The sequence below is a fragment of the Tenrec ecaudatus genome, chromosome 4, assembly GCF_050624435.1.
Source record: "Tenrec ecaudatus isolate mTenEca1 chromosome 4, mTenEca1.hap1, whole genome shotgun sequence".
NCBI classification, from domain to species: Eukaryota; Metazoa; Chordata; class Mammalia; order Afrosoricida; family Tenrecidae; genus Tenrec; species Tenrec ecaudatus.
The window spans coordinates 179,078,421-179,150,509 of NC_134533.1; positions in this window are offsets into that span (position 1 = coordinate 179,078,421).

The window sequence follows — 72,089 nt, forward strand, 5'->3', positions numbered from 1 at the left end:
TCATCTTTTGATCTCTTGACTATTGCTTCCATGAGCACTGATGATAGATCCAAGGAGGACAAAATCCTTGACAACTTCAACTTTTTCTCATTTATCGCAATGTCACTTATTGGTTAAGTTGTGAGGATGTTGGTCTTTACACTGAGTCATAATCCATACTGATGATTTCAATCCTTGAATAGCAAGTGATTCACTTTCAGCAAGCAAGGTTGGATCATCTGCACAATTTAGGTTGTTAATAAGCCTTCCTCCAATCCTGATGTCACGTTCTCCTTCATGTAAGTCAGCTTCTCTGATTATTTGCTTGGAAGACAGATCGAATAAGTATAGTGAAACGCTGACACACACCTTTCCTGATTTTAACCATGTAGTATTCCCTTGTTCTGTTTGCCCAATTGCCTCTTGATCAAAGTCTAAGTTCCAAAGGAGCATAATGGTGTTCTGGTATTCCCCTTTGTGGCAGTTACATAATCTCCTGTCAACTTGAGTGAAGGGGTGGCGTCTAGCCTGTCAATCAGGTTTTAGCCAATGAAGCATTGCCTTCTCCTGAGGATTCGAGGAACTCCTGTCTTCCTTCCTGGAGGCGGACACACTCTCTCTCTGCTTCATGTTCTGTTGACTAGCCACATGGAGCCACACTGATGGAGCCACCTGGAGAGCTACACCAGCACTGCGATGCCTCCATAAGAGTTTTCACCCACTGGCCCGTGATCTTCCTGCTTTCAGCATCATTGCATGTGCTGTGGGAGTCTGTAGAAGAATTTAGGGACTAGTATCGGACATATGGGTGAATATTGGATTTATGAGCTAATATCAAACTTATGGATCTGATTTTGACTGGGAGGGAATGTTTTCTTAATATACAATTACTCTTAGAAATAAAACTCTCACTTAAACCCATATGAATGTCAATGAAATTGTTTCTCTTGTAAACCAAGACTAACACACCCTTCTTCTCAAGGTGATCCACAAGGCTGAATGCTTTTGCATAGTCAATAAAACACAAATAAACATCTTTCTGGTATTCTCTGCTTTAAGTCAAGATCCATCTGACATCAGCAATGATATCCCTTGTTCTACATCCTCTTCTGAATCTAGGTTGAACCTCTGGCATTTCTCTGTCAATGTATTGCTACAACCATTGTTGGGTGATTTTCAGCAATATTTTACTTGTATGTGTTATCAATGATATTATTCTATAGTGTGGGCATTCCGTTGAGGCACTTTTCTTTGCAATGGGCACAAATATGATCTCTTCCAGTTAGTCGGCCTGTCAGTAGATAAAGTTAGGTTAAAATGTATTATTTTATTTGATAGATAGAGAGAGAGAGAGAAAGAGAAAGATATGTATCAAGAAATGACTCACTAACCCCCTGAGGAAGTGGGCAAAATACCTGAACAGAAGTTTCAGAAGGAAGGAGACGTGAATTGTCAATTACCATATGAGAAACTGCTCCTGATCATTAGCCATCAGGGAAATACAAATTAAAACAACTGTGAGATACCACCTAACACCTGTGAGGAGAGCCCAAATCAGAGAGCAGCAAATGTTGGATGGGACTCTCCTCCACGGCTGGTGGCCATGTCGACATGAACAGCTCCTGTAGAAAGCCATCTGGCAATAGTTAAATCAAATGGAAATTGAGTAACCTTACAACCCAGCAATCCCTCTAAGGGGCATATACCCAGAAGAGGTAAGAAAAAGATCAAGACTAAGTCTGTACTCCAGTGTTTATTGTGGCGCAATTCACAGTTGTAAAGAATTGGAAACATCCTGAATGTCCATCAATAGACAAGTGGATTAGAAAACTCTGGCACAAACGCACAGAGGAGTATTATGCATCACTAAAAAGCACCGATGATTGCATGAGGCACATCGTCTCATGGGAAGAGTTGGAGGAAACGATGCTAAGCAAAGTTAGCCCATCACAAAAGGACAAGTACAGCATGAGTGCACTGAGGTAAGTGTAATCAGCACAGTAGGTGCAGAAGAAAAGCCACTTATCTCACCCTTTATAGGCTGAGACACAGGCAATTGGGCGGGGCACAGACCAAATCCAAGGATGTGCATGCCATTCCAACACAAAGAAGGGGAAAAGAGGGAAGGGAGGAGAGAGAAAATGGTGAGGAAAAGTGGGAGAAGATGGTACTTTCCACCCAGGGTAAAGGTATTGTTTATGTTGCCACTGAAAGGGGGTTGTGAGTGCAGACCCCACCACAGCCCACCAAACCTTGAGGACAACATAACCACATGGAGCAACTCATGAACAGAGAGGTCTCCAGGGCTGACCCCAATCAGAGCCACACTGACCCCCACCCCACCCCACCCCTAGAAGTCTGTGCTACAGAGGACAACACGAAACCTACAGGTTGGGAAAAGGGGCCAGCCTGCCGCCCCCCTACAGAAGCAAACTAAGAAGGAAAAAGAGAGAGGGAAGGACTAGACTCCATCGCGGCACACCAAGCCCTAAGTCACAGAGAGGACTGTAGAGTCAACAGCAGCTCAAGACACCATGTCCCCTTGCTGGAGCATATTGCGACAGAGGACAATTCTGGGGACATACAGCAGGGAGTGAGTCCAGTCTGATCAACCTTACAATGAAGTGAATGAAGAAGGAAACATAACAGATCAGCAACAGGAGCAAAGCAAAGTCACAAAATTCCCGAGGAGCCCCTAAAATAGACTTTAGGTTAGGAGGTCCAGTTCCTGGAACCCCTCAGGATCAGTGGGGAGATCGTCATAAAGGTCAGTGGACAGACCTGGAATTTTCTAAGCCTTTTCCTTTGCTAGTTTACTTTTTCCTTCCTCAAAAATTATTTATGTTAATTTTATATACTTTGCATGCCACTTTTGCAATATTTGGTAGTTTAAAGACTGACTTTTTTCTTTTCATAGAAGTAAGGCAAGTTCATTATGAAAAAGAACAGAAAATACATAGAAATAGCAAGAATAAAATTAAGCACATTTGCAATCTCATCATCCTAAAGATTAATCTCTGATATTTTGGTGTATATCTTTTGTCTTTAATGTGTTTATTCTCTGCTTGTTTTTTTTTAAATACTTTTATTGGGGGCGCTTACATCTCTTTTCACAATCCATACGTTCATCCAGTGTGTCAAGCACACATATGCTGCCATCATCATTTTCAAAGCATTCTCTTCCCACTTGATCCTCTGATATCAGCTCCCCATTTCTTCCCCCTTCCTCCCCGTCTACCCTCTCTCACAAACCCCTGATAAGTTATAGATTATTATTTCTTTACCTTACATCATCCTTAATTGCCCCTCGCCCACTTTTCTGTTATTCGTCCCCCTGGGAGGGGGTTCTTTCTTTGTTTTTTTCTCTTTTTATTCGGTCTTTTGTTTTCTTTCTCTTTGATCTCTCTTATTGCAGTTTTGTCTTCCAATATAAGATAGGGATGGGAAGCAAGCCTGAGGAAAAAGCAATGGGACTGACAGTTCCGGAGGGACCAAGGGTGAGGAAGCGGTGGGGGAAGGGAGCGATGAGCAAACAATGTTATAGACAGGGGGACAATCAGGGAATTAAAAGCAACAATGAGGAGGATGTAGAGATCCGGTGGTGTAGGAGAAACAGCAATCTAGCTGAGAGGTATTAATTACTAAGAGGCAGAAGAAGGGCTAGCATGATGGTGGGGCAGGAGGAAGGTAAAAGGAAACAGAGGGAAAATCTAGGAAGCAACGCTATGGATAGAGGTATAAACATAGGTATGCACTTATGCAAATGTGTTAATTCATATAAATAGAGGTATTGGCCTTTGTACCTATACGGCAATACATTGAGGAAGTGGACATACTTTCAGCCTCTGTTCAAGCCCTCCCTCAATGCAAGAACACTTTGTTCAAACAACCTGGCATTTTGTGATGCTCACCCTCCTGACACGATCACTGAAGACAAAATGGGTACATCAGCCAATGTGGTGAAGAAAACTGATGGTGCTATCTAAAGATATAGTGTCTGGGATCTTAAAGTCTTGAAATTAAACAAGTGGCCATCTAACAGAGAAGCAACAACATGGAAGAAAGCACACCACCCTGTGCGATCATGAGGTGTTGAGAGGATCAGGTAACAGGCACCAGAGGATCCCAAACAACACAAAAACCATAATGCTGAAACAAGGAGGATCGGAGAAAAACCCATCTGTAGACAATGGGACATGCCCTCACAGGAAGCTCACAAGGAAGGGATGAGTCAACCAGGGAACAGTGTAACATCAATGAAACACAATATTCCTCTGGTTCCTTGAGGCTTCTTCACCCCCCCCCCCCAACCATCATGACCCCAGTCCTGCCTTTCAGTTCTGTCTAGACTAGAGCATGTACACTGGTACAGATAAGAGCTCACAATACATGGAACCCAGGTCAGATAAACCTCTCAGGGACAGAAATGGGAGTAGTGATATCAGGAGACCAGCGGGGAGGTTGGAGGAGGAAGACAGGAAAGAGGAACCTATCCCAATGATCAACGCATAATCCCACCCCTCACCCACTGGGGGATGAAAAACAGAAAGATGGGTGAAGGTAAACAGCGGTTGTTGTAATATATGAAAACAATAATAATTTGTAATTTATCAAGGGGTCATGAGGATGGGGGTGGGGAGGGAGGGAAAAAAAAGAGGAGCTGATACCAAGGGCTGAAATATAAAGTAAATGTTTAGAAAATTATGATGGTAACATATGTACAAATGTGAGTGATACAATTGATGTATGGATGGATTAGAGTAAGAGCTGTGAGAACCCCAAATAAAATGCTTTAAAATAAAGAAAGAAATGACTCACAGTTGTAGAAGTAGGTAAATTCCATCTAGTTCGAGCCCATGGGTCAGATGTAAGCCGAAGACTTCTCTTGTCTCCTGCAGCTTCAGGGACTGATGAAAAGGGCAGATGGAAGTAGGAAGATGAAGCAGGAGACCACTGGATGTTGAGCTGAATGAACCTGAGGTCACCTGCGTGAATCCAAGCTCGGCAGTCTGCTGATGGCTCCTGGAGTTGGCAAGGAATATACTAGGAGGCTCAGGACCCAGATGCAGGATTCTGTCCCAGCAGTGGAAGCGCACTAGCCTCTGTAAACCATCAGCTTACAGTAAGAGTAGCCCGCATCACAAATGAAACTTCTGCATTGCATCACGACGGTGATCAGATTAAGTGCTTGGCTGCTTCACAGAAGACCCCCTCTTGGAGTTGACCAACCACACCATGTTAGATGATATCATGGGAGAATCCTGGCCCACTTTGGTTTACATAAAAGTTAACTATCACAGTAACTTTGCGAAATGTTTAGTCTGTAGATTTTTAGTGAGCACTTGGATTAGAGTGAAGTTAATGATACTCCACATATTCCTTGCTTTTAGAAAATTTTGTCTCCTGCCCTCATCTTCGTATGGACTCTAGAAGAAGATGCAGTACAATTAACCATTCCTTTTATCATAAATGATGCAGTGGAAGCAAGAGTTAAGACAGCTCTTCCACAGGGAGACAGTGGTTCCATCAGAAGGACATGGCTTTAGAATGAGGCGCATTAGGGATAGAGTGCTAGCTTTATCACAGACGCTACTGGGATCATTTCTTCATCTTTTTGAACCAAAAATGGTATTTACATTGCAGGACTATGTTGTCACAGTGTCTGGCACACAGTAGGTGCACAGTCAATATTAATTCTCTCACTCTCTTCTTTTCCATAATCAGGTTGACGCTGCTACATTACCTAGTATAGTAAGTAATGTAGTATTTGTCTATTGCTCCATAACCCATTTCCCAATTGTGTGGAATTTTCCACTCAGAAATTCTGCTTATGATTTTGTATAAGTATCCCAGAAAACAAGTTCCTATTGTCCGTTAGAATGATCAAATTTCTTAGTGGGGCATGCTGTTTCCCCATGCCTATTCATGCAGTGTCTCAAGATTTTTATTTCTTTACATTTTAAGAGTTATTCAACATCATTTCTTGGATACCTTGGGGCAATCTATTAACTAAAATCAAATGCATAGACGATGCCCCCAAACCATTAATGTTAAGAGATTTAAATCTCTCACACTAATACCAACTGAGCTTCAAATTTATTTTCCATGACTTCTTCATATCTACCCAAAGATTTATAGCAAGCTGTTAAAATGAAATTAGGTAGAAGGAATGGGTTCCCAATTTTAATTTGAGGGGACAAAGAAACATTAAATGAGATCTAATTATTAGGTCAATTGTCCTGAGTTTGGGTGCTTTTATTTTAATTAAGGTTAAGGAAATTGGGTTATGGAGAAGGAAGAAAATGAGAGCCTCATGTTAATGGCTCTTTAGGACTTCCCAGCTCTGCTTCAGCACAAAGGTGAAAGCGTGAAGTTAGACATAAGAACTTATGAAGGTTGTTGAACAATGCAATATTCTTCTCCACTCTGTCAACTTGCCTTCACTATATTCTTCACTCTGCCGACTTTTCCCTCTTACCCAACAGGTGCACAGACAGTATTTCCTATAAGACTCTATGAAGTTAGCCTCCCGAGGACACGAAATTTCAAGTATCACCACATACTTTGTCAAATTCTTAGAGATTTACAAATTCCAGAGCATAATAAAGAAACACACTTTCACGTTAAACTAGTGTTTCTCCAATTATTTTAATCCGTGAGTCCTGTTTGCTTGTAAGATCAATGGTCTATTGAATACAATATGGAAAATGTTGGCAGAGACGCATGTCATGAGGGATCAAAACCTAAAATTAAAAGTGTCCTTTTCCTACAACTATCACTGTTTACTTGGTTTTCCAGAGATTTTGAGGTACCTACCCAATTAAAATTATTCCAATTTATATCCAATTTTCTATAAAACCTGAGGTCTATCATCAATTCCATATGAAAGATTATTTTATTCTCTCTATTCATTTTGATGAAGCTTGATATCCGAATTCAATTATGTAAATAAAGACAAGTCAATCTTGCCAAGCTCCTTTCCATTCGGAAGAATTCTCTTATTAGCATAAGCCCTCATCCGATTTCACATATTTAAATTCATAGCAAGGTACACACATTTCTCAGAATACACACATCGCCTCATCTTGGTTTCTCATATTGAGAGTTCTATTATGCAATCCCTGACAAAGGAGGAGGGTCATGGTTTTAGCGTCAGACCAGTGTAGGTTTGAATCAATCTCTGATTCAAGTCACTCCAAATCTGTCAGCCTCTGGTATCTCACTTTTACATTTGATCATAAAACTTACATTGCATAATGGTTTTTGTTTTATTAAACATTTTATTAGGGGCTCATACAACTCCTATCACAATCCATACATATATATACATCAATTGTATAATGTATAATGGTTTTAAGAATCCAATGAGTTGTTTAATATATCTAGAGAGCTATTTTTATCTTTGTATCTTTTTCCATATCCTTCCTTCCATCCATCTATTTATCAATCACCATCATCTACCTAACATCATCTACCTAATGATATAAATTAATATCATTCTTCACTGCAGTTAATTACTTAACAAATGTAGATTTCACTCTCCTATCTATTTGGAGTTGATGACATGGTAAACCTGTGTATGTTCTTTCTAAAGATCTAGTTTTTAACACACACTCATCTTAGGTCTGTTCTCTGTATAAACAAGTAATATTGCTAAATATATATCAGTTAATATAAAACTGATAAAGAATAGATTTGTTCCATCCTTTAATAATTCTATAATCCTGTGGTTATAACCTGTCAAAGTCATCTTAGTCCTGTAGTTTTAGGTGAATATTGAGTGTCATGCTTATCTATTGTAGGTTGCCTGCCGATTTTCATTGACAGCTATTGTTTCTTCATCTTATATCCTAAAAATGCAGCTGATGAAGGTTTATTTCAGTTTTCTGATTAAAAATAAAGAAAGAAAACCTGAGGGGAATGAATGCACATAGACTTTACACTTCAATGTATAACCCCTCTACCAAATGAACAATGCCAGTCCCCCTCTGGAGCTCATCTCTCCCACTCATCTTTTCTGTGGAGAGTTCATGGTTATAACAATCGATTGCTACTAGGAAAATTGGCTTGAAATTGGTTTTCAATAGTGAATCCTAAGCCAACTGGATTTTTTGATTCCATGCTAAGTTGAGGAAGACTAAATACATGTATGCTCTATATTGAGTGGGTCAAACATCTTAGACTGACAAAATAAGTAGAATGTGTGTGTGTGTGTGTGTGTGTGTGTGTGTGTGTGTTGGTGGGGAGGTGATTGCATGGGGAAGAATGGGCACACACATGTGAATTACATATGTTTATGCACATTGAGAAAGGCATACATACTAATTTAGGGTGGAAAGTGAGTTTAAAGCTGATAGAGCTACACATAGTGATTTTCAAGCTCCTTGGTAGCATAGTGGATGCTAGCCACAGGGTCAGCAGTTTGAAACCACCAAGCCACTATGGCAGAAAGATGAGGCTTTCTACTCCTGGAAAGAGTTACAGTCTCAGAAACCCACAGGTACAGTTTTACCCTCTCCTATAGGATCACGATGAGTGGGAATCCACTTGACAGCAGTGAGTTTTTCTTTCCTACAGTTAGATTCAGTCTATCAGAAGGCAAAGCTTTGTGTTATATCTTTTGGGGGACTGTATTCATATACAATGTTTTCTCAGGGAAATATCCAAAGTTACCATTGCAGCCTGGTTTGAGTGCTTTGCACTATTATATGACAACACATTCCAGTACTTAGTCTAAAGATCAAAGATACTAATTTTTTTCAACTGACACTTGAGCTACGGTGTTGACGAAAAATACGGAAAGTCCCATGGACTGTCAAAAGAACACACAGATCTGTCTGGGAAGAAGTGCAGCCAGCGTGCTCCTTAGCGGTAAGGATGGTGAAATTTCATCTCATGTACTTTGGACATGTTCTCAGAAGACACCATTCCCTAGAGAAGGACATCATGCTTGGTAACTGGAGGGGCATTGGAAAGGAGGGGAGTCTTGCTGAGATGTAGTGACACAGTGGCTGCAACAATGGGTATCCGCATGAGAACAACTATGCAGATGGTGCAGAAGCAGGCAGTGCTCTGTTCTGTTGTGCACAGGGTTGCTGTGAGTTAGAATTGACTTGATGGCACCTCACAACAACAACTTTTATAACCAAGAAGCCGTCCGCCAACCGAGAGGATCTGGGTATCTGCGGGACTTACTGTTGAAAGTTGATTGAAAGAAAGAGTTACCTTAACATCCTTTTTTCTAATTTTCCTTCCTTGAAGAACGAAGAAGGGAGAGCAAGTATTGTTAGTGTGTGAGTGGTAAGAGCGGTTATCCGAAAGCCCCTGGTCACTCTTGATTGGAGCATAAGAATGTTTTCCACAATGCAGGAGAAAGCCGGAGTGGTCGAGAAAATTGCTTATTATACCAAAAGCAGTGTGTAAAGTATGATGAGCTAGATGGTAGATTTTCCTTAGAACTCAGACTTTAACAAGACGCACTTAGCAGCCTATAACAATGACAACGGCACTCTTTTCCTGCAGCAACTTGATTGCGTAGTCACAACACTCAGATTTCCGTCTCCCACACTTTACAAAAAAAGAACACCCCCCCCATCAGACTCTTTGGAGGCTATCTGATTCAGTGTCTTAATCAGTGTGTCTCACTGTTAGCACTAATCACATGTGAGCTCTTTATTCTTTTGTTACTGGGACTCTCTTGTGCAATATACGATGCTTAGCAGCAATCCTGGCCTGTACTCCCTAGGAGTCACTAGTGCAGCGGTTTTCAACCTGGGGGTCATGTGATGACCCTTTTGGGGGTCGAACGACCCTTTCACAGGGGTTGCCTGATTCATAATAGTAGCAAAATTACAGTTATGAAGTATCAATGAAAATAATTTTATGGTTGGAAGTCACCACACATGAGGAAGGTTGAGAACTACTGCTCTCATATATTCTTCCAATTGTGGCAACCAAACAAGACTCTCTGTTAGTCCAGGCAAACCAATCCAGGGAGACTCATAGTGTAGAAGAAAGAGCTTTATATACAAGAGCAATTGAATATTGAGGAAACATCCCAGCCCAGTCCAGATCAAATCCATAAATCTGATATTTGCCCATATGTCCAATACCAATCTGTAAAGTCCTCTTCAGACTCAAGAAACACATGCAATGACGCCAAATGCAGGAAGATCACAGCCCAATGGGTGGAAAGTCTTGTGGATCCAGTAGTGCTGCTGTGGGTCTCCACGTGGCCCCTCCAACTCTAGGGGCTCTGGCTGCCATCTGCATAGCTGTATGTGTCTTATCAGCTGCAAATTCTCTCTGGGAGGGAGCTTGTGCCCTGCCTCCAACAAGCTATTTATTTCCTTAGCGCCTCCAATGAGGCCACCAAGCTTCATTCACCCCTTCACTTGTAAGTCTCAAATTGAAAACAGATTATGTAACTAACAGACTGTTATTGTTAGCCATTCTCAAGTCAGTTCCCAACTCATGGTGATCCCATGCACAAGAGCTTATTTTTGTGAGCCAAATGAATTTCACTGGTTCCCTGACTGATTTTTTTCAGAAGCAGATCACAAGGTATGTAAGCCTTGGTTCTCTAGAGAAGCAAAACTAGTGACACACACACACACACACACACCTATATACACATATGTGTGTATATATATCATTCATTGAGTGGGAAAGAGATTTATATAAAGAAAGTATCTCTATGACACTTGCTATATTGCTATAAGTCGAAATCAACTCAATGGGAGTGAGTCAGGTTTTAGTTTATCATAAGGAGGCCTTAATTGCCAAATTAATGGGAATCCTGGCCTAGCCAAGTTGACACACAATCTAACTATTATACCAGATGTTTCTTCGTAGCCTGCCTTAGTCTGAAACATAGTCAGCATCATAGAAACATGTATTTTCTCATAGACAGACAGGCCGTGGCTGTTGAGGTATATTGAACCTAGGTCTCCACATAAAAGGTAAGAATTCTTTTGTTGAATCACCACTATCCCCAAACCTGTCTACGGTGCTATTGTTAGATGCTGTTGAGTTGGTTCTGACTCATCATGATGCTATGTACAACAGAATGAAACACTGCCCTGTCCTGTGCTGTCCTCACAATTGGTGTTTGATGGGTAAGGAATCCTCTCTTAATTTAATGGAAGAATGGGTTGATTTTAGCCCAGGCTTCAAGTGTTAGAAGAACATCCATTTTAAGTTTCTCTTATGATATAGCCATTTGGGTGCTCCGGAGGGCGGGGGGAAATCACTATCCTTTAAGCATTTCATGAATCCAAAGTAGCCAGAAATTATAAAAGGTGAGAACAAACTAGTGTACAAAAACAATAAATACCATAAAGACAGACTACAGGGGATCCAAGCATTGACTTTATCAGACATGGATGTGAAAACAATTGTGATTAATGTGTTTCAAAGACATATCATGGGAATTTCAGTAGAAAACTGGGAACTATACAGAAAAATGGAATGGCAGTACTAGAACTGATCATCTAAATAAGCATTTTCTAAATGGGTTTAATGTCATTAGTATTATTAGTATTTTATTAAAAATAGAATATTAGATTCAGCTCAAAGATTTTTTTATCTAATATATTAGTGAGTTTGTGGTTAGCACTTTTCAGGCTGTTTGGCCAATTTATAGTTTTGTGATATACCATTGGACACTTTTAAAAAAGAGTTAATGTTTATGACTACTTCCATTATTCAATAACTAGTTCTACTTGGCTAAGAGATGAAACCACCAGTATTGATCAAGTTTGCCTCTTTGGAATATCACTGTCATTTTATTCATTCCTTCTTAAAATCATTAAAAATTAACCATCAATTTATATTTACCCTTCTTTTGTATTATGCTTTCCTTTTCTACACTTGAAACTCACTTTGCTTTTGGATCACTAAAAATCATGACTTCCTACCTAACAAATTAGTTTCCATTAGCTAATATTATTATTATCCTCGGTGTCAATGGGATCAGGGCTCAGGCATCAGAAGACCCAGAACAATCATATCAATGCAAACGATGGGCGGGGGGTGGGCACAGAGTGGAGACGGAAAGCCCATCTGTAGACAATTGGACATTCCCTCACAGAAGGGTCTAAAAGACCTAAAGACTATACCAGGACTTCCACTTTATTGATTACTTCCCTTTTGGCAGACTGGGCATTTCTCGGGGCTTGTTCATTCTCACACGATATGTCTTCCCCTGTATGCACACGCTTTGATTTTTAATGTGATCTATGTGGAGTGCCGAGTGGAGTACTTTGATGTTTAATATGATCTATGTGGTTATGCATCAGGCTGCTAACCACAGGTCAGCAGTTTGAACCCACCAGCCACTTCTTGGGAGGATGATGAGGCTTTCTACTGTAAAGACTGAGAAGCTTAGAACCCCCCAGGGCAGTTCTACTTTGTTCTATAGGGTTGCTGTGCTGGTAATTGACTCAGTGGGAGTGGGTGTGATTTTAGTTTTAATTTATAACTCAGAAGTGATTAGGTTTAGGAGACACCCTACTTTGATATGGCCTCGTTAGCACAACAATAGTCCCATTTCCAAATAGAATTGCGTCCATAGATATGAGTCAGGATTCCAACACATAATTTTTTGGAGCCATAATTCATTTCATTGTACAGGAGTGGATTTGTATATATTGAGTTAAATTTTACATAGGGTGAAATGAACAGATCTTAAGTTTATGATTTTATGAGTTTTGATGAACTTAACCCATGAAGCCAATATACCAATATAGGACATTCATGTCACCTCAGAAGTTACTCTCATATCTCTACAACCTACCTGCATCCCACATAGGAAATCACTGTTCTGATTTCTGTCACCATAGATTAATTTTACCTACTCCTGAATTTTATGTAAACAAAGTCATACCAAATATGTCTCTCTCATGCAACATAATATTCGAGATTAATCCACATCAGTGCATATATAGCAATTTATTTTTTCCCCATAGCTGAATAACATTTTTTCGTACAAATATATTACAATTTGTTATTTGATTCTCTTGTTGATAGTCATTGAGTTTGTTTCCAGTTGTTGGCTTTTATGAACAAATAATGCTATGAACATTATTGTAGAAGTACTTTTTGAGAAGATATATTTTCATTTATCTAAAATAAATATTTAAGAATGGAATTGCAAAAAAAATAAAAAGAATGGAATTGCTTGGTCACAGGATAGGCGTGTGTTTAACTTTATAAGAAATGGCACCCAGTCTTCCATATTAGTTACAAAACATATCTTTTTAATATTGCTCACAAACCAGGCCAATATTTCATAGTGACAGAAATGGTATAGTTGGTAAATTAAAACTTAAAGAAACTTTGATATTAGGAAAAGATACTTTGCCTCAAAAAGGAAAGGCATACATGTCCAATGATTCAATAAGGGGAACTTTATGATAAAAATGTGCTCAACATATTGATCAAAACAAAGTTCTTAGTTCTTGCCCAAAGCAACAGGAAATCAATCTAGCACCCACCTCCTATGCTTTACTGAAATGCCCTTTATTTCCTTCTGGATCCAGTACAATTACAAAAACTCTAGGATATTATAAAAATATTATCTGGTAGAATTACTGAAACATTGGGAAGCTGTGAAATTTACAACCCCTGAAAAGAATTGGCATTTCAAAACAAAAAAGGAAAAAGTAGTCAAATTCATGATATTAGAATTTTTTTAGATTTTTTGAATGAAAATTTAAGTAGTTCTGAATCCATTGTACTTGTGTTTGTTTGGTCTGTTCTTAAAGGCATTTAAAGCATTCAAAAGAATCAGTCATACTAAACTGAAAATTGCAGTATAAATTGTATAGGGGTAGTAAATTAATCAAACTTATAATCAATGACTAAATACTTGAGAAAAATAAGCTTTCAAAATTCTTTAGTCAATATGAGTCTAATGAACTGAGCATTAAACAAAATACAAATACTAATGAATGTTCCTCTTTACATAAAAAAGCCCTGAAGACATTAAAGAGAGAGCCTATTATGGTTTTAATTCCTGGAGTTATTAAACTTTGTCTCACTAAGTAAGACAAAAGAGTTGAGCCAATAATAATTAGGCATCTACTCATAATGAGTGGATCTTACAATTAATTAGTCAATGAGAAATAAGCCTCTCATTCTGCCATAACAGCCTTGCGGTAGACGGACAAGTGCAGAGCTTTAGTGATCTATGAATTGCTCGACCAATTTCTTCAACAGGCCTATAGGAGTCAAGATGTGGTCAAAGAAACTTCATGAAGTTTGTCTCCAAACCCCACCATCTCTACTCCAAATGATGGGCCTTTGTTGCCCTAGGTCAAAGGTAGAATTGAAAGGTGGCTAGGGGAGAGCAATTTCAGTTCTTTCTTCCTTGTTCCTTACATCTAATGAACAGATGCATTTCCTTTTCTAAAAGGGTTGGAGTCCAGAAGGCCCCTATTATGGATTACGGACAGTTGGGTAAATTGTTTCTCTTGCCCTTAGTTTTTTTGACTCACTGCTAGACCATTTTCACAGAAACTGAGTCAACTCTACTATAATTGTTGTTGTTGTTGTTAGATGCCACCAAGTTGTTTTTCATTCCCGGGGACCCTGTGCTCTGAGTCACTGCTCAATTCTCACAATTATTACTGTGTTGGAGGCCATGGTTGCAATCACTGCCTCTGTCTCATTGAGGATCTCCCCTTTTTTTTTTCACTTCCCCTCTAACTTTACAAACATGACTTTCTTCTCTAGAGAATTGTCCCTTAAAATAGCATGTCCAGAGTATGTGGATGAAGATTCACTACTCTTGCTGCTAAAATACATTCTGGTTATATCTTTTCTATTGTTCTTGCAGTTCATGGCCTATTCAATACTCTTTGTAAACTCTATAATTCAAAGGCATCATTATTCTTTGATTATCCTTGTTTACTCTCTGGTTTTTAGATGTATGTAATGCAACTGAAGATACCTGTGGCAATTACATAATCTCCTGTCAACTTGAGTGAAGGGGTGGAGTCCAGCCTGTCAATCAGGTTGCAGCTTGAGGACCTCATTTGGAGGTACTATGGAGATAAATAGCTGACTGAAGCCCAGACCCACTCTCTCTGCTTTCCCTTTCCTGCTGTTGAGACACTCAGAGAGCTTCAGGGGACATGTGGAGAGCCGCACTAGTGTTGAGATGCTTCCACTGTCACTGAATCCATAAGACCACCCACTGGTCTGTGATTTTTCTGTATTCCGCATCATTGCATGTGCTGGATGAGTCTGAAGAGGAATTCATGGTACATGTTGGGCTGCTAATCAAAGGTCAGAAGTTTGAACTTGCCAATGGCTATGAGGAAGACAAATGAACTTTCTGCTCCCATAAAGATTTTTAGGCTAGAAACCCACACGGGCAGTTCTATTCTGTCCATGGAGTCTCTGAGTCGGAATTGACTAGATGGTAGTGAGTTTGTGTTTTTTGGCTTTGAGTAAATTATACTGTGGTTGTTACATAATTTCATGTCAACTTGATAAACAAATGTAGGTGCAGAGTCTAGCCTGTCAATCAGATCATAGCCTGATGATGCCTCCTTGTGAGTATGGCCTTCTCATGAGGATTCTGGGAATTTCCCCTCTCTCTGCCTTCACCTTTCTGTTGATAAGCCACCGGAGACTTTGTGAGACCTATGCGAACTCCTCTCTCTGCTTCACCTTCCTATTGAAGATCCACACTTGGAAAGAAAGAGGAGCCACGAGGAGCTCCACACCAGCACCGAGATGCTTCCACTGCCATTGGATCCACAAGACTTTGCACCCACTGGCCTGTGTGATCTTCCTGCTTTGTGCATCATTGCACATAACTGTGTAAGTCTGAAGAGGGATTTATGGACAAGTGTCTGACTTATGGGCTAATACCAGACTTATGGACTTGATCTGAACTGGGCCAGAATGTTTTCTCAATATGCAATTGCTCTTTGACATAAGGCTCTTTCTTACATATATATGAAGGTCTCTGGAATTGTTTCTCTTGTCAACCCAGCCTAACACATATATCTAGTCCTGAAAGTGATACCTGTTTTTGTTGGTGGTGGTAGGTGCCCGCACATCAGTTTTAACTTTTAGTGAATCTGTGCACAACAGAAATAAACACGCTGCTCCTGCACCATCTTCCCAATTATTGCTACATTTGAGGCCTTGTTGTAGCTATTGCGCCAGTCCATCTTGTTAAGGGGCTTCCTCTTTCTGGTTGCCAATCCACTTTATCAAGTATGATGTCATTCTCTAGGGACTAGTCCCTTCTGATCACATATCCGAAGAAGGTGAGGAGGAGTCTCAGCATCCTAGTTTCCAAGGAGCATTCTGAATGCACTTCTTCCAAGATAGATTTGGTTTTTTTCTTCTGGAAAATCCTGGCACTTTCAATATTCTTTGCCAAAACCATAATTCAAGTGCGTCTATTCTTATGTCTTCCTTATTCAATGTCCAATGTTTGGATACATATGAGGCCATGAAAAAATAGCATGACTTGGGTCAGGTAAACCTAAGTCATTAAAATGACATATCCTTATCTTCAACATTTTAAAGAAGTCCTGTACAATAGATTTCTTGACTGTTACTTCCATGAGCATTGATTGTGGATCCAAGCAAAATGGACTTCTGGACAACTTCAGTTTTTCTTGCTATCATGTTTCTATTGATCCAGTTGTGAGGATTTGGGTTTTTATTACATTGAGTTGTAATCCATACTGAAGGCTGTAGTCATTAATCTTTATCAGCAAGTGCTTCAAGCTTTCCTCAATTTCAGCAAGCAAGTCTATATTCTCTGCATGTAATAGGTTGTTATTAAGCCTTCCTCCAATCCTCAGGTTGCTTTCCTCTTCATACAGCCAGCTTCTTATATTATTTTCTCCGCATACAGATTGATTAAGTATGGTGGAAGGATGCAACCCCGGACACACAATTTTCCTGATTTTAAATCGAGTTGTCTTCCCTTGTTCTGTTTGAACAACTGCCTCTTCACCCGTGTGTAAGTTCCACATGAGCACAATGAAGTGTTCTGGGATTCCCGTTTTTCTCAGTGCTACCCATAGTTTGAAATGGTTTACACAGTCTAGTGCCTTTGCATAGTCAAGAAATACAAGTAACATCTTTCTGGTATTCTCTACTTTCACTCAGGATCCATCTGGCATCCAAAATAATACTCCTCTCATTCCTCAGCCTACTGTGAAACCAGCTTAGGCATCTGCCGGCTCCCTGCTGATGTACTACTGCAACTATCGTTGAGTGATCTTCAGCAGAACATTATTTGCATGTGATATTTATGATATTGATTGGTAATTTCCACATTCTGTTAGGTCGCCTTTCTTTGGAATGAGTACATACATATATGGATCTCATCAAGTCCACGGACCAGATAGTTGTCTTCTAGGTTCTTGACATAGATAAATGAGTGGTTCTAGTGCCTCTTCATCAGTTTGTCAGAAATTTCAGTTGGTGCTCCATCAATTCCTGGAGATTTATTTTTCACAGTGCAGCTTGGACTTCTTCCTTCCATATCATTGGTTATTTGTGTTATCTGGGTACACTAGAGAAACAAATCTAGGGAGACTCATGTATGTAAGAGAGAACTTTATATCAAAGAGCAAGTGTAGATTAAGAAAACATCCCAGCCCAGTCCAGGTCATGTTCATAAGTCATATATTATCCTATTTGTTGATTCTAGTCCAAAAATTGAGTATTATAATGAAATGTGCAAAGACCCCCAAAATAAAAAAGGTAGAACTCACTCAGCATAACTTAAGCTATAAGAACAGAAGACAAAATTCAAGCCTCAAATTGCAATATTAAATGATTCTATGGGTAAACTATTGAATGATGTGGCAGTTACATAGTTTCCTGTCAACTTACAAAGGGGTAGGAGTCTAGCCTGTTAATCAGGTTGCAGCTTGTTGACCACATTTGGAGGCACTAAGGAGATAAAAAACTCACTGGAGGCCAGACACACACACACTCCCTGTGAGACATTCCTGATGACAAGACACATGGAGCTTCGCTGATAGAGCCAGAGTGCTGGAGCTGGAAGGCCTATGAGGACACCCACACCAGTGCTGAGATGCTTCAAAGATCCACAAGACTTTCCACCCACTACCCTTTGGAATGTTCTATTCAGCTCTTTTCGTCATTTCTTCCATTTGCTTTAGCAGTTCTACATTTAAGGGCAAGTTTCAGAGTGTCTTCTGACATCCACTGTGATCTTTCCTTTCTTCCCTTTCTTTTTAATGACCTTTGCTTTCTTCATATAATAAGCTCTTATTGCCACTCCACAGCCCAGTGTTTTCTGTCATCCTTGTTCAGTAATTCAAAACTACTCTCAGGATGTTCTTGAGATATAGGTGAGATGTACTCAAAATATGTTGACTTTAGTGGACTTGTTTAAATTTTCTTCAGCTTCAACCTGAACTAACATATGAGCAGTTGACAGTCATCACCTGGCCTTATTTTGGTTGAAGATGTTGAGCTGCCCCATTGTCAGTTTGGTTCTCGCGTGTCCCATCTTTTGAAGTCCTTGTGTATTGTTAGTTGTCATCGAGTTGTTTCTGACCCATAGCGACCCTCTGCACAAAAGAACAAAACACCACCCTGTCCTGCGCCGTGTTCACAATTGTTCCTATGCTCGATGTATTGTTGCAGTCACTGTGTCAATCCATCTTCTTGAGAGCCCTCCTCTCTTGTGATGGCCCTCCACTTTACCAAGGACGATGTCCTTCTCTAGGGACTGGTCCCTCCTGACATGTCCAAAGTATGTGAGACAAGTCTCACTATATTTGTTTTTAAAGAACACTCTGGGTGTACTTTTTCCAGACAGATTTTTTGTCCTATTGACAGTCCATGATACTTTCAATATTCTTCTCCAGCACCACAATTCAAATGCATTGCTTCTTCTCCAGTTTTCCTTATTCAGTACCCAACTTTCATCTTCATATGAGGCAATTGAAAATACTATGGCTTGGGTCAGGAGCACCTTAGTCTCAAAGTAAACTCCTTGCTCTTCAATCCTCTAAAGTTTTGTGCATCAGATTTACCCAATAAAATGTTTTCTCTGATCTCTTGGCTGCTACTTCTATGAGCATTGATTGTGGATTCAAGCAAGAAGAAATCTGATAATTTCAACTCTCTATTTATCGTCATGTTACCTATTGGTCCACTTGTGAGGATGTTCATCATTTTTACATTGAGTTACAATCCATACTATGTAATCCCTGTCTCTTTGATTGAAAAAAGGAATTTTCCATGAAAAAAATCTTAGATCTTTCAAATTCTATTATGTGATACCCAGCTCCATTACTTTAAAAAAATCCATATTTTCCAAATACCATTCTCTTCTTTGTTTCCAATGTTTGTATTTCAATCACTAATAATTTTCACTGAATTTTGTGCACTAGTAGTTTTAATGGTTGGTATGTAAGTATGAGTCATAGTTATATTAATTTACTCATAGGTGTATTGATGTTATCTTATCATAGACAGCATTGTACTTCAAAACAGATCTTGAAATACCCCTTTTTTAAAAAGATGAATGCTATGCCATTTTTCGTGAATTTATCATTATTCCAGGTATAGTGACTCATATGATTATCTGATCCAAATGGCCAACACCAACCCATTTCACTTCACAAATCACAGGATATTGATCTTTATGCATGCCATTTCATTTTAAATGATTCCAAATTTTCCTAGAATCATGCTTTGTACACTGAAAGTTCCAATTATTATTAGGAGTTTGCAGTTGTTTATTCACATTTTGAGTTGTAATTCTTCAGTATATCTATCCACATCATTATGCTCAACTCTATTTTGAGAATGTAGTTTTTCTCCATTTGTGTGTGTGTGTGTGTGTGTGTGTGCCTTCCAATATGAGGGGCTCATCTTTCAGCACTATGCCTGACTGTACTTCACAAGGTTTCAGTTTACCCGACATTATTTCAGTGCTATTCATAAGCTCTTCTGTGGATAATCACTCAGGTGCGGACAGCTGATTCCTTCTTTGTAATCAGTTCTTAGTCTGGAAGCTCCTTCGAAACCTGTTCATCTTGGATGACCCTCTTGGTATTGGAAATCCTGGTGACATAGCTTTCGGCATCACAGTTATTAAAAGCTACCAGAGTACAGCAAATGGACGGACAAGTGGTGGTATTTAGTGCTTGATCTACCTATTTTGTAGATGAGGAAACAGGCACAGAAATGAAAGCCAGGAGGATGGGGACCATACGTTTGCTTTGCAGAACCCCAGGTTCTTCTTCCAACATGCCTCTAGGTGGACTTGAGTCATCAATATTTCAACAAGCAGATCAATACCTAAATTGCTTGGACCACCCAGGGACTTCAAGAATGGTGGGAGGCCTGCAAGTTTCAGGTTAAATTAAGACAAATGGTAGAAAAGAGTGTCCCTGGTAGCCTGTGGTATGGGGACTGGGAAGTGGAACCCAGGTAGGTGGACACAACCTCTTATGAAAGAGGCCACCCGAGAACCAAGGAAGTTTGGGGTCACAGAAGACCCACATTTCTGCCAGTTTATTTGCTTTCTCCAATAGATAACATTTTCACCAAAAGGATATAATTGGAATCTTTCTGCCCAAGGGCAGAGTCCATGAGGAAATAGCTACAGAAGGTATGAACGTTCACCTTGACTCAAGGGAGGGAGTTGTTGAAAATACAATTATGATGGATTTCACTGGGCCACAGGAAGCTGTAACTAAATAATAAATCACTGAAGTGCATCTTTTCTGAGCTCACACCAGCACAGTTAAGTTCTGAATTTCTCGCACTGATGCCCTGTGTCAGGACAAAAGGGGTGGAAGTGTGAGACAAAAGGTAATAAGTGTCATTTTCTCTTGGCCTAGAGGGAAGTGTCTTAGGAATGTTAGGACTGACTGTTTTCATTGACTTTAATCTACTTTGTGGCCTTTATCAAGTTTTTCCCCCCTCACATATCTGGAGCCCAGCGTCTCCCTTTGTACAAGGAGGGGGCTTGATGGATGGTACAGTGTCACCCCTTCCAGCCAAATCTTAAGATTCTGTGACTCTCGATATGGTTTCTATTGTTGGCGGAGAAGTAACAGCGGAGAGAGGAGGGGATACATCTTTTTCCTCCTGAAACGACAGCCTGAAGAATACTGGAGAAGATCCTGGTAGTCAACTGTTCTATGGGTCTGTAAATGGAAATGGGGGCAGGAGCAAGCATCATCGTTTAATACGTAAACTATGAGGCGCATTTTAGCGGCTTCAGCAATTCTCCAGGGGAGGATTTGCTGTCACTTCTGGCTGCTGTTGCTGCATGGGAAATTATGAACAGTAAACCTATTTCCTGATCAGTGCCTGATAGCAAGAGGGAGAAATGACCTTCAAAATCTAAGCCCTGTGGTAATCTAGACCCAGCAGCTCTCTAAAGACAGGATTTTCTCAGGTAGAGATGAAGCATTATACTAAAAGTGAAGATTACCGCCATTGTGAGAGCGTTTTCTCTCAAGAAGCACCAGTATCTCACTAAGTCCTAGCTTGTGCTGACTTCTGTCTCTTCTGGGAGGGAGTGGAATGCATTTCCCCCTTTTATGGATGGTAGAACTAAAAAACAAAACAAAAACCCCAGGGGTATAACTTTCTTCAGGAACACCTAGCAAGTCAATGGCAGTTGTGAAATCTCAGAGTCTACTCCTCTGTTGAAATCATCTAGAATATTATTTTCAAGACCCCTTTGTTTGGGTCCCCATTATTTTAATAGCTCTTCCAGAAATCCCTGCTTTGTCAAAGTATTCAACTCCCAGCTGAAAGATTGTTTATTCAAACACATCCAGAAATGTCTCGGAAGACAAGCCTGGTGACTTGCTTCCAAAAGTTTACAGTCTTGAAAATCTTATGGAGCAGTTTACTCTGTGCACACGGGGTGGCTGTGAGCTCTGATGGACTTAAAAATCAACAACAATGGCATTTGCTAGGAAGTGAACATTCTATTGATATATGCTATACAATTCTTGCCAAAGTCAAGGTCAACCCATGAAACTGTAAAAGATGAATCTTCTGAAAGAATGTCACCTCCAGAATAGGCCATAATTCAACAGCAGCAATAATAAGTAGCCAAGGTTTATCAAGCATTTAGTAAATGCCAAGTACCAGTAACTTTACTGTTATTCTCTCCACTAATGCTCACAAAACCATATGAGGTAGGCACTAATATTACCTCATTTTTATCGATAGGAAAACCAAGACTCAGAAAGGTCAAGTAACTTGCTAAAGTTCATACGTGTTGTGGTTTTGTATCCTGTCGAATTGACTAGACTAGCAGCATGCTTCCAGAGTCCCATTCATTTTATGAATTAGAATTCACCCAAAGAGAAAGTTGTCTGCAATTTGGATGGTGAAAGTAAGGAAAAATACTGAAATTTCCAATGATTTCATTTTACTGGGATCCACAATCAAGACCTATAGAAGCAGCAACTTAGCGAAAGTGTTACAGTGTTAAAGAACAAAGATAGCACCTGGAGGACTAAGGTAACCTTGACCCAAGCCAGGGCATTTTTAATTGCTTGTTATGTATGTAAAGCCTGGACAATGAATAAGGAAGAATGAATAAAGAAGGAATGATGCCTTTGAAATATGGTGTTGGTAAACAATATTGAATAAATGATGGATTACTAGAAGAATGAGCACATCAATCATGGAAGAAGTATAATCAGAATGCACCTCAGATGCAAGGACCTTGGAGGCACCTGTCAATGGACATTGTGATTGGTAGAATAGAAGGTCATGGGAAAATAACAAGTGTCTCAATAAGATGGACTGACAAACTGGCTACCACAATAAGCTTAAGGCTGGCCATCACTGCGACGTTGGTGCAGAATCAGGCCATGTTTTGTTCTGTTGTAAAAAGGGTCACCAGAAGTCGGAATTTAGAAGCTCGGAGGGAAACAGCAGCGTTTACCCTCTGAAGGTGGTTGTGGTTCTAAGTGGTGAGAGATGGAGGCAGAGATGTAGGCAGATGCGCGCCTTCCTTCAGGATATCATGCTCCATGTCCAGCTCTTCTTCCAAGATGGTATCCTATTGACCAGCCGCCGCCTCATGTCCACCATCAGACTCAGCAAAGCCTCCACTGACTTTTCCCCCAGGGCTTCGTTGTGGTTCCATACCATACCAGCAGCTGGGCAGGTGCGGCTTCCCAGTTCCCCTGCAGGTCTGACTTTTCCTTTTACACTCTGAGAGCTGATGGTCTTCCAACTTTCCCTTTAGGGCTCTCACTTCTTCAGCTCCTCCCTTAGGGAAGCTATTAGTTTTATCTCAGATGATTATTTCATAACACTCAGTGGGTCTACTTCCTTGGTTTAACTCAGACTGATACGAGCTTAGAGTTGAACCAAATATAGCTGACTCGAAAGCCCATGTCCTTACTCCCTTATACAGTAAGTAGTTGGGAATAAAGATATATATAGTGATCACTGTATAGTAAAGATCATGATAAAGGTCAATTGTACAATAATATGGAGTAAAAGGTCAGTAGACAGCCATTCTAAATATGGATAGTGACTTACAGCTTCCATCTCTGGATGAAACTCCCTTCCCTCACAATTACTAGCTCAACACATTGGTAAAATGATTCTCAAGAGCCATCAAAAACTAAAAAGTTGACAGCTCTAATACTTCTAATGCTCCTTGCTGTTGGCATTAGAACAAGTCAGGGGGTCTCAGTAGCAGCATTCTGAACAGCTGGGACCAAATAAGTCTTTGTGCTGGTGGGCTGTCCTGTGCGCTTTGAGATGGCTAACAGCATTTCTGTCATTTGTCCAATAGCGGTCAATAGAACCCCTTTCCCAATAGTGTTGACAATTAAAAAGTCTACAGATATTGCCTAACCACAGCCCTCAACACATGCTCCCCCTCTGCCACCACTGCGCTCACGTCAGTCAAACACCTGTGCCTGTCTTCCAGTCAGTCTGCCCTTTCCTTCTTGCCATCTCCCCATGCACTCACTCCCTAGGGTCGTGAAAAGAATGCACATACTCCTATTATAAAAACAGGCATGCGAGTGCTTTTTATCAACTTCATCCTTAGGGGTGAGAGACAAAGGAAAAATAGGAATTGGTCTTACACTATATTTGTAATATCTGCCTATGAAAAAGAGAGTGATGAAGTAAAGTATAATAAATTTCAGTGGTGGATGATTTTTTCCCCTGAGCTGCTATGAGATATAATATATATATATATATATATATATATATATATATATATATATATATATATATATATATAGAACAGAGTATATTGACAAATTCCTGGGAGTGCAAATAGTGAAATGGTGGCTAAATGAGACATTAGCTCAAATCCACCCAGAAATGTTTCAGAAGACAGACCTTTTGATTTCTTTCCAAATGATCACAAATCCTGAGAACTCTATGAAGTTTCTGCACATGTGGATTGCCAAGAGTTGGTAGCAACTGAAGGGCAAATAACAATCATAGCAAAGAATATGTATGAACAACTGTGATGAGTAATGTTTCAAAGTAGCAACTTTATCCTTGAGAAAATAATCATACAGCAATTTAAAGTCCTATCATAAGTTGGATTCAGAGAACACATGCCTCTTTTAATGTAAGATAGAAGTTCTGATTTGACTTGGCAGTAAAGCTTTGCCCTGTCTCCAGTTGGGGCTGTTTCAGGGGAGAAGCAGGCAGGTGGAGAAAGGCTACTTCTCCCTGCTTGCTTACTACCCCCGACCCCATCCCCAGTCCCAGCAGAGTTTCAGTTCCCATCCGGAGGAAAGACAAAAGGCTGTGTCCGTAATCAATTGGCTGGGCGACTTTATGCTATTCAAGTAAGAGAGGTGATGTTAGAGGTTGAAAGCTTGCTTAGTCTCATGGTGGCCTCTTTTTGTGGGTTGTGGAAAGGTTTCCTGCTGGAATCTTTTCCCTGGGAGTGAGTCTCTTGAATCTTGTTGCACATCTATACTGGGTAATCTCTTGAGATTCCCACCACATCTCTGCAGCATCAGAGTTTCAGCTTCTTTCTGCAGAGCGATTCAACACATTGGACTTTCTTGCCTTACCAGGTCCGGTCATCATGTTGGGCATATGTTCATGATTCTTGCTCTTCTCCACTGGTAACATCTGACTTTGGTTCCCCCTGCCTATCTTCAAGAGTGCACATCCGATTTTCCTCAGTGAAGCCAAAGTTGTATAAAGGTCAATGGATTTTCTATTTCTCCTCCTGCAACAACTCTCTGTCGTTTGCTTTTTGCTTTTAAATTTTTAAAAACTTGAAATGATTGGTTTTAGAGGCCTTTCTTTGCTCTTCTACACTTGGCCGTAACTCTATTTTCCCTAATATTTTATCCACCTTTCCAATGGCTTCCTTTTTTTTTTCTTCTTACTACCCAGATTATTTGGAAGTTTCTGGGTGGTGCAAATGGTTGGCACTGAACTACGAACCAAAATGTCGGTGGTCGAACCTGTCTCCGCAGACAGGTGCTCAGAAATCAGGTGCACCTCAGAGTTGGAATCAACGTGTCTGTAATAACAACTCTGATTTAATTATTGACCCTCAAACTTCAAAGAAAGAATGAGGTGGGGATTGGAGGGAGGGAGTCAGAGCTGCCCAGTATTTCTTTGTATGTGTTGTGTTAGTCTGGGTGGACTAGAGAAACAAATTCATGGACACTCATATCTGTATAAGAAAGAGTTTTATATACAAGAGCAATTGAATATTGAGAAAACATCCCAGCCCAGTCCAGATCAAATCCATAGTCTGACATTAGCCCATATGTCCCAAACCAATCTATAAAGTCCTCTTCAGACTCATGCAACACATGCAATGATGCCAATTGCAGGAAGGTCACAGGCCAGTGGGTGGGAAGTCTTGTGGATCCAGTGGTGGTGTAGCATCTCAATGCTGGCAGCAGTCTCCACGTGGCTTCTCTAGCTCAAGGCACTAGTGTAGTGTGTCTTGTCAGCTGCAAAGTCTCCCGGGGAGTGAGCATTTATCCCACCTCAAGCGAGCTATTTATCTCTTTAATGCCTCCAAATGAGGTCATCAAGCTGCTACCTGATTGACAGGCTAAACTCCACCCCTTCACTCTTTTCCTCTCAAATTGACAACTGATTATGTAACTATCTTATTTGCATATGCTGCTTATTGTTTCAATATCTTTCTTTCAGTGTCTAAATTATCCACCTATTTTAACACTGGTGGAGTACTGTAGGCCTGGCCTTGTACTACATAGCCAAGTTTCCAGACACATTAGCTGAAGCTCAGAGGGTTAAGCAACTTGACCAAGGGTCTGCAGCTCAAGGTGTGACAAATTCTGTCCCCTTTATAGTTCATGCTCTTAATTCCTAAATATTATACTGTGCGAAACTAAAATTCGGGAAGAGAGTATATATGGACAAATTCTCTACGCTCATATGTTAAGACCGAGACTCTCGTGGAAGGAGGCTTTCATTGTTGTTAGTTGGAGATGCATCCCCATCACATTCTTCTAAGTGAAAGTTATTCCACACAATATCCCCCATAAAAATGACATGGTTGCTACTAGATACTCCTGAAGGTATCTATCTGCCAGAAGGGTGTCTGCCATGAAGAGCAATCAAACCCTATGGTCTGTCCCACTCTAAGTAGGGCCCATTCCCTTAGGATAGGATTGCTTTCCTAGAGAAGAGCTCAGGACACTTAAGGTCAAGTCAGCTCAGAGACAGCCAAAGTTGGGCCACCATCTTAACGCTAGCACCCACCCATCTTGTTATGTATGTCCCTCCTGTCATGTGTCTACCCTTAGCTCATCCCATCCTGCTCCTTGTATACCTCTGGTACAACTCCTTCCTGTTATGTATGTGTATGACGTGGCTTGAATGCCTGAGATTATATAAGCCTGTTAAGAGAATATATTCCCTCGCATTCTGGTTCTGGTTGCCATGGAAGAGGTGAGCTCTTGCATGTTTTGCCTGTCATTTCTTTAATTTACCCGTCAATTACACAATCTCCCCCAGGACCCATTCGGTTGTGGAGGCTGGTCCCTACATTAAACCTTCCAAGATCAGTAATATGATTAGATATTAGATGGTGTCTGGGGTGAGTGAGACTTAAGGTGGGCTGGAAAATAAAGAAAGATTCCTGCCTCCTTTTATTTTAAAACTCAAGCTTTACTTTAAAAAGGTAAATATCTTGAGGTTCATATTTTACAGCCTTATCTTATTTATACTGCCAGTTTGAATATGTACCAGTAAAGAAAAGTCATGACTGAAAGAGAAACCTAAGCATAACATACCTGTGAACATACATGTAGCCCGTGCACTCCTGCGACCTATTCAAATCCATTTGGTGCACACTAAAATCTTGCTTTCATGAATTCACTAGTTTCCTACAATTGCTGCAGCAACCTCCAACAAACCCGGTGCTTAAAACAACAAAAACAAATCTCCTCAGGGTTCTGTTGGACTCAAGCTTAACATTGAAACATTCCTCCAGGAGCTAAAGGGGAGAAACCATCCTGGCTTGCCTTTTCTCAGTTTCTGGTGCCTTCTCTTCTGTGGCAGCGCTACTGTAATCTCAGCCTCCTGATCCACACACTTTCCTTCCTTGTATGACTGTGTAAATTTACTCTCCTCTTTCCCCTTGAGGACTTGGAATTGGACTTTGAAACAAACCTCATATCCAAATTGACATCCTGTTGAGGTCATTAGTACCATCTGCAGATAATTTTTTTTTTAACATTTTATTAGGGGCTCATACAACTCTTATCACAATCCACACATATACATACATCAATTGTATAAAGCACATCCCTACATTCTTTGCCCTTATCACTCTCAAAGCATTTGCTCTCCACTTAAGCCCTCTGTATCAGGTCCTCTTTTTATCCCCCTCCCTTGCTGCTCCCCCCTCCCTCATGAGCCCTTGATAATCCATAGATTGTTATTTTGTCATATCTTGCCCTATCCGGAGTCTCCCTTCCCCCACTTCTCTGCCGTCCATCTCCCAGGGAGGAGGTCACATGTGGATCCTTTTAATCAGTTCCCCCTTTCCAACCCACTCACCCTCCTCTCTCCCAGCCTTGCCCCTCAAACCCCTGGTCCTGAAGGTATCGCCCACCCTGGATTCCCTGTGCCTCCAGCTCCCATATGCACCAGTGTACAATCTCTCTGCAGATAATCTTAAACTATTCTCAATAAAGATATATTATAAGGTTCTGGGTGCACATCTGGTTAGTGCTGTCATTGTTACATGCAATTTAGTCAATTCCTGCCCAAAGCAAGCGTATGTGGCCAAGTAACACTGCTCCCAAGTGTATGTTTGTATGTACGTATGTATTCCTATAATAATCTTGCCTGAAAGCAAGGAATCCCAGAAGATACTTACTTGTGTTTTATTGACAATGCAAAGACACATGACTGTGTAGATCATAACAAAGAATGGACCACCTTGAGAAGAATAGGACTTTGGGAACACTTCATTGTGCTCATGAGGAACTTGTACATGGATCAAGAGGCAGTTATGGAAACAGAACAAAGGAATGCTGGTTTAAAATCAGGAGAGGTGTGTGTCAGCATTTTACGTTCTCACCATACTTATTCAGTCTGTGTACTGATCAAATAATCAAAGAAGTTGGATTGTATAAAGAAGAATGCGACCCCAGGAAGGCATAATAGCAACCTGCAATATGCAGGTGACACACCTTGCTTGCTGAGAATGTGGAGAACTTGAGACAATTACTGGTAAAGATCAAGTTTTATAGCCTTCAGTGTGGATTGCAACTCAATGGGAAGAAGACCAAACTCCTTACAATGTACCCACAGGTAACATCATGATAAATGGAAAAAAGACTGAAGTCGTCAAGTTGTCTTGCTTGGATCTACAATCAATGGTTATGAAGCCAGCACTAAAGAGATCAAATGACTCATCACATTAGGTAAATCTGCTGCACAAGATCTCTTTCTTTCTCTTTTTGTCCTCACTGATATTGAGGCAATATGATTCATGGTGACCCTATAGAACAGGGTAGAACTGCTCCTGTGAGTTTCTGAGACTGGAACTCTTTATGGGAGTAGAAAGGCCCGTCTTTCTCCGATGGAGTGGCTGGTGGTTTTGAACTGCTTGCCTTGAGGGTTGCAACCTAACTCATAACCCCTACATCATCAGGGCTCCTGAGACTTTTTTAGAGTCTTGAAAAGCAAGGATGTTATTTGAGGACTAAGGTGCTCCTGACGCAAGTAATGGCATTTCAATTTCCTGATGTGCATGTGAAAGTTGGCCATTGAAATGAAGACTGAAGGAGAAGTGATGTATTCAAATCGCATTACTGAAGAAGAATATTTAAAGTACTACGGACTGCCCAAAGGAAAAGTATGACCAGAATGTTTCTTAGAAGCAAGGATGGTGAGACTACATTTTACCTCTTCTGGACACATTGGCAGGAGAGGCCCATCCCTGGAGAAGGACATCATGCCTGACAAAGTGGAGGGGCAGTGAAAGGAGGAAGGCCAGTAACTACATGGATCGACCCAGTGGTTGCAACAATTGGCTTATGCATAGGAACAGTTGTAAAGATGGCCCAGGACTGGGCAGTGCTTCTTTCTGTTGTGTATAGGGTCGCTATGAGTTGGAACGGACTCAATGGCACTTAACAATAACAACACAATAATTATGGAAACTGATTGCAGGTTAACAGGTGTGTTATACTTGGCTGACTAAAGAAACAAACCCAGTGACACGCATGCGTTATAAAGAGCCTTATACCAAGAAGTAATTATATATCAAGCAACCAGCCCAGCCCAGTCCAGACACAAGTCTGAGGCTACTCCATAAATCTGATCCTAGTCTATAAATCCCTCTTAAGACTCATGCAGCCACAAACAATGATGCAGAATGTAGAATGATCATAGGCTGGTGGAGGGCAAGTCTTGCAGATCCAATGGTGGTGGATGCATCTCCAGGGCTCTGGCTGCCATCAGCATGGCTTGAAGTGGCTCATCAACTAAAGGTGAAGCAGGGAGAGAGAGGAAGTTCCCAGGATCGCCTTATGTGAAGGACACACCCACAGGCTGTGACCTTATTGACCTTCACTCTTGCATGGTTGGTGTAGTGGTGAGCACAGCTGCCTTCCACTCTTAATACCTTCAAGTTGACATGATTATGTAATGACCACCACAGTCAAGTGTTTAACTATTGGCGCTTCCTATATTTTCTTTTCTTTTTTTAATTTAATAAATCTTTTTATTGGGGCTCATGCAACTCTTATCACAATCCATACATACATCAGTTGAGCAAAGCACCCTTATATATTCGTTGCACTCGTCATTCTCAAAATTCGCCTTCCACTTGGGTTCCTGGAATCCTCTCGTTTTCCTTTTTCCCCTCCCCCTCCCTCCCCGCTCCTCCTTCCACCCCCCCCCATCCCTTAATAGTTTATAAATAAGGTTTACATTTTAACTCACTGTAACGAATAATTTAATAAGGCTGGTAGGTTGAGTTAGCATGTAGCACCTCTGTTTCTACAACTATGGGATATTATACTGCTCAGTACTTCTTTCACGCAGGATTTATTAGGATGAGTGAGAAATCTGGAAGAGAGTCAGCTTCTGGATGCCAGAACAGTCAGGTGGTATTAAGTTGCCTCGATTCCTTGAGCACAGCTGTCTGTCAGTAAATAAAAGCCTAGCTCCTTTACAGCAGCGGTTCTCAACCTTCCTTATGCCGCGATCCTTTAATACAGTTCTTCATGCTGTGGTGGCCCCCAACCATAAATTTATTTTCATTTCTACTTTATCACTGTGGTGAGTCGGGGAACCCCTGTGAAAGGGTCATTCCATCCAGAAAGGGGTCGCGACCCACAGGTTGAGGACCACTGCTCTAGACCTATCTCCTGATGACTTGGTGACATTGGGCATATGGTTCAGCTGTGTGAGCTGCGGCTTGTCCACCTATAAAATGAAAGCATCACCCTTCCCCACCAGTCTACAGACTCCTGAGTCAAGGTGCTTGCCTTTTCTTCTGTGGTCCTCACACCAGATATTACCTAGAGAAGGTCCTCCATAGACTGGACCATCACAGTGTTTCACAGAATTACTGAGAGATAGGGGAAAAATCAAATGAATCACAAATGCCCTTCAGATGTGGTTCCTGCTACAGAGCAGAGGAACCAAAGGGTCAGGGTGTGGACTCAGAAAGGCCTCTTTCAAAGTCCTTCCCCTCTTGGAGAGAAACGTAAGAAATGGGCAAGTCGGGCTCTATCTGGGTGAAAGAACTGTGTCCTGCTCAGGGAGTCACAACTCTCTGTCATAACTCAGATCGCATTGTCACTATACAAGGACATGGGCACAGTAAAGAAATGGAAAATCAGAGCTGGTGATGTGCCCATCTCAAGGACGTGCTCCATTTCTCAGTCTGGGTCATGAAAAACTTACTGTCTGCATTACCTGCAAATGATCAATACGGGCGGGATACATCCTCACTGCCTACGCTTCCCCGCGCAGAGCTGGGGCGAACTGCTTCGTGAAGCATCCATCCAGGCTAGTGGGAATTGCTAGCAGGCTTGTTCACCTTTCCCTTGGACGACCTTCAACTCACACTTCATCTAGACAAGTGAGTCCTGAAGAATTCATTTCTTATTCGGAGCTACAACATATCATTTATTTAATTATCTGTTTCTTAGGAAATGGTGTAGATGCATATTTGCTTAGTGTTTTTCTTTTGGACCATTTAGCACACACATTATTCTTGTGAGCATGTTGTCAGTGGCTTCTCAGTGCAACATGCTGGGCTGAAACACAAGAACATAGGTGACCCTGCCTCCAGGGACCACACACCAGTGGGAGCTAGAAAAGCAAACAATCAAAGGGACAAAGGTAAATTCTCTAATAGAACACTCTGCAGAGCTCCATGGAAACCCACATGGGCAAGAGTTAATTATTCAGTTAACATCTTTTTTTGTTATTGCAGAAAATAATTAATGCTTCTGGTAGAAAATATAGAGCTGGGGGAAAAAGAAGAGACAAATTAAAAACTATTGCGCATAATACTACAACTCAGGAAAAATGTTGATTAACATTTGGTCTATTTACATCTCTGTGTTTCTGTGTCTGTGTTAATCCTGCCTTGACCTCTGCCTAAGTCTACTGTGGTCTATCATTGGATCCATATTCTGTTTCTGTCTATCCCTATGTCTTAGAAGTGAGGATGGCATGACTTCATCTCAAATATTTTGGACATGTTACCCAGAGAGACCAGTTTCTGGAAAAGGACATCAGGCTTGGTAAAGCAGCTCAGCGAACCGATGAAGACCTTTGACGAGGTGGATTGACAGAGTAGCTGCAACAATGGGGTCAAGAATACCAGAATTTGTGAGGATGACACAGGGCCGGGCAGGGCTTCATTCTGCTGTTCATGACTATCTGGAACTGACTCAACAGCACTGAACAACTATAATGTTTTAAAAACGAGATCATCTCTCAAAATAGGAGATCCTGGATAGAGAGGGAGAAAAATGGGAAACAAAGCTAAAAAAGAAAAACTAAAAAACCAGATTTACTAGTCAGAGAGAGACTCATAATACCCCAGAGACTATGACCTTTAGACATTTTTCAAATCTGGAATAAAACTCAACCCTTTGGCTCAACTGTCAGCCAACCAATAGGTCTTATCATGAGTAACAGCAGGAGGTATATACTCCTTAGAACAAGCAACCATAAGAGATCGAAAGGCCAGCATTTGCCTAGAGATTTTCTCAGAAGGCAAGGCGTAACAGTGGTTCTCAACCTTTGGGGGTCGAACGGTATGAAAGGGTCACAGCATTAGGAAGGGTGAGAACCACTGGCAAAAAGGGAGAAAAAAAGTAGAAACAGTAGGCAAGCGGAGGAGGTGAGTGAGTGCCATTCCATTGCGGGAATTTTAATCCATGTCACGAAGCAAAGTATGTATCAACTGTTGAATGGAAAACCAATTTATTCCGTACACTTTCACCCAAATCACAACTTAAAAAAATCATCTCATATACATCCTCACGCGTTGTTTTGTAGCTTACTTATTTACTTAACAGCACATTGCAAATCTAATCAGGAATCATTTAGTATTCTTTTAATTTTAAAACTCCCACTTTCTGCTTCCTCTCGTGGCCTGTTCTTATCTCCTGAGAACTGAATGTGGGAACAACAATCAATGATATGAAGTGTTGTTGGTGCGTGCCCTCAGCCTGTGGCAGAAGAGAATTGTCCCGGAGCATTTCCTAAAATGAAGGGCCCCGGGGGTGTAATGGTTAGTGTTAGGCTGCTAACCAGCAGGGTCAGCAGTTTGAAATCGCTACACACTACGCTGGAGAAAGACTGAGATGTCTACTCGCATAAAGTGTCCCAGTTTCAGAAACGCACAGGGACAGTGTTGCTTTGTCCTGCACACTCACCATGAGTCAGCATCGACATGATGGCAGCGAGTACGGATTTTGTCTTTTTTTTTTAATTACAGGAGCACATTACCACATGTTTCTCCTGTGGAGCCACTGAGTGTATTTGAACCACCAATCTTTGAATTAGCAGCTGAGTACTAAACTACTTCACCATCCGGGTACCTTTTATTACAGGAATACCAAGAACCAATTGGACTGATAATAGCCCTATTTAGATGTAGTTACTTACCGGTAACTATTTTCTCATTAGTCAACATAGCCTACATTTATCAAGAAAGGATAACTTTATTGGTATATCTGTATAATCATCCATATTTTTTCCTTCAGAATGGCTATCTCAAAGTCATCGGTGAAGGTACATGTTAACAGTTTTTGCCTCAAAGAGGCACAGAAACCCACCGGAGGGAGGACGGTTGAGCTAGGAAGGTGTGACTTGAGTTTGGGCTTTTGGGAGGAGCAGGCTCTGGGGCTCAGTGGGTTGGAGGGGAGAGGCAGGGAGCCTTGGAAGACACAACAGAGGTGCAGGTGGGAGGGTGTAAGGTATGTGCAGGGAATAGTAAAAATCAGTCGTGTGGTGGGTCCACACTGGAGGCCAGGAGGTCTGATTCCACGAAGGACTGTACTTTTGGCTAACGTGCACTGAAGACCGAGCTAAGGGACCCTGACATTGTCTTAGTAACGAAGGAGAGAGTAAAGGGCCACCGTGCCTTCCATTCTGGGTGTATCGAATCTTTTTTGGTTCAAAGTGCGCATTTTTGCCCCCTGCTTCTCAGGTCCCCCTATCCCACCCTTACTCTAGCACCTTGGGATGTGTGATCTTTCCCTCTAGCATCAGAGGTAAGAAAACGTTTCAAGGATTCTCTTTAGCAGCATGCAGGAGTCGCTGTGGCGTGTTCGGAAGCAGGGAAAGGACAGTGTGTGAGGCCAAGGTCACAAATCCAGTGACACTCATCTACGTACAAGTAAGAGCTTTATATCAAGAAGTAAATATACATAAAGAAGGCATCTCAGCCCAATCCAACTCAAGTCCAGAGTCCAATAATAGCTCATCAGCCCCTCTTCGGACTCATGTAGCCACATGTAACGAGGCAGGATACAGGGCGGTCACAGGCCAGTGGGCACAGTCATGTGGATCCTAAGTCGGCGGAAACATGACAGGTCACTGGCAGCTCTCAGGGTCAAGGGCTGAGTCCCAATAAGTAGAAAGAAGGCAGAGTGGGGGGGGAGGTTCCCAGTTCTCCCCAGTTATAAGAAGGCCACATGCCCACTGAGGCAGGATCAGGCTGAGACCTGACTGACAGTTTCATGTATCTTCAAGGTGGCCTGGAGTCACTTAACCACCACAGACTACAAGCTACAAGCCAGAGTCCGTCCATGGTGGGTAAATGACTAGGGCAAACCAAGCCTTGCAAAGCATCTGTGACGAAGAGCCAGCTTTTTATTATGACCTTTTCTAATATATTCTGGGGTGCTGCTTGTAGAAAGTAGAATAAAAATGAATTCCTAGAGAAGTGAACATTTAGAACACAATATGAAATACAATCCTTGATTTTGAATAAGACAGGCATAAGAGAGCTCTGCCTAGTTGTAAACACTACAAAAGCTTACTCTCACTTCTGTTCTTACTTAAGTAGAGGTATCAAGAGTCAACAGTTTGCCCATGAGCCCCACTGCACAAGCGACCCTTTGCACAGGTGTAGCATCTACCCTGTGGAAACCAGCTGTGAGTTTCAGAAACCAACGAGGAGGCTGCTTTTCATATTTCAGACGGGAGAGTGTGTGAGGGCCTTGTCTAAGCTTCGAAGAAGGATGTGAGAGGGAAAGGAGGACTGTTCACATGCTTAGCCCTACATGCCCAGCACTCACCACTGAATCAATGTTCACTCACAGTGACCCGCTAGACAGAGTACACCTGCCTGTTGGAGTTTCCCAGGTGTAAGTCTAATGGGGGCACACAGCCTCAGCTTTTCTCTGCAGAGAAACTCATAGGTCTATACTGCTGACGTTGCAGTTCGCAGCCCAACACACCGTGTTAATTATACCTAAAAGAAGGCTTTCATGATTTTTCTTTCCTATCTTATACTACAGAACTTACACATGTTCCTATCACTTCACAGCCGTATATTCTGTTTGGGTGAGATTATTTGTTTTATGCTACAATTAGTTTCTCTAAACATCAAAGGAAAATATGGACCAGTGTATTTTGGCTTCCTTTTTCCCCAAATGATGAATATTATGCATTTTAACTTTCTCTCTCTATTTTTTACTTGTTCACCTAAACTCCTACACTTTAGGATTTTATACCTAAGTTCTTGATAAATAATGTGTTCTCATCTTATAATTATTTTTATTATTTTATAAACATACTTATAACATTTTTTAGATATGCTAATGGGGTTCGTGGTTTTTACTGTTAATTCTTTAATGGCAATGCTTTTTAAAAATCAGTTTATTAATTCGAATCACCTCTTGGGATAGCTAATAAGCCTTTAAGTGAAAAATTTAGGACAACTACTAGTGTGTGTGATATGAGAAGGCAGAAGGCAGCTCCTGTGACTTCCAGAAGTTGACCTGGCATCACAGATGGCCTCCAGTCTGTCAACAATTTCACAGCACATCAATAGCAGGCAAAATAACTCTGTGATCATGATGGATCAAGACCAAGGCTACTTTCCTATGATAGCTGAACGCAGACTAAACGTAATGCCGTCCACACCGCAGGGTTGATCCAATACTGTTGCTTCTTGAGCAACTGCACATTTAGTCTGGGTCTCGTCTTCTCTCCTATGAATTAGGATTCATATGGTACTAAGCATAGCATGGCTTCTACTTCCAGACAGCATTATATCCACAGCACAGTGTCCTGGAGTTCAAAGTCACCTGAGACAGTCCGTACCACATCTTCCTTCACTTGCTTATTTAACCTATGCACAAGACAGCTATGTGAGAAGCTGGCTCTAAAGAGGACATCAGGATTGGAGGAAGATTCATGAGCAACCTGTGACATGGAGATGACAGGAAAGTTGCACCAAGGAATTTCCCTTCAGAGCCTCAGTGCAGCTGTGAATTCTCCTAAGTTACCATGGGCTTTCTTATGAGAATTTGGCTTGAAAACCTTCTCATCTGCCCTCCCTAAAGTATTGATCTTTCCCCTTCAGGCTTCTTTTTAATCCCTACAACTCAAAAATATTTAAAAGGGAATAGAATTTGTGCGTCTGGAGGAGGCCAAAAGTGCCACTTTGACTTGGTATAAATTGAAGCGCTGAGATTTCTTCTGGGCAAGCTTCAAGAGATGGGAAGGCTGTCTTTAGATGTGTATAGAATGAGGAGATGCTGATAAACAATAGCGTCACAGTTTGATATTTGTGTTTAATAAAGGTTTATATTATTTTGTTGCAATACTTTTTGACATCCTTGTGCGCATGTGTGTGCAGGTGTATGCATATGTGTATTTATAGGTACAGAGGTAATAATTTGAATTGTAGCAGTTCAGAACTATCCACTGCCACAGAGGGAGATAGTCCCAATCCTTTTTATTTATGTAGAAAGATTACAGCCAAAAAGAAAGCAAAAACACTCTTAGAGAGCAGTTCTAGGTCTATAAATACATGGGGCTACTATAAATTGGAACCGACTTGATGACAACATATTCAAATGTTGTAAATTATTTGTTGTATGTATTGTATTTGTGTTGCACGGTGCTGATGTAGAGAGATACTAATAAAGTATGAAGCTTTGGTGGCTTATCGGCTTCCTTGTTGGACTGCTAACTGCAAGGTCAGCAGTTTGAAGCCACCAGAAGCACCAAGGGAGAAAGATGAGGCTTCCTACCCCATAAAAAGGTTTACAGTCTCAGAAACCCACTGGGGAAATTCTCCTCTATTCTATTGGGTCGTTATGAGTCGGCATCAGCTCAGGGAGTCGAAACATATCTATCATCACAGAAAGCAATTTTGGGTCCTGTGTCTTTGGCATGAGAACTTGTGGAAACCGCGGATCTTTTGGTATTTTATCTCAATGATCCAAGCAAGAAAAGGCCACCCCTGATCTTTTACCCACATCTGTTGCATCACATAATTTTGCCGCGTAGCAAATCAGCCAGAAAGCTAGTGGCATCTGACAATAAGTATTTCTCAGATGTTAGAGAGCCAGCCTGCTGCATGGCTAGGATCTACGTTTTAGTGGGAGAGAGTCATTTACCTGGGGCATCTGTGTTACATGCCTGTCATCCTCCAGCAGCATGTCCTCCTGGCAATGGCAGAGGAGCAGAAGCTGCAAGGTCAATGTCACAAGCACTTCTCAAACATCTGCTGGCATCACATTCATTAACATCACACTGGAAAGCTTGGAATCAGAGTGGAGGAACATGACAAACGTTACATGGCCAAGATAGTCTGCAGAAAGAAGGGAGAAATGGGTGCCCATCAGCCATTGTGCGTAGGGAGAAGTTTGGAGAAGTATTGTTGTATCTCATGGTATTTCATTTTGCTGTCAACGGGAATGGAAACACTACCATGAATTGAAAGCCTCTCACTGTGCTTACCCAGAAGTACATTTTAAAGTTCCCCTTAAACTCCTTTCGGAACAAGCTATATCACTGCACAAGTAACAGAAAATATTCCAACCTCATTTTTAGATAAGTACCGCAAGAGATTTGCTGGTGAAGGTTAAGCTGGTAAAGATAAATGTGCTTCATTGGTATGATTATCATCAAGGACCACGTGGGAAGAAAGCCCCACCATTGCATATGTTACTGAAGACCAGGCGCTGTCTATTTGCCTCCGCCGGGATGAGCTGGTGGATTCGGAAGAAGGGTAATCGCCTCTTCTTGGAGCAGCCAGCTGGATAGAAGGAAATGTTCAGGCCAAATGTTTGCTTTCAGCCAGTCTGTTTGGCCATATTGAGAAGGGGTTACCAGCTAAAACATTTTCTATGGATCATGGAGGACAGTATGAATCGTGGAATCGTTCTGCTTGGAGTTACGTGGAACAGATTTGCATCCCAACTTTGCAACTCACTAGCTGTGTGATCTTGCGCAAGTTTCTTCATGTCTGTGAGCCTCTCTCCCTTATTTGCAAACTAGGGCCGTGACTTTTCACGTGGGAGGGCAGCTGAAAGGCTGACCTGTGATAAGTCAGCATTCAATGGAAGATTCGCTCAGAAAGCAGTAGCCGTCCTCTGTCTTCTCTGTGGAGTTGTTTTGGTGGCTCTCCACCTGTGCTCATTCAGTCTGTGGTGGTCAGTGGGAGTCAGGTTGGCATAGCAGACAGGGTGTCTGCTCACACTGCTTCTACTCATTTGTTTCCTTGTGCAGTCTGTCATTTACTCAACCAGCCAGTCAACAGATTTTACTGTGGTTCACAGACAGAGCTTTCTGGAGTTGACACAGAGGAGTTTGGGAAGCAGAATGTTTGCTAGGGAGGAGGCAAAACTGTGTATGCAGAGTTTGGGGGAGCTGGTGGAGAAGTCTGAGTCGATATTGCTGATGTGGTTGAGTGTCTGGGCTGATGTGCCTGGGCCTTGGTGCCTCTGCTCTGCTCAAGCATCAGATTTGGGTGGCTCTGGAAAGACATGATGTTAGAAAAGGCAAGCAGCAGCCAGTGCCGTAGGAGTTGATAGCTGAAAGCTACTGGCCGACTCCCCTTCTGTGTCAAAGAATAAGCATTCCTTTCTGGAAAGGGGTATTTGTGTCGTCGTATAACTGAATGACTACCACTGGTGGCTATTATGGGGCAGACGCTGTACTAAATCCTATGGAGGTAGTACTAAGCAGAGGAGACTAATGCCCGCACCTTGTGGAGCAAATACGAAGACTACATGGAGAAAGTCTAAATTGGTTATGAGAATTTTCTGTTGTCTTTGTCTTTATTGGGAGCAATCTTGAGATCAATTAGCCCAGCACAAAGTTGGGAGAACCATTATTATTCAGGTAAAGAGGAAATCAACACAGTTCCCTGTTGATGATGACAGGTGCCAGGGCATCTTGAATCTTCTGCGATGCATTTTTTGCTGCTTCCGACAGACCATCAAGGACGGATTCTCTACCTTGTGCCAAGTTCAGTGATAGATCCCGGAAGTCCTAGGGTGAATAGGGGACAGTCATGTAAGGGACATAAACACATCAGATCTCTTCAACAGAGGGCGAGAAGTTGAGCAGTAGTGACATCAGATTATTAAAGGGACTCAGAGATAGCACAACTTCCCATGGCCTAGGTGTGAGAAGAAGCTTTTGAGGAAGATAACTGAGCTGAGACTAGAACAAGAGATATGTGTCTTCCAGATACAGAGATGACCTCCCTGAGCAGTTTTCCTCTTAAATAAAACACATCCCCTCACAAAAGGGTCGCAAGGAAGGGATGAGTCAACCAGGTCACACTGTAGCCCCTATGAAAGAGACAATATTCCTCTGTTTTTTTGAGGCTTCCTCACCCCCCACTATCATGACCCCAGTCCTGCCATTCAATTCTGGCTAGACCGGAGCATGTACACGGGGACAGACAAGAGCTCACGACACACAGAATCCAGGTCACACAAACCCCTCAGGAACAGAAATGGGAGTAGCAATACCAGGAGGATAGGGGGAAGGTGGGGAGAGAAAGGGGAAGAAACTGTGGGGGAGGGAAAAAATTTAAATAAATAAATAAAATGAGAGGAAGAAAAGAAGGATGAATAAGAAGTCTTTTAAATCTCAAGTCTTTTCTATGATTGTGTAGAGTCAACATGCCAAGAGGACCAGAATAATTAATAAAACAAATGGACTTTCATGACTGTTAAATGAAGGTTCTCATGAGGACGTTTTCCTTTCTTTAAAACCATGAAATCTTCAAATGTATTTCTACAAGACACGAAAGCCTCCTATGGGATGCTGGAAAGGTTGGGTCTTTGTACATTATTTCCTTTTGTGTGTTAAGCTGCAGTCATGCCTAGTAGAAGACACTTGTGTGATACACAGGCACACGATTACATCTGAGGTCTCCTGAGCTATTTTTCCTTCCTTCCACCCTTTTGGAGACCCTGAAGAGGCTGCAGGAAACACCCGGGTGTAACCGGGCAAGCCCATTGCTCCCTTCACACGGGTTCTTCTCGCTCCATCCACAATGCTTTCAATAACCTTGACGCTTGGGTCACAAAAAATTGGTTCCAAATATTGGGGATCTAATTTAACCTACTTTAGATAGAGGCCGTGATTCCTCTTTGTGATTTTGAGAAATGGCCATTCAGCGCCATTCTGCAAATGCGAAAGCTAGACAGTGAAGTCCCACGGTCTATCCACACCCCTGATGAAAGTGAGAGTGAACCAAACACTTCTCGAACACCCGCACTAGTTGTGGTGATGGTGTCTGGAACCATGGCTTGCACACACAGGGATAGCCAGTGCAGACTGAGTTGAGTTTGGGGCACACCAAGTCTAGTCCTCACCACCACGTGCCCTGAGGATCTGCTGACTGTGCTGTGGCCCCGTGTGAGCCAGAGGTTAGAGAGGTCACCCTTCCCCTTCAGCTCTAGAAAAGATAGGCTTCCATCCATCCCTCATTGTGGAGAAAATTCCAATGATCTCTCCAAGATATCGTTATCTTCCGGTGGCTGGTCACCTCTGACTCCCATTCCCGGCATTCCCTGAGTCCTCCTCTTCCGGTGGTCTTCTCGTTGTGTAGCTGTCCTGTGTCAACCCAAATGAGGCTCAGTGGCCACTTCTCCTCCAGGTTCTTCCTTGCAATCCCTCCCAAATACCCCAGACGGTGACTGGCTACGATTATGCTCACTGTAGATTTGACACAGTCTAGCTGAAATACTTACAATATTTCTGGCCAGGATTCTTGAACTAGACCCTGAGCCATATCTGCGGCAGGCGTTCCAGACACACCATCGTCTCAGAGGCTCTTCTTTCTTTCCATCTTCGTCCAGTCCGCTTTCCTTTCTCCTCTGTTTTTCCCACCCTGCACTTGCATATGTTTCCATTTTGGTTTGCACATTAGAAAACACTGAGACCTAATACAACCCTAACATTTCTTGTTTGATTAATTTAAGGTGGGACGCAGGCATAAGCCTTCAAACAAAACAAACCCTCCAAGAGTTTAAAACTATACAGCCCGGTTTGACTCAGAGATTCAACCAACCTCACAGACAGCCTATCAAAGCTCCAAAACCAAAAGCCAAATTCACAGCCACGGAGTCGATGTAGATCTGCCCCTGTGGGTTTCTAAGACTAGAACTGTTTATAGGAGTAGAAAGTTTCGTTTTTCTCCCTCAGAGTGGTTTTGAACTGCTGATCTTTTGGTTGGCAGCCAAATGTGTAACCCTCTACACTACCAAGGCTCCTCTTAGGAGCAGACAATTCTTGGCTCTCCAGCCGCAGTACATCTTTGTATACTAACATTATGTTGTTTTTCTCCCAAGTATCTTCTTGCATGAATACCTACGACCACCTAGTTTATTCCCAGAAACGTGTCTGTCACTCTAATGGTTCATGTTCATTGAGTGCTTATTCTGTAACCTGTCATGCTGAGACATGCAGAGGATTCGCAACTTGGCCAAAGCAACACAATTAGCAAGAGCAAAACCAGGTTCGAACCCACACTCACTTCTCAAACTCCCAAAATCACCTAGGAATCTCGTAAAAAGAGTTTCTGAGTCTGCAGGTCTTGGATGAATCCTGATAGCTTGCATTTCTGCAAGCTATTTCTGATAGCTGGCACTCTCCTGGGTGGTGCCAAGTAAGGTCCACAGATGGCGAAAGTGTGTCTCACCTTTCTGCTTTTCCTCTTTCAAACAGCTGGGGGCTTGCCAAGGGGGCTCCACTTCTCATGCTAGCTGGGAGTTTGTCTTCGACACAAATTGGGCTAGGGGGCCCTTGGGTCCGAAGATCTAGGACTACGAAAGGGTCGGAGAGTCCATTTTGTATCAATTAATGAATTAAACTGCAACCATTTGCTGAACTTTAAAGTAAAACAAAGAGATTCTCTCTAGGAAAAGGCAGAAAAGATTTACAGAGGCAAGGTGATTTAGTGTTGAGAGAGTTAGGATGTTTGGACGTGGATGATAACAGCTGAGGTTTTCAGTGCTCCCCCTTTTCCCCTCCTTTAGTTAATTTGGGGAGAAATCTTCTTGAGCCAGCCTAAGCTTCTGTGGAGGGCAAAATGAGACAGAAACGTCCAAGACAGCTCCCAACCAGTGCATATCATTTCCAGGGCAGCTTCCCGCTGTTCCCCCTTGCAAACCCCCACCCCTGCCCCCCGCCAACTGAATGGATTCTTTTCTGGTTATTGTTGGAGTTCTTCATGTTGATGTCCAAAATTGCTGAAGCCCTATCACTGGAGCCAGGGCGATTAGTGCTTTGGGAAAAAGCCACTTATAACTGGGGGAGAGGGCAGGCATGTCCACCCAAGGCAGCGCATGGACTGCCAGCTGTCAGATGGAAAGACTTTCATTACAGGCATGGGCAGACCTCTGCTAGCCCCGTGAAAGCAGCCAGCGTCCAGTGTTCTGGACCCTACGCGGAATACTTAATTACAGAGGAAAGTTATGGGTTCCAGTTGACAAAATAATCTAATCAATATTGCTTACTCCAAACTCTAATTTACTTGTCTTACAACTCATTAAATTTGAAATATTATTGATTTTCAAGTAGATGGCTTAGAGGATAAAGAAGTACATTTTATCTTGGGGACCTTGGTTTGAGTTTGATTGGTGGACTTGTAGGAAAGGAAGCTAAAAAATCTCTTCATTAGGCAGTGTTTGTGAAATAATCATACCAGACAGACTCCGCTGGTGCAAACAATGTGCCAGGACCTGTCATTGCCTAGTAGCTCACACCGAAGAGTTTGTTTCCTGTCTCCGAGGAGGGGGTCTTGATGGCGGGGGATAGTGCCTTGTGTGACTTGCAGAGACCCTCTTGAAGAGCGTGGGCTTCTCTGAAATGGAATACCTTTGTGGTTCACAAATCAAAAGACACCTTTATTCTCCTAAACTAGAAACCATCGGCTCAGGTTTCAGAAGCCCATTCTGTTTTCCCCCTCAGTAGTCTGGATCAGATTCTATTCTTTCAGGATGAAAGCAACCCTCCGAAGAAAAGTTTTTGACACCGTCTTCTGCATAGACCAGAATCTTAGAAGCCCATGGAAGCAGTAAGCCCTGTGCCCCTCTGCCGGGTGAGGGTGATGGGTGCATTGGCACGAAGGCAGGAACAACCACATGAATTACATTTGGGCTGCTTTTCACTTGCTGATGTGACATGGTTTTAAATTTAATTTTTTCGAATAGGTGTCTTTTGACATGGCTCAAAACCCTAAAATGATTTTTAAAAGGGTACCCAGTGAAAAGGCTTCCCCTCTTCCATCCCAGGAAAAAAAATTGCTGTTTTAAATTTCTTTGGGGTTCTGCTATAGGTACCTTTTATATATTTAAACACAAATAAATGTATGCTCTTATTTTCCCTTATTTTTATAAAAGGTTGCAAAGTACACATACAGTTGCATGCATAAATGTTAAAAAAATTTTTACTACTGTATTGGGGGGGTTTCCATCTGAGTACATAGAGTATCTTTATTTACTCATTCATTTGAAGATCCAGATCGCTTTCTATTATGTGGAATTGGGGGGGAGGGGCATTCCGATCCTTTAAATATGTTGCTATTACAGACAGCGCATTATGGTGAATAACAGCACGTGGGCTCACCAATGACTATGTGTGTTTTGGACTTGTGCAAGGGTATATGCAGGACAAATGCCCAGAGTGGAATCTGGGCCAAAGAGTGTGTGATAGCTGTCATCATTTTGCCCTCCATAGGCGGGTGGTCTGTTTACCCTCCTGCCAGCAACACATGGAAACCTGAAGCTGGCAGCTTTAATCCTCCTTGGCAAGTAGTTACAGTTCTAGGTCAGAGATTATGCTACTCAGGATGGCAGACAACAAAATGAGAGTCCAATTAACTTAAGCCAGAAAGACTTTATTGGAATCAGCTGGAAAACTGGAGCATACCCAGGCTTTGAGGAGACAAGAGAGGCAGAGAGCAGCCGAAGACTTGCCTTGGGAATGGTCTCTTGAGGCCTGTGCCTCATTACTTACAGCCATGGGCAGGTCCCTGGTCCCAGGGGATCTGGTCCCCAACTAGGCTCATGTTGCATGTATGCATGTAGTCTCTAAGCGACCTTGGGTCCATGGACCCCATGGGCAGCCACTGTGTGTGCAGCTATTAACTGAAAGGTAGAAAGTTTGAATTGACCTAGAGCCACCTCCGAAAAAAGGCTGGTAATCTACTTTTGAAAACTAGCCAAGTAATCCCTATGGAACGAAACGATTGAATCTGGAAGGAATCATGTAGATTGTGTGGGATTGGGCAGCGCTTCCTTCCATTCATTGTGCATGAGGTCCAATTCGATTGCTGTTAACCACATCGGGCATCTCTGTCAAGCCAGAGGATGCCTAGCCCCCACCTTTGTCCCTGCATAGCATACAATCCCTAAGCTGGTGAAACTGGACTTAATTTGATTTTCATGAGATGGTAATCAGGAAGGAAAGGCGAAGAAGGCGCTGCAATCCTCTCTGGGGGTCCCTGGCAAACAGGAAGGTCTTTTCAGATGCCAGGCAGCCAAAAGAAAGTCCACTGCGAAAACCGACCCACCTCTTCATCTTCCTGACATTCGGGTGTTTCCAAAGATATTTTCTTGGATTATCCCACTTTCTTTGTGCTTAAAAGCTCTTCTGGCTTCAGGAGTGGCATTGGACCCACTCTCTACCTCTGTGTCCAGATGGGGTTGAATGCAGCTCGTAGGATTCCGTCAGTGAATCCCTGTCACTTATTGATCACCTTCTGCATGCTAAGTAAGCGATTGCTTGGCCACGGATCTGGAGTCAGGAATCCTTCCATCTACTTCTGCATCTGTTCTTCTGATCGGTTGCTTTGCCTTGGGCGAGCCATTCTTCTGAAGCTTGCTTTCCCATCCACGAGGCAGGCATAATAATATTGACCTACTTTCCCAGATTGTTGCAGGGATTCATTAATGGATAGCTGTAAAGAACTCTGGAAATACTTTAGAACCCCCGCCCCCGTCTCAGAGCCTACTTTCCCTACAGCACTCCCGCCGTTTGTCTTGCAATTTGGGCTGGCACGCAGAAAGGAACAGATGAGGGACTGGGGCACACGCAGGACTGGCTTGGCATATAAAGAGACAGCAAGGCTGGGCCCACAGTGAAGGCAGGTAGTTAGCAGTTAGCAACGGTTGTTGGGGGTTCCGTGGCGCCCCTCTGCTACAAGTCCAGTGAGCTGGGATCACAAAAGCGCAGCTGCCCAAGTCCCAATTGCTTTCCCTTGTTGTCATGCTCATCCCTAAATAAATGAACACCCAGGCCTTGACATTGATGGGATGACTAGCTCACCCTGACCAGCTGGCACCCAGTGTCTCTGGTATTAGTCACACACTCCTTTCAGCGGGGTTCACCTTAGGGCGAGAATGCAACTGAAGGGTAGTGAGTGACATTGTGTGTGTGTGTGTGTGCTGGGGAGAGAGGTACTCTGGTTTTTCTCATTATTATAATGATATTTTAAGATCACATTAGTGCTTACAAAATATGCTTGCATTTGTGACATCCATTGAGCCCCAGCAATTCCGGAAGGCAGGCAAAATGATTACGCCCACTTAGGAGAGCGCTTGGACTCTCTGGATGGCACAGTTAAGCACTTAGATACAAACCCTATGAAAATAGTTAAATGCTACCTGAACGGGCCAAGAACCCATCCAGAGGTGTCTAGACAGAAAGGCCTGGCGATCTGCTCATGCAGTCATAAATATTCTCGAAGGGAAACAATGTGAGCACATAGTCAGAGCCATTCGTAATCCTCTCTTAAAAACACAATAAAGTGCCGCAGCCACAGGGTTCCCAGGAATCAGACCCACTGCAACAGTACACTCCGTCATCTCACTGCCACCCGGTCAATTCTGACTCGCAGTGACCCTGCAGGATGGAGGAGAACTGCTTCTGTGGCTTTCTCAGACTGAAACTCATTACAGGAATGGAAAACCTCATCTTCCTCTCATAGAGTGACTGATGGTTCTGAAGTACTGACATCGTGGTTTGCACCCAAGCCTAGCCTAGTGCACCTCCAGGATCCTATTAATACCTGTCTTGAGAAGAAAATCCAAATTTTGAGAGTCTATTGAACCAGTAGGATTTGGGGGTAATGCAGAGTCTGCTGTCAGCTACTATTTGAAAGGTTTGTAGTTCAAAGCCATGAAGTGGTGCTGTGGAAAAGGAATGTGTCCTGGTGAGCTGTTGTCATGAACATTGCAGCCCAGAAAACCTGATGGAGCACAGTTCTACCCTACAGCATACAAGGTCTTCGTGAATCAAAATCTGCTCAATGGCAGTAAAGTTACTGGACCAGTCTAAGATCGAAGAGCTAGGAGCTGAACATTCTTGCCTCTCTTTATGATCTCACTCCCTTTCTTAAAGTAAACGGTAGCTAACTGTCTCTCGTTCAATCCTTTCATATAAAAATTAACTGACTAAGAAATGTTGAAATGTGCATGCCCATTCTTGACTAAATGCTCACTAAATGTCACAGATTATCCTAAATGCTTCAGAGGTGGAATATCACTTCATTCTCATTCAACTCTGCTAGGCAGCCCTCTTTGGCTTGCTTTAGAGAATGCACTAAACTAACGTTCAGGTTAATAATGTGCCCACAGACACACAGATAGCCCAAACATTCAACCCCAATTCCACCCTGCCGACTTAGAGAATGCTAGGTGCTCTGAGCTCAGGGATACCACAGCACGAGGCAGCTAAACAGATTTTCAGGGACGGAAAAGGGGAGGTTGGCTTTGACTTCTAGCATGAAAGGTTGTTCCTTCGTTGGGTGTTACTGACAGAGAACTCATCTCTATAGCTTCATCAGGGGAGCTCCACGACTTGTCTCTCCGTCTGTTGCTCTTCGGTGGCTTGTGTATTGTTCCGATGCTGAAAGCTAGGCCACCAGTGTTTCAAATACCAAAAGGAGCATCCATGATGGACAGGTGTCAGTGCAGCCTCCAGAGTAAGTGGAATAGAGAGGAAGGTCTGGTGATATGCTTCTGAAAGTTGGCCAATGTAAACCCTTTGGAGTACAACAGGTTATTGTCTGATGTAAGGTGGAAGATGACTTCCTTGGGCGGAAGTCACTAGAAAAGCACAGAGCCTACATCAATGGTGTCAACAATGGCGCAGCCGGCACAGAACTGGCTAACATTGCATTCTGTTGAGTCAAAGTCAACTCAATAGACAACCAACAAAAATAGAGGGGAGGCAGTTGTTAACTCAGATGGTGGAGGGTGCCGGGGCTGGTGGCAGAGGAGCAATGAAAACTTTGACAAAGTGTTTGATAGCCGATGGGCAGCTTAAGTACTTGGCTTCCTATTGCCGTCCTGTTGCCTGTTGTTTCGAAGTGCCCTGCTTGCCCCATCTTCACCTGTGGGTATGCACACCAAGGACCCGGACTCAGGTCCTCCAGGTGGCACTGCCAGTTTGAGCCATAGCTGGGTGGACATTTCAGAGTGGGCCGGGACCCCGGTTCAACTTACCAGTTGGTCCCTCTTGTCCTGGTTTCTGAAGCAATGAAGAGTTTGGGGGTGGGAATGCTGAAGGCAGAGGCGGTTTCTCTGAGCAAGGAATTATGGTGGTTGAGACACTTGTTCCTATCATCAGGTTAGACTGGGGGTGAGTGGATAGCACCCCTGAACATGAGGTACGCTAGTGGATGGACTTTGGCAAACAGCTCACCCGAACACCTGTGAAATGCCACTGTGGCTTCTTTTCCCCTTGTATGTCCTGTACACCCCTACACGTGGCCTAAACAGAGTAACAGGACTCCTCCCCAAATAGTCCTCCCTCCTGAATAACCTAGCCCGGTGCATGGTGTCGTCTTTCACCCAGTCTGTCCTGGGCAGAAAGATGTTTTCTCTTTGCCTCATCATCTACTCCCTCAAGCACAAACACACTCTCCTAGTGAATTTTCACTTTCCTCCAAGTCCCTTCTTCTCCTCCTTCTCCCAGCTCTGGGACTCTGGGACCTGGCCTCTGGAGAGTGCCTTATCCAGGATACCTTGTCTTCTGTCTCTGGGTTTGGCTCAGCTGTGGAAAGTCCTGGGAGGAGAAAGTTGATCCCTTTATGAGTCCTGCTCCGTCCCAGTTGGGCTCTGGTTTAGTAGGGGCTACCTCTTCTGTCTAGCGCTTGGGCTCCGGTGGGAGGGTCCTCTCCCATGGGCTCACTTCTTTCCAACTTCTATTGAGCAGCTAACCACAAGATCAGCAGTTCAAAGGCACCAGCTGTTCCATGGGAGAAAGATGAGACTTTCTACTCTAACAAGTCAAAATCAACTCGAAGGCAGTGATTTGTTTTTGTGTGTTAATAAGCACTAACTTCTCTAGCCTTTTCAGACTTGGCGTGATAACAACTTCCTGTTGTTAGTCCATCGTTCCATTGTTCCTTTTGGGACCTATAGCCATACCCACACCTTTTCACACAGTGCCCCTTTATTAAAACTATTTTCAGATATACTAGATGTTTCTTGTTAGGACCATGACAGACATACCATGCTACACCATTGATAACTCTTCATTATTTCTCAGATACAACCTTGAATACTTAAGGAAGAGGGGGGTGGTTTTCTTAAAGCAAGTTACAAAAGGTTCTAGGTAATAGCTCCAGCTATGTTCCTCCCTATTGACTCGTTAGTGGTTTGTTCTCATCTGTTTGATGTGACTCTCTTGGTCCTGTAACTGGGGTTTTTTTCCTGACTCAGGCAGCATCGATGACCTCTGGATTTCTCTTTGGAATTTTCAAGCTTCAAAATTCCTACAGGGTTTTCCCATTGTCTTGCATGTTTGCATTCATTGCAACGCATAGAGGATGAAACATAGACCACCAGTCCCAGTTTAAAGATTCTGTGACTTGTGTACAGATTTGCATTAAGCAGGACCCCAATCCTTGGGTTAATGCTACATTGGCATCATCTTAATTATTATTAATACATTTTGCATGAGAGGCCCCACATTTTCATTTTGCACTAGACCTGGCAAATAATGTAGCTGTTCCTTTGTATCATAATATGCATATGGTTTAGGCAGTGTGTAGGTATGGCAATAGAAGACATATACATGGAGAAATAATTTCCTTTTCTCTTATCTTTCAGTCCTTTTGATTATCTCAAGGAAAAGATTTTAGTTTGATGCCAATATACCTGCTACACCCCTCTGACGCTCTTTAACAGACTGTGGGCCTCAGAGTCTGGGATTTCAGCAGACCACATCATCACATCATCCCCCCCAACCCGCCCCATAGCTATCTTCTGTTCATGGCAAGTGACAGTAGTTTTTCACTTATGGGAATACTAATATAAGGTTTACTTTTTAGATGAATTTAAGTTAAAACATGTGAATCAGTTAAGAGCCAGATGTTAAGTAAATAAACACAGATATGGCATAGGGATAGCTAACATATTTAGAAATTTGTGGGAATAATTGAAGTTTGGGGAAGCCCGACTGAGGCTGCAAGGATTCTGTCTTCTACTCTCAGTTCCCCCAAAGCTGACTCCCAAGTCCAGCTGTGTTAGTCTGGGTAGACTTAGAGAATCAAATTCATGGACACTCAGATGTGCATAAGAAAGAGCTTTATAAACAAGAGCAATTGAATATTGAGGAAACTTCCCAGCCCAGTCCAGATCAAGTCCATAAGTCCAGTATTAGCCCATATGTCCAATAGCAATCTATAAATTCCTCTTCAGAATCATGAAACACATGTAATGATGCCGAATGCAGGAAAGTCACAGGCCAGTGGGTGGGAACTCTTGGGGATCTAGTGGTGTTATAAGCATCTCAGTGCTGGCAAGGGTCACCACATGGTTCCTACAGCTGCCATCAGACTATCTCCATGTGGCTTGTTAGCAAGAATGTCTCGGAATAAGCATGGGTCCCACCTCCATCAAGCTATTTATGTCCCTTGCGTCTCCAAATGAGGTCATTAAACTACAACACGATTGACAGGATAGACTCCACCCTTTCACTCTTAATCCTCTCAAATTGACACCAGATTATGTAACTACCACACCAGCCTTCACTTGGGGCCTAACGTTCTGGGAACCAAAACCAGAACTGGGTGGAAAGAATTAATGCTCCTGCCACTTCAAGTCTTTGATTTAATTGAAATCACTCTGATCCTTAGCATTTATAGGTTTAATCCAGAAACTAACCAAGGAGGAACAGAGTCAGAAGGAGGTCATATGCAAGAAAAAGTCATGCATCTATCACATAAACCATATTGGAACCCAGACAAAGCCATGGAGGGAGGAGGGAGGCATGATACAATCCTCCAGGGAGGGCTGAAGTCAGGAGGCCCAACCTTTCTCTGTAAACCTACAACCGAAGTGCTTAAAACCTCTTAGGTTTGAGATCATTGTGCTCAGTTGGCAAGGAATAGAGTCATGGGTGGCCGATGGGTCAGTTTCCCCATAGACAATTCTCCGGGGTTCTGCTTGGGTGGCTGTCCTGATTTTGGTGATACATATTCCGTCTGTGTACTTTCTCATCCCTGCTTATGACATTTAGCGAAGTAAAACTTTCCCTACTGGCTACAGTCTTCATCTTATTACATCCATCATTGATTCCATTGGCTGGCATTTAAAAGAGGAAGCTTGTTAAACTCAGCGGTTATGCTTGTGGTTTTAGAGGTTGGCACCGCAGATGGTACGAGGCAAGGAAGACTTATGTGTGAGCGGACAGAAATGCAGTTCTTCTAACAACATAAAAGTTTCTAGAGGGGGAAAAATATTCTCATAGACACAAAGCATCTCTGAGTGTATTTTGCTACGACATGCTCCTGATTTCACCATCCTGCTGGCCTGCAATGGGTGGTGTGAAAGCCTTTCTTTGCCGGAGTGGAAGGCGCTTGGTGTACACTCCTGGGGCCAGCCCCCTGGGGTGTTTGGGAGCTGTCTATGTTGTCCAACAGCATCCCATTCTACACAACTTCGGAGTCTGTCCCATCTCATCCTTCACTTGCAACCTCACACTCACGCTGGAAGATCCAACACAAGAAAATGAAACTCCAGGTAGAAGTCATTAACAGTAATGATGGTAATGCCCTATTTCAAGCATATGGTAAGATGATTATATCATCTCTAGCTCTTGTGGAAAACGTACACATGATCCTCATTTTACAGGCGAGCTGGACAATTGCTTTTTGGGTCTAATACCCATTTCTCACCCTTCTCCCCTCTCATCATGCTCTTTATTGCAGGGAACCCAGGTCACCTTGCCAACTTCCTAACAGGAGGCACTGGTGTGAAATTGAGGGTAGAAACATGTGAGAATCCAGGATTTTCTCCCCTTAGCCCTTTCTCTGTAGGACATTTGGTGACATGAGGCGTTACCCCGTGGGCTGCTAACTCAAGGTCATTAGTTCGAAACCACCAGCCTCTCTATGGGCTAAAGATGAGACTTTCTACTCCTGTAAATAGTTACAGTGTGGGAACAGGGAAGGCTGCTTTCATAATGGTTTCACCTTCAGCTCTGCCGGGTGCCTCTGGCCCCTTGGCCCGGAGGAGTTCTACCATTTCCCCATTTAGGCCTCCCGCGGCTGCGGGGCAGGTTTCCTGTGGTTCACCTCTGAGTCACTGCTTGTTTTCTTAGCTTTCCAGCTCCCAGGTAACCGCTTCTCTGAATTAATCACAGGACGTCTGTGGGTTACGAACTAGATCCGTTTCTAAGTATGTCTTTAAGTCAACTTTGTAGGTAAGTCAAAACAGGTGCACACCGTTCTTATTTAACCACGCTTCTAGTGAAAGGGGCAAAAAGAGCCTTTTTGGTGATTTAAGAGCAGCCTAGGCAGCAAACTCAGGCAATTTTGATGAAGAATTTGTTGCAAGCAAGAGTTGGTTCAATCGTTTGAAAGTGAGGACAAATTTATCTAATGTTAGTAGGAGTTGTCTGTGAGTCAGGCATTTGTAAACCTGTGGACTGCCTGGATCGCTGTTGGAATTACTTAAGTGGGCTTCTAGTTTACTTGCAGAGCTGAGAAACTTTTTCTATAAAGTGCTGGATATTAAATGTTGTTTTTGTTGACCAAGAGGAAAATGTGAGGTACTGAACATGTAAGGATTTGTATTGTAAGGGGGGGTGGAAACAAATTTGCACAAATGATTTTATTTCCCAGGCTATACAAATAACAGACAGCAGGCCAGATTTAGCCAACGGGCTGCAGGTTGACAATTTTTGAAGTATAGTGACTGGATGGGAATATATTTTAAACTACGTGGGATACTGTCATTTTTTAAGTAAGGAAGTGATCCAATGAGACACTCTTGAAGAAAATCACTCTGGCTGCCAATATTGGACAAGAACATTGGTGGTGCTCTGGGTTAGGTGTTGGGCTGCTAACCACAAGGCTGTTGGTTCAAGACCATTTGATGATGCTCTCTGCTCCCTTAAAGATTTACAGTACTGGAACTCCTATACATGGTCACAATGAGACAGGATCTACTAGATTGTAGTGGGTTTGGGTGGTCACATTGAGAATCATTCTAGCAGAGCAGGAAGAGTCTCATCTGAGGAAACCAGTTAATAATGTCCTGCAACAGTCCAGGAAAACATGGCAACCATAAAGAGGCGGCACAGGAGTCGGGCTGGAGAAGATTTCCATCCTGAATCCAGAGCTACAGTCCTAATGCATAAACCTGATCACGTCACTGAGAGAGGCCATCCCTGGCGAGCCCCAGGGACTCAGTAGATCCCTATTCCAGACCTTCAAATGGAGACACTGATGGGAAAGCTTCCCAACTACTGCCATCCTGTTGATGCTGACTCACAGTGACCTACAGGACAGGGTTGAGTTGCCACTGTGGGTTTACCAGAATGGAAAGCCCCCTCTTTCTTCCTCGGAGCAACTGCTGGTTTCTTACTACTGACCTCCCAGTTAACAGCCCAACGTGTAACCATTATGCCACCAGCGCTCTCTGATGGGAAAGGATGAGGCCTGGCAAAGAGAGAGGAAGTAGTATGGTCTGGGTTTCTGGGTAGCAGCAGAGCAGGAGGGTGAACAACAATTATTTGAAATAATCTGAAATCGACAGGCATATTGCCTTCTATGATGTTTCCCATGCCACTTCGTTTCAGGGTTCAGTGCTCTCGAAGCCAAAGGGTAAGGTTTTACTCCTCAACCCACTGCCGTTAAGTGGAGTCCGCTCCGTAGTCACAGAAGTGAACTGTCTCCGAGGGTGGCCTAGAGCAGAAAGCCTCACTTTCCACAGAGACCAGTGGTTTGGACTGGCCGGCCTTGCTGTTAGTGCCTTCGTGTCAGAGCCCACGGTGCCTTCAGGGCTGCTAGCACTGTCACATGAGCAGGTAGATGCATGCTTTCTGATAGTGTGTCACTTCACATAGCATGTTCAGGGCATCACGTTTTAGCCTTGGGCACGTGGAGAGAATGAGGGGTTTATAAAGGAATCTTGGTGGCATAGTAGTGTCTCATTGGACTGTGAGCCGCAAGGGCTGCAGTTCTAAACCACTGGCTGCTCCGTGGGGAAAGAGGCAGTTTTCTAATCTTGTGAGGAATCACAAATCCAGAAACACACAGGGGCCGTTTTACCAGGTCATGGAGGATCACTGTGAGTCAGCATTGACTCAATGGCAGGGAGTTTGGAGGGTTTTTATCTTTTTTGGTAATGTAGTCTATTACTCAGTGAGTTGCTCACCAAAAAATCGTTCTAACCACTATTTGGGAATCGTGAGATGGACTTTCTGCTCCAGTAAAGATTTAGAACTCTGGAGACTCAAAGGGAGAAGTTCTACTCACCCTTTAAGGTCACTACGAGTCAGGATAGACTCCATGGAAGTGTGTTGGGTCTTTTTGGGTTGTTGTTGTTGTTATTTATAAACTTGACCGAAAAGGTATTGTTCATAATCAGGAATAACATAAACGAAACTTAGTACTTCCTTTAGTAATGTGTATGGGCAAAAAACTCACAGTAGAATTAACAATACCAATAAAGAGTACAGATAATTTTATATAGCAGCATTATTGCTAAAAATATCTTCAAAGACTCATTAGTTGTATAAATCGTTTTTATGGCAACACTCACTGCCTTTGAGTTGATGCTGACCCATTGTGACCCTGTAGAACAGGGTAGAACTTGGCCCAGTAGGCCTAAAGGATTGAAGACAAACAAGCTGTCATCTAGCTGAGAAGCAACAAAGCCCACGTGGAAGAACCACACTAGCCTGTGTGAACAAAAGGTGTCAATGGGATAAGGTATCAGGCATCAAAGACCCAGAACAAAAAATCTTATCAATGTGAATGAGGGGGAGAGCAGAGTGGAGACCCAAAGCCCATCTGTAGACAATTGGACATCCCCTTACAGAAGTGCCACAAGGAAGAGATGAGCCAGTCAGGGTGCAGTATAGCACCGATAAAACATACAACTTTCCTCTAATTATTTAATGCTCCCCCCCCACACTATCATGACCCCAATTCTACCTTACAAATCCAGCTAGACCAGAGCATGTACATGGGTACAGATAAGAGCTGGAAACACAGGGAATCCAGGACAGATAAGCCCCTCAGGACAGATAATGAGAGTAGTCATACCAGGAGGGGAAGGGGAAGGTCGGGGAGAAAGAAGGAACTGATCACCATGATCTACATATAACTCACTCTCTGGGGGATGGCCAACAGTAAAGTGGGTGAAGGGAGACATGGTCAGTGTAAGATATGAAAAAAATATAATAAATTATCAGGGGTTCATGAGGGAGGGAGGGTGGTAGAGGGAGGAGAAAACGAGGAGCTTATACCAAGGGCTCAAGTAGAAAGAAAATATTTTGAAAATGTTCATGGCAACATATGTACAAATGTACTTGACACAATGGATGTATGTATGCATTATGATAAGAGCTGGATTAGCCCCCAATAAAATGATTTTAAAAATAAATTTAATGCTGAAGCCAAAGCGGGTGAACAAGTAAATGTGGTGAAGAAAGCTGATGGTGCCCGGCTATCAAAAGAGATAGTGACTGGGGTCTTAAAGGCTTGAAGATAAACAAGCGGCCATCTAGCTCAGAAGCAACAAAGCCCACATGGAAGAACACACCAGCCTGTGTGATCGAGTGGTCCCGAAGGGATCAGTTATCAGGCATCAAAGAACAAAAAATCATATCATTGGCTGCACACGTCCATGATAAGATCGCTGAAGACAAATGGGTGCATAAGCAAATGTGGCGAAGAAAGCAAATGTTGCCCGGCTATCAAAAGAGATAGTGTGTGGGGTCTTAAAGGCTTGAAGCTGAACAAGCGGCCATCTAGCTCAGAAGCAAAAAAGCCCACATGGAAGAAGCACACCAGCCAGTGTGATCACGAGGTGCCAAAGGAACCAGGTATAAGGCATCATGCAAAAAAAAAAAAGATATATATATGTATATATATGTGTGTGTGTATATATATATATATATACATATATATATCTATATGTATATATATCTATATACCATGTTGAATGAAGGGGGAAGAGCAGAGTAGAGACCCAAGGCTCAAGTGTCGGCCACTGGAGATCCCATCATAGAGGGGTTTAGGAGAGGAGATGGGTCAGTCAGAGTGCGAGGTAGTACCGATGAAGAACACAGCTTTCCCCCAGATCCTGGATGCTTCCTCCCCCCAACTACCATGATCCGAATTCTACCTTGCAGGGCTGGATAGGGCAGAGGTTGTACACTGGTGCATATGGGGGCTGGAGGCACAGGGAATCCAGGGTGGATGATACCTTCAGGACCAAGGGTGTGAGGGGTGATGCTGGGAGGGTGGAGGGTGAGTGGGTTGGAAAGGGGGAACTGATTACAAGGATCCACATGTGACCTCCTCCCTGGGAGATGGACGGCAGAGAAGCGGGGAAAGGGAGACTCTGGATAGGGCAAGATATGACAAAATCACAATGTATAAATTACCAAGGGCACATGAGGGAGGGGGGAGCGGGGAGGGAGGGGGAAAAATAAAGAGGACCTGATGCAAAGGGCTTAAGTGGAGAGCAAATGCTTTGAGAATGATTGGGGCAGGGAATGTGCGGATGTGCTTTATACAATTGATGTATGTATATGTGTGGATTGTGATAAGAGTTGTATGAGCCCCTAATCAAATTTAAAAAAAGAAAAGAAAAAAAGAAAAGAAAATGATTAGGGCAAAGAATGTACAGATGTGCTTTATACAATTGATGTATGTATGTGTATGGATTGCGATAAGAGTTGTATGAGCCCCTAATAAAATGTTTAAAAAAATAAATTAAGATATTTAAGAATTCATGCTTCCAGATAAATAAGAAAGTTAAAAAAAAATAATTGTCCCTGTAGGTTTCCTAGACTAACTCTTTAGAGAAGTAAAAATCCTCTCCTTTCTCTGAATATTCATCACTGGAGTTTTTAAATTAATGTTTAATGAAGATGCACAAATATGACTATGTCACCAATTTGATTTGTAAGAAATACTTTGACCAGTGGTGAGAGTGGTGATACCGGGAGGGTGGGGTAGAAAGGAGGAACCGATTATAAGGATCTACATATAATCTTCTTCCTGGGGGATGGACAATAGAAAAGTGGGTGAAGGGAGACGTTGGACAGTGTAAGATATGACAAAATAATAATTTATAAATTATCAAGGGTTCAAGGGACAGGGGGGTGTGGGGAGGGAGGGGGGAAATGAGGAGCTGATGCCAGGGGCTTAAGTGGAGAGCAAATGTTTTGAGAATGATGAGGGCAATGAATGTACAAATGTGCTTTACACAATTGGTGTATGTGTGGATTGTGATGATTTGTATGAGCCCCTAATAAAACATTTTAAAAATACATTGATAAGCATATTAAGGCTCTTAAATATATTATTTGGAGAACTGGTGTATAGAAAGGCCTCACCAGACTGCCGGAACCTAAACCAGAGACTGCTCCAATTCCAGCCGTGACTGCATCTCACAGGAGGTATTGGTCCTGGTGTAGGGGCATGTCTAGGGCAGAGTTCCTGAAACTTCTCTTTCCTTAAGCACCTTGTACTTAAACCAGAGACAATCGGGCTCCCAACCCTGTTCCAGCACAGAAGCACTTAGCTAATTGTGCTGAACTCAGGGACAGACCTTGGGAAGAGAAAAGCAGTCTGTCTGGACCCCTTAAGCAATCAATTATTTTCCAAAGCAGAAAGATTGATAGCTCCTGCACATTTTGGACCAGCTAATAATACAGCAGATGCTGTTTTAATTCCAAAGTGCACAGTCACGCCAATCTGTCCTTTTAATGTCTTCGCCTAAAATGACGACTCGGGTTGTTCCTCCAGAGATGATGCAGGGGTGGCATTTGGGGACCATTCGAATGCTTGGCCATCTTATTTGGCCCATCTCCATTCTTCTCTCAGCTCTGGCCCCTCATTTGAGGTTCCACTCATCCTTCATTTTCCTTTTTTTTTTTTAAGTCCAACAATCTCTTTCTCTGTATGTTTTGAAACGGAAAACACTGGGCTTTCTTTCCCACCACAGTGGCAAAGAGCTCAACTGCCTTCCTGCCACGTGAACTCTTAATTACTCTTCTCTTCTTCTAGGAGTGCTGGTGGTGCAGTGGTTACAGCACTCTGTCACCAACCTAAAGGTGGGTGGTGGGAGCCAACAGCAGCTCGTTGGGAGAAAAGTGACAAACTGAGCTTTGGAAACCCTGTGAGGACAGTTTACTTTTCTCCTGTAGGGTTATGATAAGTCGGAATTGATGGCGAGGCTGTGGGTGTGGTTTTGTGGCTCCCCCTCTCTGCTATTTCCTTGTGATGAGTAGGACAGCGTATGATTGCCACTCGGTGGTATGACCAGCAGCTTTGCTCCCAGGTCCCAATGAAGGTAGGGGAACACGGTAGCCTGCTGGAGTGGTTTGGATGTATTTATTTCTCCACTTTAACTGTAGCGAGATCCAACACAGGCAGTGTTTTGGGTCCTTTCTGGGATGAGATGAAGTAAATGAAGATTTCTAATTATGGCCACCCTTACAGGCGACCTTCTCATTGGAAGCTTCCAAGACTAGATTAGATTGCATTCCTTATTGATTTTCATTTTTGCCTCCCAATCCCATCTCCAAAGAGCAGAAACAAAATGTGTCCTTCAGGGTCCTGGAAGGAAGCTAAATTTCACTCAAACTCAAATAAAGATTAATTAATAAAGTGATGTTTACAGAGGTAGTTTCAGTACTGGAACCCACAAAAGACACTAGAGACTAGTCTCGGGGAGCACATATAGTATCTCCAGATATTAATGGGAGGTCTCTGGATGGTGCAAAGGGTTAATGTGCTCTCTTGTTAATGGAAACTTGTATCCATCATGAGGGGACTTGGGAGATCTGGCAATTTACGTTAAAAACAAACAGACAAACAAACCAGTCTTGAAATCTCTGTGATGCACAGTTCTCCTCTGGCATCTGTGAGATCACCATACGTCACTTTGGACTCAATTGCAACTGGTAGATCTGCGGTGCTGGAGTCATGCCATGCTGGAGGGACTGCCCAGCAGAATTCATCATCAAAATGAGAGGTAGTCACCATCAGGAAGGTGATGTGGAGGCAGGAGGATGCTGAGACCTCGGTGTCTTCTCCAGTCTGAATCTTTCCTGATAGTTCAGGTTGAGTGCACTCCAACACAACCAGAGGGCAAGGAGCACAGACATGGAGCCATGCTGCTCAGGGTAGGGCATCTTCTGGGCCACTGAGTAGAGCAGTACACAGAACCTGGATGGGCTGCCTAGTATTGTTGAAATATCCTTTAAAACACCTCCTGTTCCCTTGTCTACACTGGATACCTGTCTCTACCCCAGGCCTTCATTGTCTGAAGTTCTTCCCTTTCCACAGAAAGAGCCTATTATACCAAAAGATTTGGTAGCAAGTGCATTTTACAGATGAATCCATAAGGTGGTAGAGCAGGTTCTTTACCACATACTGCAGGACACAGAGTGGTGTCCTACACCATAATCATATAGTGTAATCAGTATATTGGTTTAAAAGAGAAAGATTCTCTCCTGTGAGGCAATGTGTTGAGTAAGTCTTAGATCTATATTTGTAAAACATTGTTGGTTTTCTTTTGGGAAATGCTAGCCTAGCCAAATGGACATAAAATTAAGCTGGGAAGCCTCCCATCTAAATACAAAACTCCCACCCCTCTCTTAATCAGAGCAAAGAAAGTCTATCCCTAATTGTCCAAGTTTAAATTCAGCTTGTCAGAATTGAGTCAATGGCAGCAAAAAAATTTTTTGTGTGTGAGACCTTTCTATAATTGTTAGTTAGGGAAGAGTTGCTTGCTTGTTTTTTTGGTAAAAGAGAGAATTGAGATACCCCAAGTTCTTTGTTCTGTAGGGTTGTGAAAAAGACATTGTAAATTGGAAGCTTTGAAGTTCTGGATAGTATTTGGTTTTCCCAACTTAATGATAAGATAAGAATCTTTGAGTTATTAGTCAAGTGTGAGAGTAAATTAAAAAGTTTTGCTAAAATAAAAAAACCTCAAAAATAAACACTGCTATCCAGTTATTTTCAACTCACAGCCATCCTAGAGGACAGGATTGAACTACTCCTGTGGGTTTCTGAGACTTTAGCTCTTCACGAAGCAGAAAGCCTCATCTTTCTCCAGGTGGAGTGGCTGGTCGTTTCGATTGATGACCTTGAATTAGCAGCTGACTGGTCAAATTATTGACAAGTTGGGTTAGCAGCCCAACATGTAACCACTACCCACCAGGACTCCTGGTGCAAAATAGTAAAAAACTTTATTAAAACAAAATATCACAGTGTAAAGTCATTGTTTCTTGACATAGCCTCCGTTCACATCTATACGATTCTGAAGGGCATGCCTCTGACTCTCTAATCCACCCCTAAAGAATTCTGCACTCTTTGATCTATACCAGGTTAAAATGTCAGTTTGGGCATCCCAATGACCTCAAACGGCCTTCTTTGAAATGTTCTTTGGGAGCAAAAAGCAGTCTGAAGGGGCCAGGTCAGTGCTCTCAGGTGGGTGGGGGAAGATTTTCCAATGACATTCTGATGGACAGCTCTTACTCCCCACATAGAATGAGCAGGTGGCATTGTCATACTGGGAAAAAAGATTGGGGGTCTATTTTATCTAGCCTTTTTATCACTAATGCAGTTTTCAGGGCTTTAAAAAAATCTTTTTATCAGGGGCTCATACAACTCTTATCACAATCCATACATGCATCGATGGTTTAAAGCACATTTGTACATTCATTGCCCTCATCATTCTCAAAACATTTGCTCTCCACCTATGCCACTGGCATCAGTTCCTCATATTTCCCCCTCCCTCCCCACTCCCACGTCCCTCATGAACCCTTGATAATTTATAAATTTTTATTTTGTCATATCTTGTACCATCCGATGTCTCCTTTCACCTACTTTTCTGTTGTCCGTCCCCCAGGGAGGAGGTTATATGTAGATCCTTATAATCTGTTCCCCCTTTCCAACCCACCCTCCCTCCACCCTCCTAGTATTGCAACTCACACCACTGGTCCTGAAGGGATCATCGCCCTTGGTTCCCTGTGTTTCCAGTTCCTATGTATACCAGTGTACATCCTCTGGTCTAGCCAGATTTGTAAGGTAGAATTGGGATCATGAGAGTGGGGGTTGGGAGGAAGCATTTAGGAACTAGAGGAAAGTTGTATGTTTCATCGTTGCTACATTACACACTGACTGACTTGTCTCCTCCCCAAGACCCTTCTATAAGGGGATGTCCAGTGGCCTACAGATGGGCTTTAGGTCTCCACTCTGCCCCCTTCATTCACAATGATATGATTTTTTGTTCTTTGATGCCTTATAACTGATCCCTTCGGCACCACGTGATCACGCAGGCTGGTGTGCTTTTTCCGTGTGGGCTTTGTTGCTTCTGAGCTAGATGGCCACTTGTTTACCTTCAAGCCTTTAAGAGCTTTCTTCGTCACATTTACTTATTCACCCACTTTGTCTTCAGCGATTGTGTTGGGAAGGTGAGCATCATAGAATGCCAGTTTAATAGAACAAAGTATTCTTGCATTGGGGAAGTGCTTGAGTGGAGGCCCAATGTCCATCTGCTACCTTAATATGAAGCCTATAAATATATGCACATAGATATATTTTCCCATCCTCATATATAAATATATTTACATATGTACATGCCTTTATTTAGACCTCTATAAATGCCCTTTACCTCCTAGATCTTTCCTCTATTTCCTTTTACTTTCCTCTTGTCGCACTATCATGCTCAGCCTTCATTTGGGTTTTAGTAATTCCTCTCGGTTACATTACCCTTGGTCAAGCCCTACCAGGCCTGCTACACTCTCCTCACCACTGATTTGGATCACTTGTTGTTCCCTTGTCCCTGGGTTTGTTAACACTATTACCTTTCCCCCCACCTTTCCTTCTCCCATGTCCCCCCAGAACTGTTGGTCCTGTTGTTTTTCTTCCAAATTATTCATCCAGCCTATTTTATTTAGACAGACCTGTAGAGATAATAACATGCAGAAAAAAAGACAGAGCAAAACAAAGCAACAATATACAACAAAACAACAACAACAGCAAATCAATGACAAAAAAACACAACAAGAAAGAAAAGCTTGTAGTTCGTTCAAGGACTGTTTGTTGGCCTTTAGGAGTGTTTTCCAGTCCAGTCTGTTGGGGCACCATGCCCTGGCCCCAAAGTCCACCTTTGGCATTCCCTAGGGACTGAGGACCTCACTGCTCCATGTCCTTGTTGTTCTGTTGCACCACCTTAGTGTTTTGCCTCGTGTCGCAGGTTCAGATTGGGCACAATTCCCACACTGTGTCTCCGGTGTTGTCCCCTGTAGGTCTATGGGTCAGTGAGGGGTATCATGTCTCATAGTGGGGCCGGCCATGTGGTCCTCTCTGTGGATTGGCTGCTCTGAGTGGGAACATCATCCTCAAGGTCTGGTGGGCCAGGTTGTGCTCCACTCTCTCCTCCTCCCCTTCATCTGCTCCCAGGTTCTCTCATCAGATATGTCCCTCTCTTCGGGATGTTTTTTTAAGCTTCTTTATAATAAGTCATCATGACTGTCTGGTGACCTTTGAGGAAATCTGTGAAGATTACTCTTTTGGAATCCCAAAATGTAATTACTGGTTTCTAAGCGGACCACTCTACCTTGAATTCACTGGCCTGAAACCACAACAACCATATTGCTTAAAAGATCTCATCTGAAGCCTTGCACTGATAAAAGAGACCTGTTGAAATCCATTTTGTGAGGCACAAACCTTTACATGTAGGAATTGTAACCTTAGGAGCAGTATTTTTTCCCTCGTGAGGCAGCCTTTCCCATAGGAATGCGGATTCTGAAACAGTTGGGGCCCTATGGCTCCATATTCTTAAGAAGGACATGAGGTGATTTTCAAAATCAAACAAATTTAGAAAATTCTGGATTCTGTGATAACAGTGTTTCTCATCTGTTGTGGTCCAATGGAGTCACAAGTAGAACTTTGAAAACATACTTAGGCCTGGTTCTGACCCCACAGATTATGATTTAATTGGTGAGAGCTTGCATTGTTGGTTTAATTAGGGTGATAACTGAGTATTGGGGTTCTGTACAGTTTCTGGGAGGCTCTGATGAGCTGGCAAGGTTCAGGGCAGCTGTTCTATATGCTTCTGAGCACAGGGACCCTGGATTGGGCCTCATGCCTGGCTCTATTTGTGTCTTTGTGCTCCCTGTCTAATTTTCTCATTTTGAAAGTGATTCTTGTCTGCTAAGGATGAGAGCTTCATAGACAACTGTGGTCAAAAATTTCCATGTTGTGGTGGGGAAGTTGAAAAAAACTAAGCAAAACAAAAAACCTGTTTGTCATGTACTTCACAGTCAATCCAGCAAAGGTTTGGCTCTTTCATAGCCAAATCAGAATCCTTCCTTCTGAAGAAGTTACAGGTGTGAATTGAAGAAATTTACAGATATAATTTTATACACATACACACACAATTATCATTGGACCATCTACTGTGGACTTTACATAACTCTTCATGATGATCCTAGACCTATGGAAATAGACTGTATATAAAGCCAGGTATTCTCAAAGATCACTAAACAATTATTTTTAAAATTATATCCACAATACCTCGTGTAGTGTGGGTATGTGGACTGAAAACTAATATAAGGCAAGAAAACCTAGCTCGAGAATTTATAAATTAGTTTCTAGTTTACCCTCAAACACACATGAAGAAAGTAATTGGGATTAAGATTTAAGACTTGGTTCTCTTGCCTAGTGTTCATGGGCCTATCAGGGCATGACTTCTAACCGAGCTGGATTTCAGTTTGCTTATATGAAAAAGAGAGCTTATAATAATGCTTAGGGTTGTAGGAGAATCAAATGACTTCAGAAAATAAGTGATTTGTTAACTCAGGTATGCAAATGGACGTTAGACCTCTGATACGTGGTATTGCTGTTGCTATTGTTATGAACTATTGTGTTTATCAGAAAGAGTTTTTCCTTATTTTCACAAATCTGCTACATCAGAGTGACAAATTTATCACTGACAGTGTTGGTCCAGGCTCAGGAGATTGAACAGTCTGGTATGATGTGAAGTATTTTATAAATCTTTTCTATCTAAATATGTATGCCAAGTTATTCCAAAATATGACCTACATTCCTTTGCATGAATTAAGCTGGAATCAACAGAATTTTTCTACCTTAAAAATTCTACCTATAAAACTTTTTGATGATCAGTACTTTCCAACTTTCTAAGCGGCCATTTCTATTATATTAATCTAGTATCTCTACAGAAGAAAAACTAGCAAACCCTATTTACTCCTCACATTTCACATTTATGAGATGTGTTAGTCTGGGTACTTTAGAGAAACAAATCCACAGAAACTCATGTATAGGAGAGAGTTTTATATAAAGGGTAAGTGTACATCAAGAAAACATGCCAACCCAGTGCTTCCCAAACCTACAAGTGCAATATTATTAACCCATATGTCTGACACCAATCCACAAAGTCCTCCTCCATTTTACAAATCATGCACTATGATGCCGACTGCAGGAGAAAAGCCAAATCAGTGAACGTGTAAGCATCTCAGCACTGGCAAGGGTCTCCACATGGCTGCTCCAGTACCCAGGGCTGCATCGAGATAAGTCCATGAGACTTCCCTTGGGGATGTCTTGCGGGAAGTGAGCCTTGCCAGCTGAAGTAGGGAACTGACCAGGACAGATACACCGTGGTCTGACCATCACAAAGCAAAAGACCCGAGAACTAGGAAGGTGAGGCTAACTGATCCATTTATCCCTCTGCCCTTCAATTAACCCTACATGTGTTTATCAGCCAGGTTGGCACAATAAACTCAATGGCCATATTGAAAAAGCTAGTATTCAATTATTTTGCACATTAACAATGTATGTCTGGCAGCAACAAATGTCAGGGTGCAAAGCAAGAGTAATCCTAACTATGCTGGTTCATATTAGGTGTCAACTCGTTTGGGGCCTATTTCTCAATTGTTTGGTAGTTATATAATGATGTAATTGGACAGTTACGTAATGATAACAATTGGCAGTTATGGAATGTGATCTAACAGTTATATAATGATGTAGTCCACTTCCATTTTGTAAAAATTTTTATTTTTAAATCATGTTTTTTCAGGGTCAATTTCCATTTTATAACTTGATGTTGTCATCCTATATTTTTACATAATGTTGATTTTTGTATCATGATCTGGTATTTGGAAATTTATTATATTTAAAAGTGGGGAGTGAGTATATAAACATATTTGGAGAGAGGTTTACTTCATGGAAATTACTCACAATATTGTGGGGATGGTAAGATTCAAATCATTGGGCCTGACAGTAGGCTGGAGAGTTCTACCGACTCATCGGACAGTGGGGACTGGCAAATTCAAAATCTGCAGGTCATGTGACAGGCAAGAGATTTCTGCAGGATTATGTCCCAGGAACTAGAGGTCAACAGATGAGAAATATCGAGGGTCAAAAGGAGCGAGCTGTCTGCCGCCACAGCCATCGAAGGGTAGCAGCCATGGCTGTGTGCTACCCTATGGCCGTGGGCCTCAACAGGGACCACAAGGTGACCAAGAACTTGAGCAAGCCGAGGCACAGCCGCTGATGAGGGCGCCTCACCAAGCACACCAAGTTCATGCGGGACATGATCCTTGAGGTGTGTGGCTTTGCACCCTATGAGGAAAGAGCCATGGAGCTGCTCAAGGTCTCCAAGGACAAATGGGCACTTAAGTTCATCAAGATGTGGGTGGGCACACAAATCCGGGCCAAGAGGAAGAGAGAGGAGCTGGGCAACGTGCTGGCCGCCATGAGGAAGGCCGCTGCCAAGAAGGACTGAGTGCCGTGGCCCCCTCTCCCCACCCCATCCCCCAAAATAAAGCCTTTCCAGAAACTGAAAAAAACAAAAAAAGGAGCAAGCATTGCCAGAACATTCATTTATATACTGGAGGCAAGTCATATCCCTACCCTACAGAACCTCCTCTTTCAACTGTGTGTTAGGCCGGGTTGACTAGAGAAACAAATCCAGAGACACTCATATGTATATAAGCGAGAGCTGTATATCACAGAGTAATTGTATATTAAGAAAACAACCCAGCCCAGTCTAAATCAAGTCTGTAAGTCTGATATTAGCCTATATGTCTGATACAAGTCTATAAATCCCTCTTAAGACTCATGCTACACATGCAATGATGCTGAATGCAGGAAGATCACAGGCTGGTGCATGGAAAGTCTTTTGGATCCAGTGATGGTGGAGGCATCTCAGTGCTGGCCTGGGTCTCCATGTGGCTCCTTCAGCTCCAGGGCTTTGGCTATCCTCAGTGTGCCTCCATTTGGCTTGTCACCAGGAATGTGAGGCAGAGAGAGTGTGTGTCCGCTTCTACTCTCTAGGAAGAGGAGTTCCCAGAATCCTCAGGAGAAGGTCAGGTTCACACAGAGGCCTCACTGGCAATGACCTGATTGACAGACTAGCTTCCACCCATTCACTCAAGTTGACAGGAGGTAATGTAACTGCCACAAACTGATTGGCCGATCATCTCGGTGAATGTCATGGAGGTGATTAGAATGTGCTGCATTATGAGGGAAGAGCAACCAGTCCAATGACTGACAAACTACTGAAGATCATACTCTGGCCAAGTTAACACCTAATATTAACCATCACATCCACATAACACAAAGAGAGATGGTGATTATCATTTACTCCATGACCAGAATTCATCCATGCTTAAAATGACAACATTCCTATACCCATTTGCACTTTAGAGGATTGATTTCTACTAGTGGACTCCAAGATGTCATCTACCCTGTTACATTAAAAAATAAGGTTTTGTGTACAATTTCCTTAAGTTGATAGAAAATACCCTTATAAAATATGTACAGGTCTGGATTATAGCGTATGGAGCACTGATTTAGAGAATGCTTTTAGATATGTCCTCACAAAAGGAATCCAGGACAAGGAACCACAGACAATGGCGGGAGCTGATCAAGAAGTCCTGACACTTTAATGTGCGGGAGGGAGAGTCATGCTGAATATGACAAAGTTACTTAGGCTATAAAAGACAAAAAGAAAGCTTTATTAGTCATCGATTTCATACTACCTACCACAGTACTAGTTATTACTACATTTAACTTGTTTGGTTTATCTTAGCAATCCTGCTGGAGAGTCACTTGTTTCTATTTAATTAAAAAAAAGGCCCAAGATGCAAAGTGACTTCATCAAGGTCATGTAGCTCGAGAGCTTCATTGGTCTCTAGAACACACAGCCTTTTCCTCCTACTCAGGGGAAACCAACCACAGTGATGCCGAATCTGGGTACATCCTGGGAAACTACCAAAAGAAAGAACACCCACAAACACATGCTATACATATAAAAAACGAGGCCAAGAAGAGCCATTTATGTCCCATTTATGCCTAATTACCACATAGCATAATAATGATTATGATTAAGTATCTGACAGATGAGGTTGGCTGTGCATTTTATCTTATCAGAGCAGGAAACGTAGCACATACTGGCTTTGTCTTCGACAATTCTTGCTCACACTGCACTGGCTTTTTTCCCCCTAATGACAATCCATTATAGGCATCACTGGCCAGTTGTTCCTGATCATCACCTCTAGTCTCCGTGTAAAACAAGGTTGAGTGACATCTAGCTTTTGCAATAGTGTCCACAGAAGACTAATCTCTTAATTTGCTAATTACTCCTCCCTGCTGTGTACAGGTATCATTAGGCAAAACAAATACACTTAGACTTAAGTGACTCTAAGTTCCTTCTCTGGTTATTGAATTTATTTAGATTGGTTTTTTAAAATTTGTGATTACGATGAGTGTCTAGGCCTACAGTGAATGAACACATTAACTGATTGTTTATCTTGTGAGAGAAGGGAGGTTGCTTAAAATTGCAAAGGATGGGGGAGGGGAGAGAAGATCCAGCTGTGTTGTGGCAGAACACAGTGAATTAAGGTCCCCAAAGCCTGCTTTTGTCATTACTTTCATGTAATGCTTATCTACGTGCCTCATTTTTATGACCCCTAAAATGAGGACAATAATAATATCTACCTTAGAGGATATATTTTAGCTCCCAAGTGCAAACCCTGCGACAAGACTTTTGAGTGCCAGCAATTTATTTTAGAGGCACAAAAATATTTATTTTGTATCCAAGGTAGCACAGAGGAAGAATAGATGAGCAGGCTACAGCTTTGGATAAGGTTCAATCCCTCTGGACCCTCCATTAGTTATCTATTGCCCCACAATGAATTATCCCCCAAATGCAGTGACTTAAAACAGTGCAATTTAGTATACTTAGATTTTTCCACAGCTCAAGGATTCAAGAGAACAACAAAGGGAGCAGAACAAGGAAGTCCTGAGGGAATACCAAAAATAGACTGGGGCCAGGGTGTGGCACCCCACCAGACTTGAAAAGACAACACTCCTAAACGTCAACAAACAGACCTTGAACTATTTTCAGGCTTTTCTTTTTTTTTTGTCATTGTTTTTTTGTTGTTGTTGCTTTGTTTTTCTCTGTCTTGATTTTGTGCATCTTATTATCTCTGCAGGTCTAACTAGATAAGCTAGGCTGGATAAATGAACTGGAAGAGAAAACAGCAGGACTGACAGTTCCAGGGGGACATGGGAGGGGGGGAGGTGGTGGGAAAGGAAGTGGTGTTAACAAACCCAGGGACAAGGGACCAACAAGTGATCCAAAATCAGTGGTGAGAAGGGTGTAAGAGGCCTAGTAGGGCTTGAACAAGGGCAATGTACCAGAGGAATTATTGAAACCCAAATGAAGACTGAACATGATAGTGGGGCAAGAGGAAAGTAAAAGGAAATAGGGGAAAGAACTAGGAGGCAAAGGCATTTATAGAGGTCTAAATATAGGCATGCACATATGTAAATATATTTATATATGATGATGGGGAAATAGATCTATGTGCATATATTTATAGGTTTAGTATTAAAGTAGCAGATAGACATTGGGCCTCCACTCAAGTACTCCCTCAATGCAAAATCACTTTGTTCTATTAAACTGGCATTCCATGATGCTCATCTTCCTAAGACAATCACTGAAGACAAAGTGGGTGCATAAGCAAATGTGATGAAGAAAGCTTAAGGTGCCTTACTATCAAAATATATCACATCTGGGGTCTTAAAGGCTTGAAGATTAAACAAATGGCCATCTAGCTGAGAAGCAACTAAGCCCACATAGAAGAAGCACACCAGCCTGTGTGATCATGAGGTGTCGAAGGGTTCAGCTATCAGGCATCAAAGAACAAAAAAATCATATCATTGTTAATGAGGAGGAGTACAGAGTGGGGACCCAAAGCCCATCTGTGGGCAACTGGACATCCCCTTATGGAAGAGTCAAGGGGAGGAGATGAGCCAGTCAGGGTACAGTGTAGCAATGATGAAGCATACAACTTTCCTCTAGTTCTTTAATGCTTCTTCCCCCCAGTATCATGATCCCAATTCCACCTTATGATTCTGGCTAGACCAGGGGATGTACACTGGTACAAATAGGAACTGGAAACACAGGGAATCCAGGGTGGATGAACCCCTCAGGACCAGTGGTGAGAGTAGCCATACTGGGAGGGTGGAGGGAAGGTAGGGTATAAAGGGGTAAATGATGACAAGGAGCTACATATAACCTCCTCCCTGGGGGACGGACAACAGAAAAGTCAGTGATGGGAGATGCTGGAGAGTGTAAGACATGACAAAATAATAATAATTTATAAATTCTTAAGGGTTCATGAAGTGGGGTGGAGAGGGAGGAGAAAAATGAGGAGCTCATACCAAGGGCTCAAGTAGAAAGCAAATATTTTGAGAATGATGATGGCAACAAGTACACAAATATGCTTGACACAACGTACATATGTATGGATTGTGATAAGAGTGGTATGAGCCCCCAGTAAAATGATTAAAAAAAAATAAGAATGGAAAAACACAGAATTCAGGAAAGGATTCGCTGGGTGGGTCTGGCTCAGGGTCTCTCAGAAAGTTAGGGCTGCAGTTACCTGGGGTCTGGAGTGGGGATGGAGAGCTCATTTCCAAGGTGACTCAGCTGTATGGCTGGTGGATTGTTGATAGGAAATTTTCTTTTCTAGCTGTGTGACCTTTCCACAGACTGCTGGATGGTTCTCAGGACACAGCCTTTGGCTTTCCCCTGAATGAGCGATTCAAAAGAGGATCAGCCTTTATATGATCTACCCTTTAACTCACTGCCATCGAGTTGATTCTAACTCACTGTGATCCTATAGGGTGGAGCTGCCTCTGGTGGGGGTTAGGGGTGTGTTCAGAGACGGTAACTCTTTACAGGGATAGAAAGCCTCATCTTTTTCCGGCCGAGTGGCTAGTGGTTCCAAACTGATGACCTTGTGGTTAGCAGCCAAATGCATGATCTAGCTCAGGAAATTACATAACATCACTTTCACAGAAATCTAGTCATTACATATGGATGTGTCAGCCCAGACCACATCCGAGGAGAGAGACATTCAGTTCCTTTTGAAGAGAGGCATCTCAATGAATTTGCTGACATTTTCTAAAGTTGCCACTCACCTTGTGTAACACTTTTCGAACACACGTTAACACTTTTCTTCCCACCCAGTACCAGTGGGGAGATAGTCAGAAAAGTCAGAAGACTGACCTGAAATCACCTATGCTTTTCTTGTTTGGGGTTTTGTGCTAGTTATTATATATATATATATATATATATATATATATATATATATATATATTTCTTTTTAAATTAATTTTTTGTTTTCTTTCTTTATTGTCTACATTATTGTTGGCTTGTCTACCTATATAAGATAGGCGTGGGAAGCAAGTCTAAGGAGAAAGCAATGGAACTGATGGTTCTGGAGAGACTCGGTGGGAGAAGGTGGTGAGGGAAGAGAGTGGTGAGCAGACAATGCCATAGATAGGGGAACTAGGGGATTAAAATCAACAAGGAGAAGCACATGGAGACCCTGGGGGGAAGGGGGTGGTGGTGAAGCAACAACAATCTAGCTGAGAGCTATTACTAAGAGGCAGAAGAAGGGCAAGCATGATGGTGGGAAAGGAGGAAGGTAAAAGGAAACAGAGGAATGATTTAGGAAGCAAACCTATAGCTAAAGGTATAAACATAGGTGTGCACTTATATAAATATATTGATTCATTAAAGTAGAGGTATTGGTCTATGTACATATATTTATATGACAATTCATTGAGGAAGTAGATGGACTTTGGGCCTCTGCTTAAGCCCTCCCTCACAGAAGAACACTGTGTTCTAACAACCTGGCATTCTGTGATGCTCACCCTCCCAGCATGATTGCTGAAGACAAAATGGGTGTACAAGCAAAAGTGGTGAAAAAGTTGATGGTATCCAGATATCAAAGGATATAGTGTCTGGGGTTTTAAAGGCTTGAAGTTGAATAAGCAGCCATCTAGCAGAGAAGCAACAAGTCCACACAGAGGAAATACACCAACTCAATGGGCATCAGATGACCCAAAAAAAACAAATGACAAACAAACAAACAAAAACATATTGTTGAGAATGAGGGACGTATGGGCGGAGACCCAAGAACAATCTCTAGAAAATGGAACAGTCCCTCACAGAAGGGTCTCAGGGAAGGGATGAATCAGCCAGGTTGAAGTATAGCACTGATGAAACACAAAATATTCCTTTGATTCCTTTAGGCTTCCTAACCCCTCACCACCATGACTTTAATCCTGCCTTTCACTGTGGGCTAAGCTGGAGCATGCACAGAGGTATAGTTAAGAGCTCAGGACACATGGAATCCAGGTCAGCTAAACCCCTCAGGAACAGAAATGGGAGTAGTGATGTCAGGAGAGTGGGGGGAAGATGGAGAGAGGAGCGGGGAGGTGGGAAGAAACCAAGGGGAAGGGAAACCACGGTCGGTGTAAGATATGAAAAGAATAATAATTTATAATTTATCAAGGGGTCACAAGGGTGTGAGGGGGAGGGAGGGTCAAAAGAGGAGCTGATACCAAGGGCTCAAATGTTTAGAAAACAATGATGGCAAAATATGTACAAATATGCTTGATACAGTTGATATATGGGTTATTAGAAGAACTTTAAGAACCCCCAATAAAATTATCTTAAAACAAAAAACCTTTTTATTTTTCCAGAGAGTGGAAGAAGCTGTTTTGTTTTTTAATTGACTAACTCCCATTCCTATTGGTTGGAAAATCTATGCAGCCTCCTATAGGCAACATT